Consider the following 72089-nt stretch of genomic DNA (forward strand, 5'->3'; position numbering starts at 1 on the left):
AAATGCTATATGTTAATACATAATGAGTTTATTATTTAAAATTTTTAATTAATAAATATTTTTAAAATTTCTCAGTTTTTCTAGTATGATAATTGTGGATACACATAGCCCATGTGTGTCAGTTATCAATTTACTGACTCTCAGTTCTAAATTCACCCTTCACTGCCTGCTCTGCAAAAATGGAACTGGGCCCTTTAAATATTTTTTTCTTTTCCAGCTTCCACAGTGTTCAGTTTTGTCAGTAGAGGGTGCTAGAGAGACCTTGCGGGAGGAAGGGGCTTCCTCTCTGGTTCAGTGTTCTCTTGGCAGCCTCCTGCGGTTCAGGCTTCTGTAATGCCCAGCTCTGTTACACTGTGACTGAACTTTCTCTTTGAGAAATTTTCTCTTTGATACTGAACTGTCTCCCATGTTCTAGAAGCATGGATGTTAAATAGCATAATACAATTCAAAAATAATGCCAAAATTTGAATGTATGTACTATAAGTGAAAGATGAGTGATTGCCATTCTATGATACAATAATTTAAAAGGATTAATGGTTTTACAAACCATCAATGCTTCAGGACTTTTGTCAGCTCACCCCACGGAAATGAGGACCCCCAGCCACCTCTCCTTCCCTGAAGAGACAGGGTGAGACCCAGATCTGTGAGAACCTGCAGGCAGCCAAAATGACTCCTAGTCCCCTCCCTGGGGGGACTCCATACCCTGTCGAGAGTGCTGGAAGCCCTAATGTGTCCAGAACCCTCTTCTTCTCTCCCACTGGGTCGAAGGGAGGTTGGGAGATGATAATAAAGCTGACTTTTTGTTGTAGTCATAAACTCGTGAGTTTCCTTTCTCTAGGTAAAGATCTATTCATTTAGAGAGAACTTGAAGACCAGGCTTTATTTGAAATAACAGACATCAGGAACAAAAGTGGGGCTAAATAAGCTGGAGCGATGTGGGCTCTGAGCATGCAGAGGGAAAGGGAGCGTGGTTCAGAAGTTACAGCAACCAGAGACTTTAGCAGTGGACGCCGGGCCACACCCAGGACCTCCTCACAGTCACCAGCCCCGGGAGTACTCAGGACCAGCCCCTCTGCTGCTGAGGTGGGCAATTCCAGAGGATGCTTCATGAATCCAAAGACCCATCTCTCCCCCACTGCCACATCCTGTATATTTTACCTGATGAAACCAAGCATTGCTTTAAAGACTAATCATAGTGTTTCTTGCCTCTGTTACCTAACAGATGGAGACTCAAAGCGGATCAGATCAATTATTGGAGAAGAAAAATAAACTTATACCTTTCTCTGAACATCTGCAGGCACCGTAAGAAAGTTTGAGGCCTTGCTACCTTGACATACTTGACTGCTCCCTTAAATGATAACCATTCTATCACCAAGACTCTCCCCTTCCCCACAGCAGAGATCTCATATTCAATACATACTTATTTAATTGAAGTTACTGAACTACAACCATGCGCCAGATAGCAGGAATTGGTAAACTTTTTCTCTCCAGGGCCAGATAGTAAATATTTTAGGCATGGCAGGTCACATGTGTATAGTTCCTACAGCAACTGCTCAACTCTGCTGTGTATAAAAGCAGCTATATGTAAATATGTAAACATGGCTGTGTTCCGATAAAACTTTATTTACAAAAACAAGTAGTGGGCCAGTTTGGCCCGTGTGCTATAGTTTGCTAACCTTGGCTCTAAGGCATCCCAGAGTCCACCCATGCTGGTGCTTATTACTGTCTCTGGAGACTAATGGTCTCTCCTCTTCCACGTTCCAAATCTCATGTCAGTGCCCCTCACAGGCAAATTCTCATCCAGAAACTACTAAATGGAATTCTGGGAAACATAATTCTTGGCTTCTCCTCTTCAAGAGGGTGGCAATGATGCTCAGTTGGCAACAGATAATCCAGCACACCAAGGTATCTGAATCATACTTATAGGCCATGATGCCAGAATAACAGAAACCAAGCCTTCAGAATCACGTATTGTTCTTTGGAATAAAACAATGGATTTGGCTTGCTTAAATGAGGCAGTTGAATTTTCTCTCATATCATGTAAAGTTAAGATGGCACTCCTAGTGTCTGGAGCTCAGACTCCTTCCATCTTGTTGCTCCATCATTCCTGGCTTTCCTGCCAAGGTCATTTTATGGTTCAAGGTGGCTACTGGAGCCCAGTCCGTATTCCAGCCACAGGAAGGAGGATGGGTGGATGAAAGGCATAGCCCCTCCATAAATGAACATTTCCTGAAAGTGTGTGTGCCACTTCTGCTTACATATCATTGGCCAGAGCTTAGTCACAATGACAAATCTAAATGCAAGAGAGGATGAGAAATTTAGTTTTTATTTCAGGTGGCCATGTGCCCAGCTAAAATTCAGGTGGTCTAAAACCAAGGAAGAATATTAAAAGACAGCCAGTGATCTTTAATATACCAAGGTTTCACAGTCACACCTCACACAAACTAAGGTTCTGACACCACATCATGTTATTACAGGAATAAAGAGTATCAAAAATAGTAAATACGTGAGTATTTTTTCTCATTTTGTAAGTTCTTTAGAAGATAATTGAATAAATGCATGACATAACAGTATGAAGGATAGGAGGAGGAAATAGAAGTATAGCGTTTGAGGGTCAAAGACTGTGCACGAAAGGATAGAATTTTATTCAAAGGTGGACTGTGATGAGCTAAAGATGCATATTGTAAGTAGTAGAACAATGACTAAAAAATAAAACAAACAGGTGTACCTAATTAGTCAATAGAGGAGACTGAATGGAATTAAAACAAAATTCAATTAATCCAAAAGAAGGCAGGAAAAAAAAGAAGCAAAGAGCCAAAGGAACAAATAGGAAACCAACAGGAAGATGGTAGATTCATACCAAAAATTACATTAACTGTAAATGGTCTACACACGCCAATTTAAAAATCAGACACTATCAGATAGAATAAAAAGGCAGATCCAACCATATGCTGTCTACCAGAAGCCCACTTTAAATATAAAGGCGGAGATAGTTTCCAAGTAAGAGGATAGAATCAGATACACCATGAAAACAGTAAGCATAAGAAAACTCGTGATGATATCAGTATCAGAAAAAGGAATATTACCAGAGATAAAAATGAATATTTAATTATAATAAAACACAATTCATCAGGAGGACGCAAAATCCTAAATATGTATACTTCTACTAGTACAGATTTAAGATGCATGAAGCAAAACTTCTAGAACTGCAAAGATAAATAGACAGATCCACATTATTGTTGGAGATTTCAATACTTTTCTCTCAATTATTGATGGAACAAGTAGTTAGAAAGTAGAACAAGTAGTAGATTTGAACAATACTTTCAGCCAATTTGACCTAATTGACATTTATTAATTAAAACTTAATTAAATTTTTTTCAAGTGCACATGGGACATGTATCAAGATAGACCATTTTCTGTGCCATAAAAAAAATCTCAATATATTTTGAAGGATTTAAAACAAAGTATGTTTGATTCCATCAAAATGGAGTTAAACCACAATTCAATAACAGAGACATATCTAAAACCCCAAAATATGTGGAAACTAAACAACATACTTCTAAATAACCCTTGGTTCCTTAGAGTCAATCACAAGGGATATTTTTAAAATATTTTAACTAAATGAAAACTCAACATAAAATTTGTGGGATACTGCTCAATGAAAAATTTCTGGCTTTAAATTCTTATTTTAGAAAGGTATTTATTGACATTCTAGCTTCATTCTTAAATAAATTAGAGAAAGAAGAGCAAATTACACCCAAAGACAGTGGGAAGAAATAATAAGGAACAGAAATAGAAAATGGACAAATAATTGAAGAGTCAACAAAACCAAAAGCTGACCTTTGAAAACATCAGTAAATTCAAAAACTTATGCCAAGATTCATCATGGGGGGGATACAAATTACTAACATAATGAATGAAAGAGAAGGTATAACTACAGATTCTAGAAACAACAACCACACAGTAAGGGAATTTAATGAATAACTTTATTCCAATATGATCAACAACTTGGATGAAATGGCCGATTGCTTAAAGATATAATTTACTTAAGAAGAAATTAAAAACCTAAATAGTCTTATATGTGTTATGAATATGTCTCTTGAACCTTGTGAATGATACCCCATCCTCTTATCAGAGTTGTTTGTATAACCTATTGTGATCTGCTTTGATTAATATGACTTGCATAACGTTAAAGAACATGAGCAAATAAAATGCTTTGGCTGGTTACTCGTAAATTGATAAAGACATATAGAGCAAAAAGCAGTAAATAGAGTTTTGCTTACCAAAACATTAAATATGGAAGCATACTGACGAAAAATATGGTATCTTCTGATCAGTCACAGTAAGGGCACACCCAGAGAGGGGCAGGGAGTAAAACCCCCGTCTGCCACACCATCATTAAGCTACTTCTCATTGAGCAACCCATGTGCTTGGCTCCTTGTGTCTCTCCAAGAAATATGGGAATGCCGGAGATCAGAGGACACCTGATAGCAGTGGAGGCAAAGAGAAAGTCTGACCAATTCAGGGATTCAGACTGTCTATCCCATAAGCACTTTTTAAGTTTGCTTTAGCCACTTAGCTTTTAAAGGAAATAATTGTTCAAATTTATTCAAGCTCAAGGTTTCTTAGTTCTTCTTCTGCATATAGTTTTTGCTAAAATCTGAGTAAAATTGAAACTGAAATTGGAAACTCAAACAAAACATATATTCATTAAAGAAATCAAATTAACAATTTAAAAGGTTCCTCCAGAAACAAAACACCCCAAATCCAGATAGCTTCACTAGTGAATTCCAACATTTAAGAAAGAGATAAACATTCAGAAAAAGGAGGAGAAAATATGTTCCAACTCTTTACAAGGCCATCATACCCCAATACTAAAATTATGTCAAGACATTATCAAAAAAGAAAGAAGGAAAACTACAGATCAATATTACACATGAATGCATTCTCAAAAATCCTTACAAAATATAAGCAAATAGAACTAGCAATGCTTTAAGGCATACTACACGATACAAAGGTAGGACTTATCCCAGGAACACAAGGCTGCTTTAATACTCAAAAATCACTCAATGTAAAGCACGACATGAATAAAATGAAGAATAAAAGGCATATAACCACCTCAATAGATGCAAAGAAAGTATTTGAGAAAATTCAACAGGAATTTGTGATAAAAATTCTCAATAAACCAGGATTACAAAGGACCTTCCTCAATCTGATAAAGAGGATCCATGAAAATCTACAACCTAATAAAGAGGATCAGCTAATGATGGAAGACTGTTTGTTTCCCTTCTAGGGTGAGAAACGAGAAAAGTGTCTGCTTTTACCACTTCTATGCAACATTGCTTGGAGATCCTACCCAGTGCAATAAGGCAAGAAAAATAAATAAAAGGCATCTGAATCGGAAAGGAAGAAGTAAAACTGACTTCATTCACAGACAGCGTGATTGTGCACATAGAAAATACTAAGAAATTTTTTTAAAAAATCTACTAGCATTAATAAGTGACTTTAACAAGGTGATAGGATGCAAGCCCAGTACACAAAAGTCAACTGTTTTTCTGTTAGCAACAACAACTATAAATCAAAATTTAATGAAATGCCCTTTACAGTAGTATCAAATAATAGGAAATACTTAGGGATACATTTGACAAAATATATGCAAGACGTGTACTTTAAAAACTACAAAACATTGCTGAGAAAAATTAAAGAAGACCTAAATGAATGAAGAGCTATACTATGTTCGTGGATTGGAATATCATTAAGATGTTAATCCACTCTGCAGTGACCAACAGATTCAAAGCACTCACAATGAAATTCCAAAAGGCATTTTTTTAAAAGAAGTTGACAATTGTGTTCTAAAATTTATATGCAAATGCAAAAGACTTAAAATAACCAGAAAAATCTTTAAAAAAATGTTGGAATACTTACATTACTTGAGTTCAACAATACTTACTATAAAGCACAGGACAGTGTGATACTGGCATCAAAGTAGTCATACAGATCAACGGAACAGAATAAAGAGTCCAAAATAACTCAGACATGGTCGACTGATGTTTGACATATTTCAGTAAAGGGAAGGACATTCTTTTAACACATGGTGCTAGAATAACTAGATGTCCACATGGGAAAAAAATGAACCTCCATCTCTACCAAACACCACACATAAAAATGAACTCAAAATAGCTAAGAGACCTAAAGGTAAAAGATAAAACTATAAAACCTATAGAAAACACATAGGAGAAAATCTTTGCAACTTTGAGGTGGGCAAGGATTTGTTAGCTAGGAAAGAAAAAGTAAGACCTCAGAAGAAAAATTGACAGCTTGTTCTCTGTATTAGTCCGCGAGGGCTCCCATGAAAGAATACTACAGACTGCGCGGCTCCAGCAACAGAAACTGATTTTCTACCAGTTCTGGAGACTATGAATCCATGACCAAGGTGCCAGCAGGCTGGTTTCTAGTGAGACCTCTCCTTGGCTTGCAGATGGCTGCCTTCTTACAGTGTCCTCACGCAGCCTTTTCTCTGCACACGCACATCTCCTCTTTTTATAAGGTACCATTTCTACTGGATTAGAGCCTCACCCTTATGACCTCATTTAAGCTTAATCACCTCCTTAAAGGCCCTGTCACTAAATACAGTCACATTGGGGACTAGGGCTTCAACCTATGAATTTTAGCAGGGACACACAGTCCGTAACAGTCTTCATCAAAACTAAAAACTTCTGCTCTTTGAGGCGCTGGCCCAGCAACATAGTGGTTAAGTTCAAGCTCTGTGCTTTGGTGGCCCAGAGTTCACAGGTTTGGATCCCAGGCACAGACTTACGTGCTGCTCATCAAGCCATGCTGTGGCAGTGTCCCACAAACAGAAAATAGAGGAAGATTGGCACAGATGTTAGCTCAGGGACAATCTTCCTCACCAAAAAAAAACCCATCTGCCCTTTGAAAAACATTTTAATAAATAAAAGGACAAGCCATAGACTGGGAGAAAATATTCACTTTACATATATCTGACAAAGGACTTATATCCTGAATATATGAAGAACTCTTAGAACTCAATAATAACAGAAAACCCAACTAAAATATGTTCAATAGATTCAAAGAGATACTTCACAAAAGAAGACATGTAAATGGATAATAAACACATGAAAAGATGCCCAACATCATTAGTCATCGGGGAAATAAAAATTAAAAACCGTAATGAAATATGACTACACACTTATTAGAATGGTTAATATTTAAAAACTGGCAATTCCAAGAATTGGGAGGATGTGGAACATTGTTGGGGATAGTGTAAAATGGTGTAACCCCTTCAGAAAATGTTGGCAGTTTTTATGACATTAAATAGACATTTATCATATGACCCAGCAATTCTATTCCTAGGCCAAGAGAAATGTGCCCAAGAGAGGTGAAAACATATGTCCACAAAAGACCCACACATAAATGTCTATTAGCAGCTTAATAAGAGCCAAAAGCTAAAAATAACCAAAATGTCCATAAACTAGTGAGTGGATAAATAAATTGTGGTACATGCATACAAGAGCATACTTCTCAACAATAAAAAGGAATGACTATTGATACGCGCAACCACATGGATGAACCTCAAAATAATTATGCTGCGTGAAAGAAGCCATACTTAGGATTCCGTTCATTTGAAACTCTGGAAACTCTAGAAACAGCAAATCTATGCTCCAGTGACAAAAAGCCGATCAGTTGGTTGCCTAGGGCTGCCTGTCAGAGTGATTGCCTGGGACCGGGCACCAGCGAGCTTTTAGGGGTGAAAGAAGTGTTCTATATCTTTATTTTGATGTTGTTTACACGAATGTATACACGCGTTAAAACTCTTTGCACTGTGCATTTTAAATGGGTGCGTTTTACTGTATATACAACGTAGACACCACATGTGTGTGTGCATATATAAACAGTACCTCAATAAAGTTGATTAAAAGAATTTCAAAAATCCAGCAAGCTAAATTTGACTCTCAGCCCAGCAACCCATTCTATAAACAGTGTTTACAATTTTGACCTTCTTCATGGATTGTGGTTTCTGTGCTTGGGACAGATGTGAATTAGGCTAAATTTGAGACAGGAGTTTGGAGATTTTCACTGAGTGAGTAACAGAAATTGCATTTCTACTTTTTAACGAATGAAAAGTATTTCCCCCAAACCCTGCAAAAGGCGTCTGTGGAGAGTCAAGTTCATTTCAGCTTGGTAACTCCTGAAGCCTTGCTGAATCCTCCCATGACCCAGAATTGGGGGAAGCTGTCCTTTTCGAAATTTTGACAAGCTCACCAGCAATTTGCTTCAGAACATCTGCAGTCCCTCCTGACTTTCTCAGCAATGTCTCACAAACAGCTCTTCTTTTCTTTTCAAAATGCTTCAGAATTTACTTTGAAAATAAAGGCTGTATTCCCTTCTCCCCCGGAATTTTGAATGACTTATTTCAGAAATGGCTTCAATTTACATGCTTGTCATTTTGGACCATAATAGGTCCCATTAACTGTTAAATGATGTCAGTTTGCTTTATTTTGGGGTTTTGGTGGGTTTTTTGTGGGTGAAGCTGCCTGTCTGAAAGGGGCAGATTTGTCTGATTTAGTTATACCCAGATGCGCCTAAATATAAGATAGAGGAGAATAAATACTGAGTAAGAGTTTTAGTGAATTTATGCTGTATTTCTCATAAATTCCTGTGGGTTTCTTTTGGCACCAGAATTTAATTTATTATTCTCAGAGCCTTTCCAAATAAAATCTGATGCAATAGTTAAAGGCCAATGTCAGGCGAGGAGCCTCCACCTCTGATTAGCTGCTGTGACACCATGTAAATCAACTCAGCAAGCATTTCTAGAGTGTCTGTTGTGTGCTCAGACCTTTGGTGAGCCTGATGGAATATTCAGAAGAAGGTTCTGGCTTCAGGAAGCCTACAACAAAAAGAAGCATGAATGGCAGCTAGACTTTGAACTAGAATAATTTTTTTTTTCTTTTGGTGAGGAAGATTGACCCTGAGCTAACATCTGTACCAATCTTCCTCTATTTCGTATGTTGGTTGCCACCACAGCACAGCTTGATGAGTCGTGTAACTCCCCCCCCAGGGATCTGAACCTATGAACTCCAGGCTGCCAAAGCAGAGTGTGTGAACTTAACCACTATGCCGCTGGGCTGGCCCCTAGGATAATTAGATTTTAGTGAGGATTCCTCCACTTAATTAGCATCATTCATTCAAGAATTCATTTAAACTTCTTTGTTAAATGAATTTTAGTGAGCTTTAGTGTCATTATTTTCAACTTAGGAAAAAGTATCCCTATTTACTCCACAAGATTGGGGTGAGGCTCAAAAAAGATAATGCTTAGAATGTCAGTTTATGAAATATAAATGCAATAAAACTGTAAAGTTCGTTTACGAGAACATGATTGGAGAGAGAAGCCTAGACAACTCAGCAAAAAAATTGCATAAAAATATTTATGATTTATTTGTTTATGTCCAAATAGATTAGCAAAAAGGGATTAGGGAAAATAATGGTTTCAATTAACCTGAAAATCATTGAAGCGATTTTAAAAGATGAAGAAGTATAGTTCTACTTCTGGCTATGATGGAGGAGCTTGTGTCAGATCAAAGTTGTCACTGAGATCAACTGAAAGGGCTGGATAAAATATTTTTTTAAATTTCTTTGAAGAGTTGTTGGACTCCCAAGGCGGCCACTATTCAAGGGACCAAGATTTCAGAGAAGAAGAGAAAGCTCTTGGAAAGATCCCAACATTTGGTCATCATTTTTTCCCTAGGGACATTTGGTGGAGGGTGAGAGGCAGAGGGCCTGACAGAAATTACCCAAAGAGGCAGAGAAGGCAGCAGAGCTTCAGGCTGTTTCACAGGGCAGAGAAACAAAAAGCACCGGTCTGGGCTTCCAAGACAGCCAGTACTTGAGGAGTCAAGATCCCAGAGACGATGGAAGCCCAGAGCAGTCAGCCTGGCAGGGGCCATTTTTCTCCTTGAGACATTTTTCGATTCTTAGCTACGCAGGGTAAGAAGCTAAGAAGCCAAGTAAAGGTGGCTGAAAAATTTCCACAGTCCTTGGGAGACAAGACTTTGAATTTAGGCTTTGCCAAGGATGAAGGATCCAAGAATTACCTCAGGTTCTCAGCTGGGACTGCTGGAGAGCTACAGTCTGAGAGGAAAGATCAACCAGAGGAAGGCCAAGTCTTCCAAAGACCGAAACTGGGCCTCCAGTCGGGTCAGCCCTTCACCGAAGGAGATGGACAGACAGCCCCGACTGCAGCTGCTCGCCGGAGGAGAGGGGGAGTCCTCTGTAGAAGAAGATGGCATCATGCAAAGTGTCCACACACTTTGGTATAAGCTCTCCAGTGTCCTATGAAAAATGCTGGGTGTGCCAAGTCACGAGACCAAGAGATAAAAGAGATGAAAACCAGACAGGAAAAACAAACCCACAGAGAACCTAGATACTAGGGTGATAGACACGAACTTTAAAAGAACTGTGACTAATGATCATAAAAAAAGATATAACAAGATGGAGAATTTTACTTGAGAATGCAATCTATAAAAAAGGAATCAAACAAATGCTAAAACTGAAAAATGTAATTCATGAAATTAAGAATTCAATAGATGGTCCAACAGCAGATTGGAGCAGCGGTGGAGGTTAGCTAAGCCATACGCAAGTCATCAGAAATAGCCAGTCAGAAGTCCAAGAGCAAAAAAATACTGCAAAGAGCATAAGACGCATATGAGACATGATGGAAAGTTGAAATATACATTCAAATACACATATGATTGAAGTCCCAAAAGTGGAAGAGAGAAGAGTGGTGTTTAAAGAAACAGTGACCAAGAATATTCCAAAATGACAAGCTATCAAGCTAGAGATTCAAGAAGCACCACAACATTCATGCAGGATAACTGAAGAGAAAATTGCACCCAGGAATATCATAATGGACCTCTGAACATCAAAGATGAAGAGAATAGTCTTAAAAGTGTTCAGGGTAAAAAGATGCATATTTTCAAAAGCACAATAATAAGATGAAAGGCAGGAGAACATGGAATGATATCTTCAAATTGCTAAAATAATAATAATAATAAGAGACAGATTAGAATTCTATACCCAGTGAAAAAATCTTCCAAAAATGCAGGCAAAATAAGGTTATTTCCAGACAGACAAGAAGCAGGGGAATCCAGCACCAGTAGACTTGCACTAAAATAAACACCGAAGCGAGTTCTTCAGGCAGAAGTAAAAAGATCCAAGATGGAAAAAAAGGACACGTAAGAAGGAATGAAGGACAAAAGAAAGGGCGAATGTGCGAGCAAGTCTAAATGAACATTGACTTTACGATGACATGTAACATGAAGTTTCAAATAGACAGAGAATTGACATGCAAATAGGAGGGCAGTAAACGGAGCTAAGTGTTCCCAGCTTCTAGCGTTAGCTAAAGACTTACAAAAGCACCACTTTACATTGGAATCCAAGAAGGTAAGTCATGGGGCAAGCTCTAAAATGACAGTAAAACAACGTAAAACTGACAAGCTAATGGGGTAGATGGAATAATGAGAAATATTTTATTAATATAAAAGAAGGCAAGAAAAGAAAAACAAGACATAAAACAGGTAGAAAGATAGAAAACAGATAGTAAAGACAGTAGATAGAAAACCAAATGTGTCAGCCAAAAAACTAAATACTCTGATTAAATGTAAAAAAGAAAAGTACTGAAAAGAGGTAAAAGACATATGGAGCATGGACTAAATACTCCATTTAAAAGGCAAAGATTTTCAGCGGCCAGCCTAGTGGTACAGCGGTTAAGTTCACACGTTCTGCTTCAGCAGCCCAGGGTTTGCTGGTTCAGATCCTGGGCGTGGACCTGCACACCACCTGTCAGGCCATGCTGTGGTAGGCATCCCACCTATGAAGTAGAGGAAGACGGGCATGGATGTTAGCTCAGGAGAGGAAGATGGGCATGGGTATTAGCTCAGGGCCAGTCTTCCTCAGCAAAAAGAGGAGGATTGGCAGCAGATGTTAGCTCAGGGCTAATCTTCCTCAAAAAAAAAAAAAAAAGACAAAGATTTTCAGACTAGATTTAAAAAATCTATATGCAGCTTACAAGAGACTCACCTCAAATATTAAGTTAAATCATATGAAAGTGCCAATATTCAGCCACTTTTGACTTATGAAAATGGCAGTTTCACGTTATTTAACCTAAAATGATGGCACAGTGAAGCTGAAAATAAAAAGAAAAAATATGCTGTATGAACAGTAACCAAGAGAAAGTAGAGTTTAAGCCAAGAAGCATTTCTAGAGTCAAAGAGAGACATTTCTTAATGATAAAAGCGCCAATGTATCAAAAGATACAACTCTCCTAAATTTTTATGCACCTAATGGCATAGCTTCAAAATATATAAAGCAAAAATCAACAAAACTGACAGAAGAAATAGGCAAAATCACAAAGACAAGGAGAGACTCTAATACATCTCTTTTAGTAACTGATGAAACAAGCAACAAAAAATCTATAAGGTTATAGATCTGAACAATGCAACTGACAAAATTCACCTAATCAGCATACGCAGAAACTGCACCTAACGTTAGTAGGAAGCACGCTCATATCAAGTGCACACGAAACATTGATGGATGTTGATCACGTGCTGGCCCATAAAGCAAGTCTCAACAAATTTCAAATGGCAGGAATGATTCAAAGTGTGTTCTTGGATCATAGTGGATTAAATCTAGAAATCAATAAGAAAAAAGATAAACAGAAAATTCCTAGATGTTTGAAAACTGAACACTATATTTCACGTAATACACAGATGAAAAAATCACAATAGAAATTAGAAAATAATTTCAACTGAATGATATGATAAATATGACATATCAAAGCTTATGAAGCTAAAGCTATGCTTAAAGGAAAATGTGTAACCTTAACTATGTCCATGTCAGAAAAGAAGGGCTGAAATCAATTTATCTAGTATTCATCTGAAGATACACCTAAAGATATACTTAGAGAGAAATGTATAGCCTTAAATTCATTTATTAGAAAAGGACAATGGCTGAAAATCGCTTATGTAAGCATCCATCTCAAGAAATCAGAAGAAGAATTATAAATTCTTCCAAAGAATTATATTCCAAAGAATATATTCCAAAAAAAAATAGTAGGAAGGAAATAATAGATATAAGAGCAAATATTAAAAATAGAATATAAACAATAAAGGAAAATCAATAAAGTCAAAACTTGGTTGTCTGAAAGACTAATGAAATTGATAAACCTCTAGAAAGACTAATCAAGGAACAAAGAGAGAGGGCACAAACTACCACTACCAGTAATGAAAAGAGAAATATTCATAATGGATTTATGCCGACCATATCACAGAGAGGTTAAGAGTGCAGCCTCTAAAACCAGACTGCCTTAGGTCTTTGGGGTTTAAAATAGAATTAATAAGGGGCCAGTCCAGTGGTGTAGTGGTTAAGTTCACGTGCTCTGCTTCAGCAGCCCAGGGTTCGCAGGTTCAGATCCTGGGCCCAGACCTAGCACTGCTCATCAAGCCATTCTGTGGTGGCCTCCCACATACAAAATAGAGGAAGACTGGCACAGTGTTAGCTCAGGGCCAATCTTCCTCATCAAATAATAATAATAAATAAAAATAAAATAGAATTAAAATTATTCACAATAGCCAAGATATGGAAACAACGTAAGTGTTCATCAACAGATGAATGGATAACAGAAGAAGGTGTATATGCTACAATGGAATATTTCAGCCATGAGAAGAAGGAGCATCCTGCCATTTGCAACAACATGGATGGACATTGAGGGCATTATGCTAAGTCAAACAGAGAAAGACAGAAACTGTATGATATCACTTATAAGTGGAATCTAAAAAAGCCAAACTCATAGAAGCAGACACTAGAATAGCGGTTGTCAAGGGCTAGAGGGTGGGGGAAGTGAGATGCTGGTCAAAGGGGACAAACTTCCATTATAGATGCATAAGTCCTGGGGATGTAATGTCCAGCATGGTGGCCATAGTTAACAATACCCTATTATACTTGAATGTTGCTGAGAGAGTAAATCTTAAATGTTCTCACCACAAAAAAGAAATGGGAATTATGGGATGTGATGCAGGTGTTAGCTAACGCTATGGTGGTAATCATTTTACGACACATAAATGTACCAAATCAACACATTATGCACCTTAAACTTCCACAATGTTGTATGTCAATTATATCTCAATAAGCCTGAGAAAAAAGAAAATGGAATAAATTAACAATGTAGAGTTAATAAGGTAGAATTAACCTGCCTGACAATTTTGGAAAATTCTTGGCCATTGTCTGTTCAAATATGGCTTTTGCCCCATTTCCTCATTTTTCTCTGAGACTCCAACCTCACACATTTATGAATGTGTGCTTTTGTGCATTTGCACACTTTCTAAAGAGTCAGATCTCCTTGGCCTTGTCTGCCCTGGCCACATTCTCTGCAGGCTTCTGGAATTGGGTTCTCTCGAGTTACCCTCTGCGGGACACATCCTCTGTCCTGGGGTGGGTGGGGTGGGGCACAGGCGCAGCTGAGGCTGTCTTGCAGCAGTGGCCTCTGTGCACACATGCACGATGCACAGCCCGGTTGGGGCCTCCCCAGGTGTGTTGAGCTCCTGGGGCCCTGTGTGCTCTGCTTTTCTTCCTGTACTGGCAGGCTTGCGCCCGGAGCTGGACAGCCGGGTCATGTTGTCTGAAATCAGCGACCTGAAATCAGCAGAAGCCCACCCAAGCTCCTCCTAAACTGGAGATCCTTCCGGGGCACTGAATCAAGGCTCTGGACCAGGCACATCTGCCTTGCTCTGTGTCTATAAGGCCGCTTGACCTTTCAGTGTTTACAGCTCCAGAGAGAAGATCTCTGTTTTCTTCAGCCAGCGCCCACCCCCGCTCCATCTGAAGGGAGCAAGAAAGACCATCACAGGGTCACCAGGGAACCCCCGGGAAGCCCTAGGGTGGAGAGCAGCCCGGAGTGTGTTTCTCCAGCTGCAGCTGAAGTACAGGCTCAGAGGGTCCCGATTCTAGCAGCACGACTGCAATGCTGCCGATTGGAGTCCTGTGGAAAGGGGACTGCAGGCCGCCTCCTGTGGAGGAGAGCCCCAAGGCAGGGGGAGAGAAGAGACAAGGAAATGGGGAGAGAGCGGAAAATGGGGGTGTGAGTGGGCAAGTCAGCAGGAGGGAATGAGGCCAGGGGGGGAAAGAAGCTGAGGGGAAGCAGGAGAGGGCAGAGAGGAGAGGAACCACGGAGGAGAGGGGCCTGTTCCTAGGTCGCTGCCACCCACACCTTTCAGGTGCCGGCTAAAAAGGCTTTGCATTTTGCTAGCGATGGTGCCTACCATCCCAAGCAGGCAGCGCTCACGGTGGGATTTCAGGGCTCTCAAACGCAGGAGACTCCCCACAGGCTCAGAGGCCCCTAATTCCCTGTCTAGGTTTAGGATTCATCCCAGGAAGCTGGAGCCTGACCCGGTGACCGAGAGCTGGAAATGGGATAAGCTTTTCTTGTGCGTTTTCAAAAAGTTTCTGCTCTTTCAAAACAACTTCTTTTCAGGGAGGAACTTGAAAACCAGAATCACTCCCAAAGAATAAAACGGCCTCCCCACCAAGCGGAGGACGTGTTCTAGATCACAGGAACTTCTCTCTCCCCCGGGAGCGTGTGCTCCGTCTCCCCGTGGCCGCCGGAGGACACAGGCAGCGTGAGGAATGTCATTTCAAAGCCGAGACAGCAAGATCCATAATAAATCACTGTCCAACATGTATGGTTTGGCTCGGTGGCCCTTCTGGGAATGGGGATTCAGGGCGAAGGAATCTGCCCTAATGGTTTTTCCAAAGGCCGGGTGCTGTGCTTTCGTGCTCTGGCCCTCAGAGGCCCCCTTTGCCCCTGCCCGGCCCTTAGCCAGGCCCGTCTCCTCCCCGGGCCCTCAGACTCTGGAACTGAAAGAGGCTTGTGGCCTGAGAGACGGGCCCTCAGCGGTGGGAGAGATCAATGGAGAAGGCAGTCCATCCATTCTGTGAGGAGGAGGAGCAGCGCTACCAGCTGCAAAACAGAACCGGCAGCCAGGCCACCGCTGGCAGGGGAGGCTGCTTTCCAAGTGGAAAGCGGTGAGAAATATGCTGAAATCCGCCTCCAGAGTCATGGAATTTTTTTAAATGTCCTTTTCAAACACGTACTTTGAAAAAATATTTAAAGGCAGGGGAAATTAATTAGGGCCCTTTGTGCCGGAATTGCCTTCTCAGAGCTCCTCTGGCTAGAGAAGTAAAAATAGAACCTGTGAGGGGCTGAAAATGCACTGCAAACAAAGATCATATTTAGGAGCCCAACTCGGCATGACAGTCCAAATAGGAAGAAGGAGCTCATTATTTCCATCGCTGCTGAGGGAGATGGTGGCGGTCTTCTTGGGGTCGTTGGAACAGCCTGAAAACTGGAAAACCCCCAGGAGGCTGGGAGGAGAGGCTTTTCCAAGGGACAGACCCTGATTATGCCCCCAGATAATCATCACTCTGTCCTGACTCTGCTACTGAAGAGTCACGAAGACATCGGAAAGGAGAAGTGGAGAAAAGCAAAGAGCATGGAGGGTATTAAAAAGCTCTTCCACTTATGCAACAATTTGACCTTTTTAATATATTCTTCCGTTCATTTGATCCTCAACTACTCCCCCAGAGGTGGGCCTAGTGGGAGTTTTTAATTTCAAAGTGAGACAAAGGTGTTGCTGGCAGGCCACGTAAGGTCCAGAAGGCAGATGTCTGATTCCTAGACCCGGCCAAGTTCAGCCACTTACTGGCGAGTCACTCCTGCTCTCTGAGCCTCAGTTTCTTCATCCATAACATTTTCTCCCGGGATCTTTAGGCCTAAATAGACCCCACTTTTAAAGATCGTCATGAGGACGAAAGGAAATGAGGTGTCTAAGAATTTAGCGCAGAGCCTGGTGAACAGCAAGCACTCGGTCAAGTGTTGCTCTCATTTATCGTTGTGTGGGACACAGACCACAGGGGAATGTTGCTGGAGAAGGACGAGGAGGCAGCCCTCAGGAACACGCCATGCTGAGGCAGCCCGTGTCATGGTGCAAGCGCCAAAACAGGAGTCAGAGATCCCCTGAGTCATTTGATCATGGGTAGATCATGTAATCTTCAGGGCTCAGAATCCTCAGCTGTAAAACGGGGATACAGTATCTTCCGTGGCTGAGACAACGCTCTGTGTTCACCATCCCATTTCCTTTGCCGGGTTCACAGTGGAAACACATGTCCCAGCTCTTCACAGGTCCATCGAGGGCCCGGTAACAGTTCTTCCCAGTGGAATGTAGGTGGAAGTCATGTAAGCTTTTCCAGCCCTGGGCCTTGAAAACATTCACGGGTTCTCACAGCCCTATTTTCTCCCTCTGAGGAGACAGAGTGGACGGGGCCTGGGTCCCTGAGGCATGACCCAGAGCAACACCACCCAACCTGCGTTGAACCGGACATGAGGGAGAAGAAAGCCTTTGCTGTGACAAATTGCCAAGGTGAGGGGGATGACTTGTGCTCTTGGCATTTCCAGCTTCTCCTGGCTCACATACCTCCCAGCAGGGAGGGGCGGTGAGGAGCAGATGCAATCTTGTGTGCAGCAGGGCTTTGTCAAATGTGGACAGCTGTTTCAGGACAGAGGGCTGGGGCACAGATTCAGTAGCCCGAACCCGTACATCCCACTGACATTTCTCCTGGGATCTTTAGGCTTAAATACTAGTAATGAAGAAAGCTGCCATTTAGTGAGCATGCACTCTGTGCCAGATACTGGGTGACGAGCTTTTTGTTTTTACATACCTGTCTTTAATTCGCTTTTATTTGTAATTTGATTTAAATAAATAGAAAGGTTCACAGAGGTTAATAAAAAGACAGGAGCGTTTGCTGCATGGCTGTGAAATAACCTGCTCTCCTGGTGCATACTGATGGCAGCATCGGATGACACCACGAGGGGCCTCCTCCTGCTGCTCTTTTCCTGGACCCATCCCTGTCAGCACTTCACCTGCCCAGCGCTCCTTTGGTATCCACTCTGGCGCTAATCCCCAGGATGACCCTGTGATGGAGGGTAGAGAGGGCAGCCTAGAGGTCAGTGGAGTATGGAGGCCAGGAGCCAGGACTCAGGGGCCATCTGACCAGGATGTGTCTCCTGACTGTGTGACTTTGGACGGTTTATTGACCTCTTTGGGCCTCAGTATCCTCACCTGTGCAATGTTGTGAGGATTGGAATGAGTGATTCCGTGCGTGGCACTTAACACGTAATAAATACTCCAAAAATGTTGGCCATTCTGAGTGTTTCCCTTTACAGACGATGAGGCTCAGAGAGGCAGCGGGCTTGGCCCGTGGACACAAGTCCAGTAAGAGGTCGAGCCTGGACTTGAAGATTGTGTGCCTCCAAAGCTGGTGCTTCTCTCTCTGTATCTGCAGGAGCAAACACTCTGTGTCCTGCCAGGAGACTCCAGGAGAATAAATAGTTCTCATGCTCTGTTGTCATTATCATCACCATCACCATCCCCTACTTTGCAATAGCACTTTACAGTTTGGACTACCAATTTCAACATTCTATCTCACCTCATCCTCACAGAAATTCCCATTCACATTTTACAAACAAGAAAACTGAAGTTGGGAGAGAGTGATGACTTACCCAAAATAGCTCACTCCATGGTGGGAGAAGCAGGACCCTTCCACCCACACAGCAGGGCCCCTGGGGAGCACGTTAGGGCACCTTCAGGCTTGCCTTCAGCAGATGCATTTTCCTCCAAGGCCTGTTCCTGCCTTTCTAGGTTAGCCTACAGCCTCTCTCGGGGAGGGTGGGCTGGAGGCCTGGCTCGGGGAGCAGGGCAGGCCCATCTCACAGCAGTGTTACCTGGATGTGTTGGAAGCAGAGTGAAAGGCCACCCCAGGGCTGAGTGGAGCTCCTGTGAGGGGAAGGGGACAAGATTGGCCCTGGTCCAGGAGGCTAAGGAGGATCTGGCCAGAGCACACACTGTACAGCCCAGAGCAGAGGCCGTTTGGTCAAAGGGGTAAGGCCCGGGCTTCTGCAGTGCATAGGGTAATGAGAGCTGCTCACGGGCCAAAGTCAGCCCAGGCCCCATGGGGGCTGCTCTCTGGTCCATGGCTCCAGTCACATACTGACTCCTAACCCTAGCCAGGACTGATCTCAACCCTGGCCACACACAGACCCCTAAAGCCAGGCACAAACTGGCTCCAAACCTCAGTCACAGGCTGACTGTGATCCCAGCCACAGAGTTACCCCACCTAGAAACTGACTCTGAGCATTAATCATACTTAAATATTGACCCCAACCCTCAAGGGCTGCTCCTAACTTCCATGAACTAACCACTTACTGACCACTGACTGACCTCTAACCCCAGCTCCAGACTGGCCTATTGCGCCCTGGCCAGCCTGACCCTGGAACAACCAGATCTGGAGCCCATGTCATTGCTCATGCAAGTAAGAGGGGCAGGTGGGGCCACCCAGCACGTCTTCACTGGAGAATACTTCGACTCCCGGAGGGCTGGGAGGGGGGACAGGGTCATCTCTATAAACACATATGTAACCAGTATTCTTGGAGGAAAAACCTTGATTTGAGGAAAACACAAGGGGAGCTTGTCTCAGCCACCAGCTCTAGGCCTGGGCAGCACTACAGTCCACCCCAACAGAAAGAGAGAAACCTGCCTAACTCTTTTTATGAGGCCACTATAATATTGCTTTCAAAACGTTAGAAGGACAGCACAAGAAAAAGAAATTACAGACCATTCACTTATTGCCATAGTTGTAATTCCTCATAAAACATCATCAAATTGTTTTAAAAATAGCACACCGTGACTAAGAGGGGTTCATCCCAGGAGTGGAAGGATGGTCCAATATCAGGAAATCTATCCATGTATTCTACCACATTAATAAACTAAGGGAGAAAAATCACATGATGTCTCAACAGATGCATAAAAAGTATTTGGAAATTTCATCATGATAAAAATTCTTAGAGACTAAAATTAGAAGGTAACTTCTTTAACTTTAGAAAGATTCTCTGCTAAAATCCTACAGCAAATATACTTACAAGAAATTTTTTTAAAATTTAGATACGTTCTTCTTATGTTAAGGCACAAGACAGGGATTCCCACATTGACAGCTATTATTCAGTATAGTACTGGCAGGCCTGGCCAATGCAATAAAATAAGAAAAAGGAATGAGGATAATAATACAACTACTGTAATGGAAAAGAGGAAACTATCAGTTATAGACAACATGATTATCTTCAAATAAAAAGTAACATCCAGCAGGCAAACTAATAGGACAAAAATAAATAGTTCTTCAAGATGGCTGGATATAAGATCAATCTACAAAATTCACGAACATTCCTCTAAAATACCAATAATCCCATTAGAAAATGTAGTAGAAAATAAACCTCTATTCATGATAGCAACAAATTTACAAGTCATCTAGGGATTAACCAAGCGAAAAATTAGTAAGACATTTGTGGATCAAATTGTAAAACTTTTTAAGAAAGGTAAGCACCAGCTGGATGTAAAGGTAAATCTAAAAACTTACAGAAGACATGTAAGAACAGTATCTTTCATCTGGGGAGAGAATGATTTCTTATGCAAGGCCCCAAATGTACAAACCTTAAAAGGGAAAAGTGATGATTTGTCTACATCAAAATTAACAATTTTCGTTCAATAAAGAATACAATGCACAAAGTTAAACAAATGATAACCTGGGAGGAAATATTTTCAATGACTAAAATAGAGGATGGATACAGAAAGATACTTAAGGAGCTCTTGCAAATCAACAAGTTAAGATATACAAGCCAATGCCAATTGATAAATTGGCGTAGGAGGTAAATAAGCAATTCACAGAAGAAAAATGCCAAATGACTGAGAAGCATATGAAGGGAGACACAAGCTCATGACCCTCAGAGAAATGCAAATTCAGACCACCATGACATGCCTCCTTACACTCATAATCCTGGCAAAAATTAGACAGTTGAATAACACCAAATTGTGTTGGCGAGATGGGGGAGCAGGGGCCACTTACACAGGTGGGAGCATCTATTCTGAAGAGCAACCTGGCTGTACCTAGTGAATGGACTTTGTGTGCTGCTCATGGACCAACAATCCCACTACTGAGTAGACAAACCAGAGAAACTCTCTCACAGATCCCTGAAGAAGATGTGAGGATGTTCACCCCAGAAATGCTGGTAGCAGCAGAGCCTTGGCAGAAATCTTAGTGTTCCAAGTCAATTGTTGTCCATGTGTACTGTGGAACCTGTGTAATAGGCAGACGCAATGCATTGCACGTACACTTAGCAATAGGGATAGGTTTTTAAAAGTTTAGCATTGACAGGGGCCAGCACTGTGGCACAGTGGTCAAGTCTGTGTGCTCTGCTTTGGCAGCCGAGGTTCGCAGGTTCAGATCCTGGGTGGGGACCTACACCACTCGTCAAGCCATGCTGTGGCAGCATTCCACATACAAAATAGAGGAAGACTGCACAGATGTTAGCTCAGGGCGAGTCTTTCTCATACACACAGAAAACCAGCATTGACATAAAAAATGTAAGGAAGTGTGAGAGCTAAAGCACAATAATATTTATGTAAATTCAAAACATGTACACATAAAAGAGCCCTGTATGTTTCCCCAAGATACGCACATATCTAAAGACATAGAGGACATACATTGGAGCGGGGGCCAACGTGAGGGAGGGGAACTAGACTAGTTTGGGGGATGAAAGCAAAAAGTAAAACAAAACAGGGTTGTATTCATTTCCTACTGCTGGTAACACATTTCTGCAAACGTAGTGGCTTACAACAACGCAAGTTTCTTATCTTACAGTGCTGAAGGTCCGGAGTCCAAAATCAGTCTCACAGCGAAAGTCAGGGTGCCCGCAGGGCATGTTCCTTCTGGAGGCTCCTGGGCAGAGCCTGTTTTCTTTCCGGCTGCCTACCTTCCTTGACTCATGGCCCCTTCCTCCATCCATAGAGCAGCAGCGAGCATCTTTAAATCTCCTTCACCGACTGCTGCCATCATCACATCGCTTTCACTGACTCTGCCCTTGACAGGTAGAAATGTCTCCCACTTATGTGGCCCCTTGTGATTACACTGGGCCCTCCCAGATAATCCAGGACTGTCTCCTGATCTCAAAATCCTTTTCTTAATCACATCTGCAAAGTCTGTTTCACCATGTGAGGTGACATACTCACAGGTGCCTGGGACCAGGGCATGGACGTCTTCGGGGGGCCATTATTCTGCCTACCACAGGGACCTGGCATGGAATGATGATGTCAGAATCCCATGAATCCAAGAGAATAATTTTCTCAACTCTCTGTAATTAAGTTTTTATGGGAAAGTGCTTGGAAGGAGAAGTGTGGATTGCTAGGAGAGTGTATGTCGCCAGTACTGTGTCCCTCTCGGAAGGCTTGGATGGCTTTCCTGAAGATGTGACATTTGGGCAGATCTCTGAAGGATGAGGTGACATTCTGCAGGGCTAAAAGGTGAGAAAGAGGAAGAAGAAATCTGGGGGATGCTGGTATTGAGCATCTTTTAAGACCTCAGTGCTCCCGCAGCCCTGCGCTCAGTTCCGCCATGGGGCTGTCCCTTGACCAGCAGAACCGCCTTGCCCCCCTCTCTTCCTCCCCTTCTTCCTCCGTGGGCTCCTCCTCTGTGGGCTCTGGGTCCCGGCCCCTCTTACCTTAGTGAGGACTGGCAACTTCACGTATCCTGCCCTCCTTTCTCCACCTCTCCTCTTTGTTCTGTTGGGGATGCAACATGTTGATGTCATTCCCATCTCAGAGATGAGAAAGGAGCGACTAGACATCCCCCCATTCCCCATTCTCCCCATCTAGGAACTCCCTCTCTCCCAGTTCCCTCTCTAGCCCAATTTCTGGCGAGAGTCCCCTCATGCACAGTGCTCACCCCCCAGCCCCCACCACAACCTGGTGTTTGCCCCCACCTCTGGCGATGAAACGGCTTCTGCCAAGATTGCCAATGACTTCCTTGTCAATAAATTGGGGGCATATATTTGTTTCCTCATCTTTCTTGACTTCTAGACAGCATTTGACACTGCTGGCCATTTCCACCTTGTCGAATGTTCTGCGTGGCTTCCATGACGTCTCTCCCTCGGCTTCCCCCCTCCTTCTCCAGCCACTGCTTCCCAGTCCCCTCCACAGATTTCTCTCCTCTCATCAGGCCTCCCAGCGCGATGCTCCTCAGGGTCTGTCCGAGGCCATTTTCTCATTTCCCTCTAAGCATATGCTCCCCGAGCATCACGCCCATGGCTTCCCTTACTCTTTCTAGGTGAAAGACTTCCAAACTAGTGTCTCCAGAGAGGTGATGTGCCTCTGTTCATTTCCTAGAGCTGCTGTAACAAAGGACCATAAACCAGGTGGCTTTAAGGAACAGCAATTTTCTCTCTCACAGTTCTGGAGGCTTGACGTCCGAAATCAAGGCGTCAGCAGGGCCACGCTCTCTTTGAAGGCTCCGGGAAGAAGCTATCTCATGCCTTTTATTTAGCCTCTGGTGTTGCCTGCAGTTCTTGGTGTAGAAGCGTCAATCCAGTCTTTGCCTCCCTGGTCACATGGCGTCCTCCCTAAGCGTCTCTGTGTCTGTGGCTCTTCTTTTCTTCTAAGGACACCAGTCATAACAGACTAGGGCCTCTCTAATGACCTCATCTTGGTTGCATTTGCAAAGACCCTCTTCCCAAGTAAGTGCACATTCACAGGTACCAGGAGTTAGGACTTTAACATACCTTTTTGGGGGGCACAATTCAGTCCATAGCAGTGCCTTCTCATTGGCTCCCACAGCACAGCAGCACTCGTCCACTGTGTTGCCAGTGCTGGTCCACCTGCCTACTCCCCCACCAGAATGTGAGCTCCACGGGAGCAGGACCATAACAGCAGACTCACCATTCCATCCCAGGGTGGCACACAGTGCATAAAATAGTGTTTGAACGAATGAAGGCTGATGTCATGAGTTGATGGATCCTGCGCCATCTGTACCTGCTTGCTCCTTCTTGCCTTGGTGACCTGCCTGGATCTGAAAGTGTCTGCCAGATCACAGCCATTTAGCACCATGGAGGAGTCTTAGTTTGAAAGGAGGAGACAGTAGTGGTCACAGAGCCTCTCCTGTGACTTCAAACCAGTCCTTCCCAGCAGCAACCCAGGAGCAGAGGATGCCAAGGCGAAGGCTGCATGCTCGCCCCCACATCGGCCTCCTGCAAATCCACCGGAGGCTGCAGCCAGTGCTGCAGACCCAGCTCCAACGATCCCGTCTGCACAGGTCCTACGTTCAGAGGAGAGGGGAAGAGCTGCACCCCAGCACCCCGCGACAGTCACCTGACTCCTTGTCCGAGAGCTTCCTCAGCAGTGTCAAAGGTGAGGTGGGTGGGAGGAGGTGGGAGGGAAAAGGGGGGAAAAGCAAATCCCTTTGACATGGTTCTCATTTAGAAACCATGAGTTAGTCCCATTGCCATCACCTGTGGGAGTGAGGGGGTATTGGGAACACGGGAGAAGCCGGCCTGCCCCCTCATCAACTTCCCACGTGGGTTTGCCTGAGGACGTTGGCACTCCTCCATGGCACTGCAAATGTCAGTGCAGATAACCATAGGGAGAACTGATTATTCCTCCGGATCTAGAAGCATCATTCCCTTTAAATTACTTGGTGGGAGGTACTGAGGGGGTGGCCTGAACCAAATTCTGTACAAAGGAAAAAACGAGATCATGGGGAACCTTGAACCAAAGAAGCACAGACTCCTGCAAATAGTGGGGACAGCAGCGTGTGACTCTGACAATTACATAATCTCATCAGTTCATTTTCTCAGCAGCCTTGTGGGGTGGGAAGGCAGGAATGGTACCCCAGGAGCCCCAAGGGCAGAAAGTGAAGTAGGGTGCTGGCCATGCCAGAGATCAAGCCCAGGGCTGGGCTGCACTTGCCGGGGCTGGAGCCTGGGGTCCCTGCTACCTCCTGTCTTTGCCTAGTGTATAATAATTGGATTTGCCCCATCCAGTGAGACCCCAGGCCCTAGAGGTTTCTAGGAGGGTGAAGAAGCCTTCAGAAAGACTGGCTCGGGGATTCTGGGACCCCAAAGTGATGGCTGTCAGGAGGCAGAGCTGCCGTGCACAGGAGCTGAAAGACAGGCCTCGGGGCCTGCAAATGTCATTACCCTGAAGAGACGTGTCTGGCTGTCCAGAACTTTTGAGTCTTTTGATGAAAACTAACCTGTTAACGCTTCAGGAATTTGCTGGCTGGCTCTCGAGCAGCCCACTCCCCCTGCTTCCTTGTGGATGGAATTTCCAGCAGAAGCAGGCCAGCTGTGGGGCAGCTGAGGATGAAGAAGAAGGGCTGGTGAGAGGCTGCTTCAGGGAGAGTGAGCTGGGGTGGTGGGGGGGGAGGGGGGTGAGACCTCTGAGGTCTGGACCGGCTCCAGAGGCTCAGAGCAGACATTAGCATCTACCTGGAAAAGAGAAATGAAAACTCCTCGCTGCCCTGTCTGACAGAACCCTTCCCCTCCTTCAAGGCACTGCTCAACATCTTCCCTTTGGTGGCGAGACCTGTCTTTCCTCAGACCCTCCTCAGCGGCCCCTCTGACCGGTCACCACACGCAGCCCACAGGTCCGCGCTCAGCCCAGCGAGCACTTACCCAGCCCAGAGGCGTCTCAGGGGCAAACCCACTTTATTCTCAAATCTGTGGATTCTGTTTATTCGAATCCTCAAACAGCCCCCGCCTCCCTCTGCAGAATCGCTCTCTTCATCCTGTTCCTGCCGAAATGTTAGCCCAGTTCAGGGGTGCTGTGATCCAGTGAGGTTCCTAGGGTCTCAGTCTCTTGGGTGAGTACCCAGCCAAACTGAAGTACTGCTGTCACTGTCCTCAGTTCCAACTTCTCTTTAACTCTGAATGGCACTCTTCCCCTGCCCCCCTTTTTGACTCCAAATCCACCTGGGGGGCTACAGTAGCCATCCCCCAAGATGGCCTCCTAGTGTTCACCTCCAAGATGGCCTCCTAGTGTTCACATCTGTGTAGCCTCCTCCCACTTGGTGCCAGGGATGGTCAGTGTGGACAATAGAATATGGCAGAAGCGAGGGCAAGCCACTTTCGGGATTCAGTCTCAAAAGACTAAGAGACACTACAGCTTCTGCCTTGGGGGCTCCTCTCTCTCTCTTTCTCTTTCTCCTTCTCTCTGCTAGCTCTTTCTCTCTCTCATCACTCACTCTGGGGGAAGCCAGCTGCCATGTCATGAGCAGCTCTGAGGAACTGAGGCCTCCAGCAGCCATAAGAGTGAACCCGGAAGTGGGTCCTCCAGCCACAGTGAAGCCTCGGATGGCTCCAGCCCCGGCCGACAGCTTGACGGCAGCCTCATGAGACCCTGAACCAGAACCACCACTAAGCTGCTCCCAGATTCCTGCCCCTCAGAAACTGTGTGAGGCAACAGATGTTGGTTGTTTTAAGCTGCTAAGCTTTGGGGTGATTTGTCATGCAGCAATAGGTAGCTAATACAGGGGCTCCTGGGCCAATGGGGAGCTCTGGGACAGCACTGCCAGCTGCCAGCCAGGGTGGCAGGGATGGGGGAGACTTTACTCACAGGCCTGTAGGCACGACTGGCAGGAGGGAGACCCTTGCTTCTGGGTAAGGGCAGCAGCCTCTGCAGAGGGAGGGCCCTGGCTGAGCTGGTGGGGCGTGTCCCTGGCCAGGGCCCAGCTTTGTGTCACCCCTGTGTGGTCAAGGAACCCTTGTCCCATGCTCAATGAGTAGTGGCTGTTGCTATAGCTGACTGTGCTATTTTCTTGGTTTTGGCCCCGCTGGGGATTTTCTTTGGTGAGAAGGTGTCAGGTTTCTGCAAGTTCCGGAAGGTTCAGCTGTTTGGAGCAAGCCTAGTATGTGTGGACAGAGTCCATCACTAAGTCTGAGGCTGCCACAGGCTGAGAGGGCAGGTGTTGCTAGCACAGGGCACTGCAGGGCCAGCCAGAACAGTGAGTCAGTGGCCCCTGTTCCAAGCGAGACCAATGGGTCGGGAAAGAAAGAAGCTGAGGCCCGGTCAATGGACATATCTGCATCCAGGCTCGCCAGGCCCCTGGGACGCCCAGGTTGCCTAGTTTCAGTTCTTGCCCGGTGAGTGAGGGTCCTGGAGGATACACTGTTCGTCAGAACTGGCTCACGTTATGCGTGGGGGTGCCTGAGGGGCTATGCTCGAGCAGAGAAGAGACCGAGAGCCATAGTGTCCGGCCCTGTGGACAGTTCCATCACGGCGGGGCCAGTTGTCTGGCTTTCTCCCATGCCAGCCTTAGGAAACACTCCCCACCATGGCACCACGAAGCAGTGAGGACTCTCAGCTGCAGGTGACAGAAACCCAGCGCAATGTGGATAATAACCAAAGCTTCTCTAGAGTGTGCGCTTGCTTCAGGTAGATTAACTCACGTAATCCTCACAGTGACCTGGAGGTAGGTATTTCATCCCCATAACAGATGAGGACTGCCAGGCGGAGCAGACTCACCCCAGGCCCCACTGCTGGCGAGCGGTAGAGCCAAGGTCTGGCCTGGGCAGGCTGCCTCCACAGCCCACGTCCTTAACCCCCACCCTGCCTCCACCCCAGAAAATCCCAGAAGAACTCCCTTCCCTTCAGGTACGCCTGCATCCAGAGGCTCCGGCGCCTTCACCAGCACCCCGCTCTCCTCGCTGGCTCTCAGCGGGCTCCTGGTGCTGGCTCAGCCTCAGGTGTCTCCATGTGGCCGCCAGCAGCTCGAGGCTTACCCAGCCCCACAGTTCAAACAAAAGCCCGGGAAATGAGTCTCACTGGGCTACCTGGGGTCATATGCTCACCTCCGAGCCGCCCGCTGTGGCTGAGAGTGTCTGATGCTCTAAAGGGCCAGTGTTGGCTCCCAGCCTGGAATCAGAACCCCAGAACTCCATGGCCTGGGAGTGCGGAGAGGGATATTATTTGCCCGGAAGACAGTGGAAAAGGTGCTACCCAGGCAAACACAGCAAATGTGTCTGCAACAACATTATTTACTTCCAGTGTTTTTTAATGGGGGGTGTGGGGACATAACAATGCCATTGGAGAATGATCTGGAAATACAGACATATCCCTCTATGCCACACCTAACAAAACAACTCTTTTTACTCTTGCTTGTTCCCTCCAGGCCTTGTCCTCACCCATGTGTCTTAGGAGGCAGTTACAGCCAATAGCACACTTTTCTTGTCTGCAGGGACGACCCTGAAAGACGGCGGTTAACCTGGGGATGCTGTGGCTGACTCCTTCCATAAGCCGTATAAAGGAATCTCGTCACTCTGGGCCTCTGACGGTAAGCCTACTGTTTCCAGGGTGTCTTTTGGGTTCATTTGTTTTCTGATGTTGGGATTTTGCTGTGTGTCTCCATGAGGATGAGAGTTTCTGGGGTGCTGAGACGGGTGTGACTGGGAGGTGCCAGGTGGCAGCTCTGGCCCTGACCTTCCCCAGGCCCGTGCCACACAGAAAGGCCTTTCCAGGGTCCTGGACACTGGTGGCCCTTACGCATGGTCCTTCCCCAGGCACTTCCCTGGGCCAGGCTCTCAGTGCCTGGGCCTGCGAGCTGCTGGCCGGGATCTTTCTTTAAGCCACGTGGTCACAGTAGGAGTAGTTAACACAGTGAGCGTTTCTGAGCACAGTCTTTATATGTCAAGTACCGTGCAGACCCTTTTTGCACACGTTTTTTCACTGACCTCTCATAACGACACTGCGATATGGGTACTGTTGTGGCTCCTATTGCACACATGAGGAGACGAAAGTGACCTCATCCAAGTCACACAGTTAGGCAAGGCCGAGCCCTGCTTCAAACCCACCAGTCAGACCCCATGTTCACAACCACTTTGAGAAGGGGAGCGGGAGGGTGAAGGGCACAGACTCTGCACCCAAACTGTCCAGAGTTAAATCCGGGGTTTGCCACTTACTGGCTGTGTGGCTCTGAGCAGGTTAATTAACATCTCTGTGCCTTAGCTTGCTCATCTGTAAAATGGGGTAATCTTAGTACCTACTTCATAGGGCTGTTATAAGGGTACGTGAGTTAGTGCTCATAAAATACTTAGACTTTGGCCAGGCACACAGTAAGCACTCAGTAAATGCTAGCTCTTAGTATTACACTGATGCAAAGTCTTGAAAGAGAGTCAATCTTCAACAAGGACACTGAGAACCCACTTCAAACGAGACGCTGTGCTTGGCACTGGGTGGGGGTGCAGGAAGGGCGTTAGACCCCGAGAGATGTGGGTGGGATAACAGATATGTACGATCAATGCTGAAGCAAGGCAGACTGATTCTGGCTAACGGACCTCACACATATGTGGCCAGAGACAGAGAGGAAATTGTTCAATTCTGGCAGAAATCTGGAAGAGCGTCAAGGAAGAGGCAGCTTTTGACCTGGACCTTGATAGAAGCCCAGGACTGTGTAGCCGGATGAGAAGGAGGCATTCTAAGTAGAAACAAGGAGGTAAGGAGGGGTGGGAAATGGGCATGTGATCAGAGGGTCAGTGCTGGGACGGAGGGAGAGAGGCCCTGGGGGGAGGGGGAAGAGGAAGGGAATGAGGGGGGAGCCCAGAGCGCCCGGCAGGAGCCCCCAGAAATGGGGAACTGTTTGCTCCGGGAGGTGGGCTGCCTGGTAGCTGAACGGGCAGTGTTTACAATAAAGCCCTGCCGCCTCGGCCATGGTCCCCGCCACCCCGTCTCTGTGTGTTCAGGGCCCATGGGAGTCACAGCCCTGTCTACCACCACCTGGGTGGGCTGCGCTGCTTGGCACAGGATCGCTGGCGTCCCCGCCCACAGAGACCCCAGGAGGGAAAGCAATCACTCCGCTCAGACTCATACCTCCCCCAGGCCCCTTCGTGCACAAAGCCAGCATTGACAGCCGGGGCTCTGGGGTAGGGTTACCAGGCTGTTTACAGCTTGGGATAGAGGATTTTCCTGGAGAGCAGAAGCCCCTTTCTGTCCCATTTGAAAGCTATTTGAGCTTTTGGAAAGGGTCTGGGTGATGGCATTTTGCCCTCTAAAATACAGGGAAGACCAGAACCTGGAAAGAACTCTGATGAAGTCACTCCTCCTTGCGGAGAGCTGCCTGGGCCTTGACGGGACTCCCAGGTTCTGAAACTCAGGAAGTCCCCAGAGGGGGCAATTCCAGTGAGCAGCAGCCGCCCTCCAGGCCAGGGGGCCCCTGGCGCCCTGGCTCCAGGCCCGCCTGTTGGAAGCGGGGAGAAGACCTCCAGGCTCTTGCCCACGCGTGCCGGGCCCATCTCTCTCCTGTCTGGCCAGGAGCTCCAGCTGCAGAGGGGACATGCCGGTGAGCCAGGCGTGCTCTAAGGCCTTGTGTTGACGCTGGGCCCTCTGCTGAAACCCCTTCAGGCCAGCGAGGGGTGGGACATGCAGAAGTGTCAAGCAGCCTCTACTCTCCTTACTGAGAACCATGGGTTGCCACCCAGGCCCGGATTTAAGGCCCCAGCTGATCTCGTGTGCCCACAGGCTGCCCGAGAATCCAGGCAATGCAGAGAGATGGGAGATCTCCAGCATGCTGTCCTCACCAGGGCGTGCCCCCAGCTGTCCACCTCCTACTGCTCAGAGCGGTTTGAGGGGCTCCAGGAGAAGGAGACCTCTTTCCTTTCCCAAACGGTTACCCCACCCCCTGCCATGGGCCTGCTGTGGGGCCAGGTGTTTCCACAGTCAGATTCACAACTTGTGGTTCAGGGACTGTCTCCAGAAGGCTCACCTTCCAAGGAGGCACGACATGTCAGGAAAGGGAGGGGAGAGGCAGGGGCAGGGACCCCGGCAATGGAGACAGGGCCTGGGAGGATGAGGCACACTCAGGAAAGAGAAAGGGTTTGGAGAAAGTTTCTGACCAGACTTTAAAGCCTAGCAGGATGATGAGAAGTCAAGAAGAGGGGAGTGGAAGTAAGAAAGGGAGCAGGAAGGAAGGGATGAGAAGTGAGGGGAAAGAAGAAGGCAGAGAGGCTGAGAACAAGGAGATGGGCTAAGAAGGGAAGAGAAAGGAGAAGGAGAGGACGGAGAGAGGGGTGGTAGTAATAGAAGGGAGAATGGGGGCGGAGGGGGAGCAGCCCGAAAGAACACTGGGAGGGCGGGTCTTCTGGGTCTGGGCCTGTCGTCTGTCCTGGGGTCCTGGTGGCGGGCCCCAGGGGGCATCCACGGCCTCTGGGTGGGGGCTTCTCCTCCAAAGTTATGGGCCAGAGGCGCTCCTCATCTGCTATTTGACCTGGGGCTGCTGGGGGCTTTTTATCTCCCACCTCTACCCACCAGTATATGGCCTGTAATAAGCCTCTCTTTCCATTCTGGGGGAAAGAGAATAGAAGTGTTCCCACGAAAGCAGAGCTCTGTGGCAGCCCCTTGGTTACCTAGCCAATGGACAGACACACACACGCCCACGCATGCACACCCGCACACTCACGTACCCTCTCTGGAGCAGCCAAGCCCAATACTGCAGGCATACTCTTTCAAATCATGGAGCACAGACAGAGAACATTTCCATTATTGCAGAATGTTCTACTGGATAGCACCGCTCTAGGTTCTTGCCAGAGCCCAGATTTTGCTTAGGTGCTCACCTTCCCACGTATTCTGGAAGGTGACACCCAGGCCCAGGCCCACCCAGGGGTGGGTGTGGATGAGCCTAAGCCACTCAGTAATTCCCTATTCCTTGCCAGTGATGCATTTAGTCTGGGCCTGTGATGCAGCCCTGACCAATGAGAAATAAGGGGAATTCTGCTCCGGGAGAAGGGGAAGCTTCTGGAAAATCTTCCTTACTGATAAGCAGAGACCCTGGGCAGGAAACACCCCTCTCCTTCCCTGAGCTCCATCCTGCCTGTGTGCAGCCCCTGGAACTGCTGCATCCGCCCTGCCACTCGCTGGTGGTGGCATCGAGCCCCGAATTCACCAGCTCTGGGGCCGCTGGGCTGCTGGTTGTGTGATGTCATATATTTTCCTTGTATTTTATTTATGAATTATTACTTGCTGCCAAAAGTATCCTAATACACAAGACAGTTTTTAATGAAAGAAATTTTTAGCAACCCTCTGAAAACAGAGACATGTGGACTGACCCAGACACAAGATGGGTGTTTACGTGGGGAGGCAGATGTTTGACTTCTGGCGAGTGGAAGAACACGGAACTGGGAATGAGCAGAGCTAAGATCTAGACCTGACACTCCTGCTAACTCCCTGTGTGACCCTGGGGACGAGTCCAGTCCTGTCTCTGGGTGCTAGTATTCCCATCTGTGCAGTGCGGAGAATGACACACCATTCCTAGAAAACGTGTTGGGTCTAAGACAGTTATAATCATTGCTGATATTAATGATGCCTTTCTTTTGTGCTGTCGATAAATGGTTTCGGTTGTCTGACCTATAACACCCTACAGGGGTAGGATTTACGGCCTCCATTTCAGAGAAGAGGACCCCGAGGCCCAGAGTGCTTTAAGGTTGCTCAAGGCCACAGCAGTCGAGTGGCAGAGCTGGGATTTGTACTTAACGTCAAATCCTGGGCTCTGTCTGCTCTGATTTGGGAGGGACTGAGTGGCATCCATTCACCCTTTAGAGTGAGTTAGCTTCACACTGTCCAACTGCTGGTCATAGCTGAAACCTCGGCTCCAGGAAAGAGGTTAAGGCTGGGGAGGAGACAGGAGCTCAAGAGGCCTGGGGCCTTGGATCTACCTGAGGAAGGCAGGCAGGCGAGCTAGCCCAGGTGCTCTGCCATGGTGACGATGCATCAGGGCTGGGAGCTGGCACCTTCAGAGGCGCCTGGTGTTGGGCAGAGTTCTGGCTGAGGCCTCAGGAGACCTGGGTTCAATTCCCAACTCTGCCCTTTCTAGCTGTGTGATCACAGACAAGTCCCTTAACTTGGCCCTCTGTTTCCGTAACTGTAAAATGGAAACAGTCCTCGCCCATCCCATGTTGATATTACACAGATCAGCTGAGGTGCCTTATACACTATAAAGCATTAGAGAAATCTAAGCAGTTGCTTTAAGGGCAAAAAGAACATTGAGAAAGAAGACCTATATATTGACAGACAAAGCACAAGATCCCTTGTATGGTGGGGTCTGGGTCCTGCTTCAGGATCACTGGAGACTTCTCCTAGCACCAGGAGAAACACCAGTTTGCCTGGAAAATGTTGACAAAACGCCAGAGCACGCTGAAGGGCAGCTTGTTAAAAACCAACCCGGTGAGGCGGCGGGGTGGGGGGACATTGATGAGGTGTGATCCTGAAAGTGCGAGACCTGGGTGGATTCTGCAGAAAGCCTGCTGGCTTTGATCCCCCTTCTCCCATAAAATGTTATTTCTGCTTTTGGCTCCTCAAATTCCTAGACGGACGAATCAGTCTGGGTTGCCCATGGAATTTGAAAAGAATAAGTTTTCAAAAAACCACACTTGGGAACAATGGTTACCAGAAGTGTCTGGGTCTCAAAGGGAAAACAAACACCCTAACCCTGGCTTGCAAGTGTTTCCTGAACATCCTTGCCCCTAATGCTGCCCACCATGCCCCACCTAACAGGAGGCGCGCCGTTGAATGAGGGTCTGGTTTACCCTGTGCTTCTGAGGCGTGAACATAACGCTCGACCAGACTCAGCAGCTGTGTCCTGGCAGATTCCCCTGACACCCTTCCCGAGGGATGGACGGCCCCAGGGGGCGGAGGGCAGGCGGCTCCCTCCAGCCCCGCTCCTCCGCTGCTCCCAGGACTAGGGGGTGTGGAGGTCAGTGTCTGCTCTGCGGGAGTAACAGCAGTCGACTTGTCTTCTACCTACCTTCAAATGTTTTTAATTGAGATTGTAATTCTAGTTGAAGCAATATATGTGCTTAGCTTTAAAAAGTCAATAAGTACCATAAATTTATAACAAAAACACAGTATCCTGATTTTGAATATGAGGGGACTGTTTCCAACACTTTCTGGAGTGCATTTACTTGTGTGTTTCTGTAGAACAAGCTTATAATTCTGATTCCTGATTTTTCAATTTTAGACATTAGCCATTAACCGTCAAAGATGGCAGCTGAGCTGTCTTATACTTCTCTCCCAGCTCTAACACACACACACGTGCACACACACTTCCCAAACTCCCATCCTTTCAATACTGTGGTATCACAATTTTTACTCAAATCTCTATTCAATGTTGACACGATTATAATTATGTGACTAATACACACAGCACATATAGTGTACTATGATTACATTTTCTTTTGAGTAGCTTTTGTTCTCTTCCTGGAGTTGACAATTGCTTTTCCCCTCTCGTCTGTTTATTTTCCATGAACCTATGATTAATTCAGCCCTTAACTTTTGGTTGAAACTATTTCTCCAGTGAGTTCAATCCCCTTTGTGAGCCTAGGCTCTTCCTTTCTGAGCCATCCCTTTTGGAACCCCTGTCCTCCTGCTCCAGTCCTAGCTGGTTACTCCCTGAGCCTGGGTAGATCTGTCATCCTGGGAAATGAGAAGAATAAGTGAGGTGAACAGGTTGGAGAACAACTCACTTGGTGAGTGGAGTCCACACTGCTGGGAGCCCAGTGCGAGAACCAACTAGAGAGCAGCCTACTGTGGCACGCTCTGCAGGAGAATGGAAGGTGTTGGCTGGAAAGTGAGGCGGGCGTAATGAGGTGTGTGACTCAGGCTGCCCAGGAACAGAGAGCAGTCAGCATTCATTCTGACCATTCTCATCAAAGAAAGCTTCCCAGTGGAGGTGGCATGTGAGCTGGGCCTTGGGAAATGGATAAAATTTCAATACACTGAGGAATGGAAAATCCCCAAATCATTTGGGGCAGAGGAAACAGTATAAGGAAGGGAGCAGAGACCTGAAAGTGAATTGTAAGGAGTGGTTGTGTGTTGCCAGAGCATGAACCATATGGAAAGCATGTGCTGGGAATGAGGCTGGGAGGGAAGGAGCCTAGCCCGGATACAGAGGGTGAGGGAAATGTGCACGTGTGGGTGCCAAGGAGTGTGTGGGACCGGTGGTCCCAAGGAGACCTCATTTATCCCACTGTAATGGCACGCTCTGCCAGCGAGTATGTACTTTAGCTTTTGCTGAAATGAAGCCACCGGATATCAAGGTTTTGAGCAAGAGAGCATCGCTCTGCTGTTGGACAGGATGAGCAAGCAGAGGCAGGAGCAGGGAACTCAGGGAGGGGGAAGAATCAGGGCCAGGAGCTGGAGGAGAGACTCTCACTCTACAAAATGGAGTGTGTCGTTATTTTCTTAAAGTCTGTCTTATTTACCACAGTGTCCCTGGAACCTAGATGGGCGTGGACATGGTGGGTTTCGGGGAATATCTCATGAGTGAATGAATTAATCTCCCTAGGCCTGTAGTCCAGCCGTTGCCCCGGGGAATGGACCTCGGGTCCCCCTGCCGGCAAACCCACCGACTTCCAGCCCTTCCCAGAGAGATGGGAGTCTCCACCATCTGCTGCCGCCTCGCTGCCCCATCGTCGCTGCCTGTCCTCTTTTCTGGCACCATCTCCTCGGTAAGCTTGGGCTTTCTCAGAAGCCTGCAAAGAACACTATTTCAGATTCACTTCTCTTTCTCCCTGCAGACATCTCTGGGGAGGGGGGCCCAAAGCCCAGCTCCAGCCTCCGAGTGGGAAAGATCTAAAATCCCAAGGAGATCTCATTCTCCCGATTCTTCCACAGAGCAAAAGTAACATCTCTGCACTCAGCCCTGTGCGGGGCACGCAACGGGTGCTCCAACCTTCCTGTTGGTATTAGTAGCCGCTGCCCAGTGCCACCTGGGGTCACTAAACAGGCCGTCCTTGGGTGGGACGAGGTAGGACTTTCCCTCCTTTCCAGCCAGCTGGCAGCAGAGCCCTGAGAATGATGCCCGTGTCAGGGTCGGTGCACCCGGCCACGAAAGCGAGTTCTGCACTGGCTCTGAGCTCTCTGCAGGCTCCGGCTGCTGGGCCCTGGGGAGCTGTCTGTGAGGTCACCTCCGGCAAAGGCACTCCCGTCCACATCCTCCTTTCCTCGAGTCAAAGCAACCAGTGATCTGGCCTCCAGGGAAGAGGAGTGGAGAAGAGCATTGAAAACAGCCTGAAGGGCACAAGGAAAAGACGCAGGGCAACAAGGCTGCCGGAGTAACTGATGAGGTCATATGACACGAGCGAGATGGGACATTGCTTTTAGAGACAGAGTGAACCTCTGCTGTCTGCAACCTGCTAGTTTGGTGTGGGCCCGGGTAGGTTATAAACCTCTTTGAGTCTCAGTTTTCTCATCTGTAAATGGAGAATCAAAGTGCCCAACGGTTGGGTTGTTGTGAGGTTTTAAGTGGACAGCACCCATTCATAAACTACGTTTTTACTAGTCTGCAGCAAGATAAAAATAGAAACAGAGGGCAAGTGTTCAGAAACATTTATAGCACTTTGAAATTTCCTGACATCCAAGCATGTAAGCAGAGTGTAGACCAAAATATTGATCTTAGTTGAACTGGAAATACGTTTAAAAAACAAAAACCAAACGCCAAAAACCTGGCTTCAAACTGATGGTCCTTCACCACCAGTAGTTTGGGGAGCACTGTTGTAAAGAATTTAGCTACCCAGAACCCAACATCATGATCAGAACACGGAGATGTTCAGAGTGGCATTGGGGTCAGTGTACCTCCCCTGTCCTCAGACGCCCAGGTCGGCCTATTGCAACCTCACCCTGCCTTTCCTGAGGTCTCCTCCATGCCTGGCACTGGGCTCAGGACTGGGTCGTCACCTCTGACTCTGCCTCCAGCTCAGCCCTCACGTCCAACCAGTTGTCAAGCCCTGTCTCAGCTACCACCTGTGTGTCCCTTGTTCCTGCCCCCTTCCCTCAGGCCCCTCTGCCACCAGCAAAGTACAGATCTCACCACCACAAGGATGCCTTGGCCCTCCCCACTCAACTCCATCCTCCACGCTGCCTGCAGGGGAGTTGTTTTTAATTTATTTAAATAAACTTTTTTTTTTAGAGATTTTATTTTTTTCTTTTTTCTCCCCAAAGCCCCCCAGTACATAGTTGTATATTCTTCATTGTGGGTCCTTCTAGTTGTGGCATGTGGGACGCCGCCTCAGCGTGGCTTGATGAGCAGTGCCATATCTGCACCCAGGATTCGAACCAATGAAACACTGGGCCGCCTGCAGCAGAGCGCGCGAACCCAACCACTCGGCCATGGGGCCGGCCCCTTTAAATAAACTTTTTGAGAATAGTTTTAGATTTACAGAAAAGTTGCAAAGGTAGTATAAAGAGTTCCCTTATACCTCTCACCCAGTTTCCCCTATGTTAACATCCTATGATACACTTCTCACAACTAATGAACCAACGCTGGTACGTTGCTCTTCACTAAACTCCACACACATTTGGATGTCGTTAGTTTGTCCCTAATGTTCTTCTTCTGTTCCAGGTGCCCATCCAGGATGCCTCATTGCATTTAGGTATCAGGCCTCCTTAGCACCCTCTGGTCTGTGATAGTTTCTCAGGAAAGAGAGTATTTTAAAGCAGACCTCATGCAATCTCGCTCTGCAAAAACCTTCAATGGCTCCCCATTGCCAAATTCCACGGCCTTCCATGACCTGGCCCACACTACTCACCCTCCTATTCCATCCATTGTATTCTCCAACCATCCCACTGCCAACCAACAGACAGCCCTGGGTGTGGCTCAGCTGTCCAAATCTGAAAGCCTGAGGACCAGGACAACCAGCGCTGTGAGGTCAGTCGGACGGCAGGAGACCGACGCCCCCTTCAGTGGGTGGGCAGAGGGCCTTGCAACTCTCCAAGGCTTCATTGCCCTCTTTTCCTTCTCAGCCTTTGAAAACCCTTCTTATCCTTCAAGAACCATGTGGAACAAAACCTCCTCAGCCTTTTTCATCACCCTTGCATGGCTCCTTCCGTGGCACACTATCTGTCCCTCTACTTAACATTGATTCTGCCCAACTTCCACATCTTTCTCCCCACTGCATATGACCCCCACAAGCCAGGCGGTTTGTAGTGTAGCAGTTAAACAGGCAGGACCAACCCAGTTATGTTACGTTAGACAATGTCTTAGCCTCTCGGTGACTAAATTCCCTTATCTTATATCCCTTATTAAAATGAGGCCAAAAATTCATGTTCACAGGATTGGAGTAAGGGCTTAAGTAAGGAATACACGCAGAGCGTGTCAGATAGTAAATGCTCAATAAACAGTAGTCACATTAATGTCACGATTATTACCTGTGTATCCACCCCAATCCCACCCCCCTAGAGGCTAGCACATAAAAGGCAATCAGAATTAAATTTTTTTAAAAGCTCCCTCATGCTGCCAAGGTTTTTAGCGTTTATAAAGAGGACCCCCCCCCCCCACACACACACAGAACAATCCTGAATCCAGTGAAATAAATCACAAATGGTAGCATTTCAGGCACCAGCAGAAGAGGTATTTGGGAAAGACAATTTCTGTCTGTGCTCTGGAGTCACACCCATCTGGCTGTGAACCCTGGCCACAGGGTCCTTGAGTCCACCTCCCCTGGCCCTGGGGAATCCTCACTGACTGCACAACAGCGCCGCTGGACCTTAGCCCCATATTAACAGCGTGAGCAGCTGTCTCTGGGGCAAAATCACCCAGCCATAGCTTTGGGGACTGCCACACAGGCCCCATTTGGGCAGATACGGCAAAACAGTCTTCCAACCACACAGGCATGCTGCTGTCACATTAGTCATCAGATGCTGGCAGTGAAGGGGCCCTTAGACAACATCTTGGTGGACAGATGGGGAAACTGAAGCTCAGAGAATAGAAGGTGCTTGCCTACTGTAAGTCATCATTCATTCATTCACTTGTCATTCATTCATTCAATAAACATTTGGGGAACATCTTCTCTAAACCAGATCCCTTGCTGTTGGAGACAAAATGATGAATGTGATTTCACAATTAAAAGAAAGAAGTGCAGTGGTGCAGGGATGTCCCTAGAATTCCTTCCAGACAGCTGCACCCCTGTGCTGGAGGCAGGGTGATGGTTTACTGTGGAAGGCTCGTGAATGCTCTGGCCAATATGTACAGAGCCTGAATCCCCCACTGGGCACCATCCCTTCCAGTCTTTGTCTCCAAATCAGTCACTGGTTGTTTCTCTCTCCCTACCAGTCCCAATCCATTCTCTCCCCTTGCCTGTGCCCTGTGTCAAAGTTATTCACCCCCAGAACCCTAGCACCTAGAACAGTGCCCAGCTCATGGAGGTACTCAGTAGATATTCTCCAAACGAAGGGAGATGCAACATAAACTTGAGAGCACAATACAGATGCCAAGACTCGTAGCATTGTGATTGGGAGGGCTACACGTGGTTGGATTCAGTTGCTGTAGCTACTAGGGTGGGCTTGGGTTCAAATCTCAGTCCAGCTTTGGGCTAGACAACTAGCTGGTGACCTAGGACAAGTCACTTCCCCTCTGTGAGCCTGTTTCCTCCTTTGCCTTCTAAGATCAAATGAGGTAGCACTCCATAAAACACTGGTCCCTTGTATGCCTCCCACACGAAGGATAATCTAGCAAAACAATTTGGTTACGGTTTGTCTTTTGTTGTTTCATTTGTTCTCACACAGGTGGGCAGCTGGATGTTAGGGAAGGAGATTAGGGACAGGAAATAGCCTCCACTCAGAGCTCTCTGAAAATTTGCTGTGGGCGTCAGCCACTGAGATTTGGGGATTATTTGTTACCATGGCGTTACCTAGTCTATCCTGACTAATACGGGGCCCCTTTGGGGATCTGATGAAAGCTTGGACCACAAGAAAACTGCACATACACGCAAAATTAAGAACCTTCCAACCTTAATGCCTTGAGATTTCATCTTCTAAGACCCTTGATGACGCATGGCCTCCTCTTCTCAGCCTTGGAGTCTGGATGTGAATGATGCTGGCTCAGGGGTCGTGAAGGTTCACAGCGCTGAAATGCAGAAGAGGAAGACCAACCCTGTCACCATGGAGCAAGGCGCAGGGCGGTGCAAATGAGTCAGGAGCTGGGGAGAGAGCTCAAGCCCAAGTTGGGTTTTCTTGGATGCTCTCTTGAGTGCGAGCTTGTTTTCCAGATGCTTTCATGAGCCTAGGCTTGTTTTTTGGATGCTATCTGCTGCCAGCTACTTTCTAGCCCCTCCTAGTGTGACGGCATTTTGCTATCAAAGGGATGCAGAAGAAGGGGTGCTTGTTGCTATTGTGAGCAAACACTGCATAAACAATCAGCTCACATCGTCCCAGAGCATGTGACCCATGGCCTGGATGGAGGCGGTGGAAGGAGGGGCATTTTGGGGTCAACAGGAGCCTCACTTGGGGGGCACCTCTATAGGTGAGAACAGGGAGAGAGTCTTTGCCAAGGCCACATGCCCAGGATAGAGGTCACAACTGCCAGATAGAGCTGAGAACAGGGGGCCTTCAGCACCCCGAAGAGTCTACACTCTCAGCTTGAGTCACACTTGAAGTATCTCTGGGTCACACATTCCCCTCTGGCTGAAAGTCTGAGCTGTTCAAGGGCCAACTGGTGAGTTCAGACGGCGCCTAGGGATGTCTCCAGCCACTCCAGGGCGTGGACTTGAAAGCCCACAGTGGGTGTGAAGGAAGGACCTAAGCCTGGGGGTCAGGACTCGTGGTTCAAATCCTGCCTCACCATCAGCCTCCAGGGCGATGGGGGTAGGTCACCCCTTTCTGGGCACTGGAGGTGCTCTCCCAGCTTTGAAGGGCCTCACTCAGAGGACTCTGCCGGCTCAGGGTCAGGGCTGACTTCTCGGGTGTTGGCAAGTGGCCAACAGGTGGAGCTCAACCACCTCCGCCTGTCAGATTCTCAGAGCTCAGTCCCCAGGGAAGGGGCCACAAGAAGCCTCCATCCTCCCCAGCGTCTCCCGCTGGTTACTGCGGTTTAGCGTAGGAAGAGGAGACCACTCACCTGCAATTGCAGCAGCAGCAGAAGACCTAAGGCCCCACTATCGTAGCTTCACACTCAGGCAGGTGCAATGGTTCCTAGTAACATGCAGTGCCCCCAGGCACAGGTGACTCCTGGAGCTGTGAGCAGCTGTGTACACCTTAGTAGGAACCATTCATAGGCCCTCTCCAGAGCCAGCTGGCAGGGAACAGATTTGGTAAAAGGGAGGACGGAAACTTGGGTGCCTAGAGGATGGGAGCATGTTTGGGGGGGGGGCCTGGTAACAATATGGGAATAGTAAACACACAGCATGTATTATGTGCCAGGCACTGTTCTAAGCACTAGATATAGACGTAGAGATTTATTCCTTTAGTTCTGACAACAGCCCTATGACACAGATGTCATTATCATCACCGTTTTACAAATGACGGTGGTCCTGGGTGCTGGCCTTTGCTCCTCCAGATCCACCCTCCAGCTTTTGCCCCGCTGCTCTGTGCCCTGAGAGGCTGATTCACAGTCAGCTTCTCTCGCTCCCTTGTCCTCTGGCTTCTAGTTGCGTTCAGCCAGTGGGGGCCCTGGCAGGAGGACAGGGGGGTCGACGTGCTTGCCCAGCTCCTTCTCTGCAGGGCATGGTTTCCTCTTCTGGCCGCGTCTCCAGACCTCAGCGCCTATCCCAGGGCCACAGCTCTCACCACTTCCCGTCACACACTCCCTCTTCTTACCCCAGGGGTGAGGCCCAGGAGCAGGGCGACCTCCTGTGTAGGAGTCCCCGGGGCTGCCCCAGCCTTTGAGGGACCCCTCACCCCTGTGTGCACCTCTGTGAATAACTCCTTCTGCAAATTCTGCTCAGTTGAACCCTGTGAGGAGCTGTTTCCTGCGAGGCCCTGCTCAGGGTCACTCATCTAGCAAGAAGCAGAGCCAGGACTCAAAGCCTGCACCACTTGAACTCTCTCCCACCCCCAGTCTTGGGAGTGTGGGTGCCTTTAATCCCCGGAAAAGTTATGAAGACCGAGCTTTATAGGGAGAGGGTGTGTGTTGACGTAGCAAGATGGCGCAGACCTCGGGGCAAGGGAAGATTACGCCATACCAGGCTCGCCTTGAAGTCATGGGTGGGGCAGGGAGTTCTGTAGAGGTCGTCTGGTCCGTCCCCCTGCATCTGGGTTCCCTTCCTGAACCAGCCCAAGCAAGTGGTCATCCATCTGATTCTCCAAGCTTGAAACCGCCTCAAGAAGGCTCCCTGGCCAGCCCACCTGAGCCCACTGACTGTTTTCTCTCCCTGCTCCAAACTCAGAGGAAGGATGGGTTTTTCCCCAAAGTTCCATGCAGTGTTTTGAATAGGAGCCCCTGCCAGGGATCAGCCTTGTCTCTGTGGTCTGTTGACAAAGAATACACCCCTAGAATGTAGCAGAATGGTCTGAGGGCCGGGGGCATGGTCACCACAACCCCTGCTGCTTGTGCCACACGGAAGCGCAGCAGAGCATATCCAGCCGGACAGGGCCTTGAGACCACTCAGTCCCGCCTCCTCACTTGCAGAGGGGGAAACTGAGGCCCCAAGAGGGGTGTGACTTGCACCAGTTCTCCTGGCAGCCTGTCTACTGGTCTTTCTCGGGCACCCAGCTGCCAGAGGAGGCGTTCGGCTCTGGGCAGGCAGGCTGACGATTTCACTGCAAAGAGCCGAACATAGAGTCGGCAGGCGGGATCGGAGCTCACGTCCTTGCCACCACCGACATTCCAAGGCTCCTCCGTTGGAAGCTTTCTTTGGAGCCTAAAAGCTGGTAATTGGAAGAAGCTGGGGTGACTCATGTACCAAACGCTGTTTTTGTTTTTTCTCTTTCTTAAAAATCTCAACTACTGGCTATTTTTATTTCAGAGCCAGATTCGATTTCATCATTTTCCTTCTCCCTTCTTGGGATTCTTTGGCCCGTTGCCGTGGGAACCCTAAGCCCCCTCCCAGCTGTTATGAAAGTGCCTGCATGACAGTCAGGGAGGTGACGGAGGGGCTCAAAGGCCCCCGCCGCAGCCGCAGCCAGCGCAGGACTGAGATTCCACACTCCACGCCTCACTCCGAGGCCAGCCCAGGACGCCTGCCTCGCCGGCCCTGTGGTATTCCTGTCCTCAGCTGACCCTGGGTCCCCCAACGCTGGAGCCTTCTGGGGCCCCACACCTGCAGCTGCTCACTCGGGCCCCGCCCTGGCACCCCTCCCCTGGAAAGCTGCCTCCCCAGGCCCTGTCCTGTGCCCCTCCCACCCGGCCTCCAGGCCTCCTTGCCTCTAGTCTCATTGCCTGCATCCATACTCAACAGGGCCACCAAAGCCATCTTTTATTTTTCAATTTGTATTTAATCAAAGTACCACATACACATTACTTTTAAAAATAGTGCTAAAAACTGATGAGAAACTGTAGTCCTCTGCCCCTTACCCTTGAGTCCTCTCCCTAGTGCCACCAACTTTCAATTCTTTTAGCTCTTCCTTCTGGTTTTGACTTTCAGATTTTTAAAAAGAAATATATATGTGTTTATACTGCTGTTTCTTGGCCTGTGGGCTTTTGGCAGAATCTCTTGGCTTCCTGTCATGAGAGTTTGAGATCTAACACGTTTACCGACGAACCTCCCGCTTCCTTACTCCCCTGTTTCCCAAAGCACGACTTTCAGTTAATCAGTCAGCAGGGTTCATGTTATTATACCTATGGAGAAATTGTTCCTGGAGCTGGCCTGGTGGTGCAGTGGTTAAGTGCACACGTTCTGCTTCGGTGGCCCGGGGTTCGCCAGTTCGGATCTCAGGTGCGGACATGACACCGCTTGACAAGCCATGCTGTGGTAGGTGTCCCACATATAAAGTAGAGGAAGATGGGCATGGATGTGAGCTCAGGGCCACTCTTCCTCAGCAAAAAGAGGAGGATTGGCAGTAGTTAGCTCAGGGCTAATCTTCCTCAAAAAAACAAAAGAAAGAAAGAAATTGTTCCTGATGGGTCATGTGGGGACTGTGTTTGCTCCCTTTGGCACCTAACTCTGTTTTCCTCCTGAAGTTCACCCCCATTAGACCTGAGGTTCCTGCCGTGGGCCCCACACTGGCCCTCTGCTGACTGCATCTCTCTGGAAGGACTGAGGACTTCGCAAGGCCAAAGGGATGTCCCTTTCTGGGCCTACACCCTTCCCTTCTTGACCATGCTGTGCGATCCTGGCACCCCAGAATTCCCTGGTCAAATGGCCCCAAAACCATGTCCAGGGAGTCCTCTCTAGAACCATCTCTCCCAAGGAGCGTCCACACTGCCAAGTGCACACCCCTAGGCCCTAGGGGTGGCCAAGAGGTGGATGGTCTCTGAAGGAGTGTGGCTGGAACTTGGACATGAAGGCTGGCGTGGCCACGCACATGTGCACAAGGCCCCCCTTGTGGCAGGATGCAGGGCAGGCCTCAGCCAGGGAGCTGGACTTGTCCTCTTGCCAGGAGCAGGATTAGACTTAATAACGGCTTTCTTCCTGTCCCCCCAAATACCTCCATTTACTTGCTTTTCTATATTCCCATAGTCATTTCCCCACAGTGTTCCAAGATACCTGTCAAATGTTCATCAATAATTTTACCAAATGCTCCAATTCCTCAAACTCTCTAATCCATCCATTCTACTTTTCCCCATCTTGTGTGAAAAAACTAAAGAAGAAATACTCAACCCCTACTGGGAGCAGGCAGTGGGCTAGATGCTGGGGGACATGCAGTGAGCAAGGACAGTCCCTGTCCTCAGAGCTTGCAGTCTGGTGAGAAGCAAGTGCGCGCTTTGAGGCAGCTTTCTGAGCACTGTGCAGGTCCGGCACCCATGGCGGCTGGGGAACCCACACACACAGAGAAAGACAGGCGGATGAGACACAGGGTGTGATAGTTCCATCTTATGGATCTGTAGACTTCTTAATGTGAAATTCATTCAAACAACTGGAATGGGAGAAACATAAAACCAATGAGAGAGATAAGAACCAATAAGAAGCAAGCTGTTTATGGAGTCCCAGGGGTGGCTCAGAGCACAGTTTGAGAACCACTTCTCCAGGATATTATACCAAGGATGTTTACAACCATGTTGCCTTTTTTGCAACTCTAAGCATCCAGTAGGGTCGTCACTTGTTGCTACTTGCTCCATACGTGAGTTGAAATGAAGCCAAGGGCTTCATTTAGCCAGGGGAGAGGGGCTTCCTACCTCTATCCTAACTCAAAGCCGGAAATGGCTAATGGTGGATGTGAAGGGCAGCCTCAGGCTGGCAGGGGCAGGGGGTGGGTTTGATCCAGGGGAGCCGGATCCTTCACTCCTCGAATCATACCATGGAGACAACTGTCTTCTCCAAAACGCATCAGGCCCCCTGTCTGCCCGGTACCCATCTCTCCATCCTTTCCTCTGTTTGCTTACTCATCATACACCTGGGGAGCACCAGTGTGTGCAGGCTCTTTGTTAGGTGTTTGAGGCTATGGTAGAGAACCTGACACCCGTCTTGTGGGTCAGTAGAGGAGATAAGGCATGTGCCACAAGGGAGGAACTGGCCAAGTGTCATGGGAACTCAGAGATGGGAGAAATCCTCTCTGACTGGAAATATCAGGAAAGGCCCCCTGTGGGAGATGACCAAGCTTTGAAGGCTGGTGGGACCTGGACATGGGGAATCAAGGGGTCCTATTTCAGGCCAAGGCCCTGGTTGGGAAGGCATGAGGAATAGCTCCTTTTGGCCAGAGCATAGGTGGAGTGGAGGACGGTAGAGCAGTGGTGAAATACACCTCGCCCCCCTACAAGCTGCCATGAACTCAGATCCATCTGAACAACATCACCTCCTATGTGCGTCTGTGTCTAGCATTTTCCATGTGGACATCTTGTCCTATCAACTGTAGCATGAGTACCCCAAGGGCCAGCGCTATTTCTTCTCTCACGGGACAGGTAGCTGCATGAAGGGGGTGTGCAAGAAATGCTTGTTCGCTTCGTTGGCTCGTTTAATGGATGTTTCCTGAGCACCTACAGGCCCCGTTCTAGGCACTGGGATGTAGAAGTAAACAGAAGAGATGGCGGCCCTGCGTTGTGGTACTGACAGCTGAGTGAGAAGCTGCAGGCACAGGCTCTTTCACGGCTGGCTAGGAAGTCGGTCCCCAACTGCCCCTGAAGATTGAGAAAAACAAACAAGGGCCCTGTCTGGGCACCAGGCGGGCCTGGGTTCTAAGCTCACCTCCCCGCTTAGCTGTGAGACTTAGGGAAGTCTATGCTGTTGCTCTGAGTTTGTATGCTGCTTATTAAACTGATGTTCATAGTCCTACCCTACAGTGCCTTTCCCAGGCTAAGACAGAACAATCCAGAAAAGTGTCCAACACAGTGCCTGGGCTCCATGGTGACTCTATGTCACAAGTATTCGTCCCCTTCCCTTCCCACTCTGAGGCCGCAGTTTTCTTGTCTTTAGAATGACCAGTTCTGGCCACATCACGTGCTTGCACAGCTATAACATTTTCTGATCCCCAAAATTCAAACAGGCAGGGGCAGTGGGAGGGCTTGTGTGTCAATCGTTGCGGTAAATCAGTTCCTGTATGAAGTCACCTCACCCCCCTGGCATTTGTCAGGTTTTCTCTTTATGTACTGAGAGGTTTGAGACCTGCCAACCCCTCAAAGCCACACTGGCTGCTTCTCCACGTGTAAATGGCTTTACCATCCATGAGCAGCTTAACCATCCCCTTGCAAGCCCGCCGGGAGGAAAACAGCCCCTTCTTATGTAACCCTGTCTGGAGAGACAGACAGCAAATGAGCACGGCTAAAAATATTTCATTTTCATGTGTGTGGTGGGGGGCAAAGGGGTGGGGAGCTGTGGGAAGCTGAGACACATTCCCAAAGGCTCTGGATTTTTATCTGTGTTTTGCTGGGAATACCAGACTTAAAAACAGAAGAGTGGCAGCCTGGCCACATTGAATCCACCCAACAGTGCCATCAGTCCTGGATGCTGAAATGTCCTCCTCTTTCCTAGCTCGTGCATCCAGCCTCAAGGTGCTATCCCAGGCTTCAGTAACAGACACATCCATACTCCGCCCAGATTCTCTCAGCTCCGGTCCTCCAGCTTCTAGGGCCTCTGTTGCTAATGGCTGGTACCCGTGACTCTCAGTGCATTGCTCTTGGACACTAGAACAGCCTCTCTGCAGGGAAAGCTGGACATGGCAGGAATTGCTCCCCACCCATCCACCCTACAGCTGATGACTGGCCACGTGGAAGGATGGGGTTGTCATTCACACTTCAGAGCTCCCCTGGGATCAGGCTGAGTGGGGCACTTCACCTGCAGGTGCACCGGCTTGGCTTCTTCCCCTGGCGTGTCCTGCTTCACCCACTCCTTTCCAGTTTTCTGTCAGAGCACGCCCTTAACCAATCCACTGCACTTGACTCCTTGGCTCCGGGTCTGCTTCTGGGAGAATCCTACCTATGCAGCCCTCCAGGAGCCCATCCTAACTCCAGACCAGCTGCCTTTTCTGCACTTTCCTGATGAACCTTGCTCTGATTGTCTGCAGCAAGCATTTAATGCTCCCTTTCCACATGTTCTTGTCCTATTTTCTAGTCACTAGGGCAAGATTCTCAGAGTGTGACACCAGAATGACCTGGGTGTTTGTAAGAAGGAAGAGATGTGCATCTCGAAAGCCTGCCGTACTCCTCAAGTTATTCATATGCACACTGTATTTTAAGAACCTCTGCCTGCAGGGTTCTTGGAGTATTACTTATCTCTGTTGCCAGACTGCAAGCTCCTCGTAAGATGATAACTATTTTCTTACATTTTATGCAAAATGCTTTGATACGCATCAAGCCGTTTGATCCTCCAAACCACACCATGTGCTATAAAAAAGTGGTTATTATCCTCATTATAAAAAAATAAGACTCAAGAAAGCTGAATGGGAGAGTAGGAAAGAGTCAAGTATTGGATGCGTGCTCTAGATGATCTTTAAGCCCCTCCAACCTGTTAGTCTTTTGTGCCGTCATCTTCCCTGCACCTGGGCCCAAGTTAATCAACTGTTGGGGGGAGGAGGAAGGAACAAAGATTTATATGTGTGATCTATTTGAGTACAATAATCCAATGAGATTATTATTATTATATCTATTTTAGAGATAATAAAACAGGCTCAAAGTAGTTAAAGGAAATAATAATCATAGTACCAAGTGCCAGTGACAGAAGCCTTGATCAAACTAGCATCAGTAAAAACAGATATTTATTGCCTGGCTAGGTCTGGGAACTCTGATAATATCAACTTTTTGCTTCTTCCATGTGGCTGGGAAGAAGATCTCAAGTAGTTCTCATGTCATTCTTACACTCATGGTCCCAGAGGAGAAAGAGAATGACCTTTCTGATAGCTCTTGGGGAAGGAGAAGGGGAAGGAAGAAGAAGAAAAGGGGAGGAGGAGGAGGAAGAAGAAAAACAAGGCTTGAGAAAGACTCTAATTTGTCCTGCCTTGATCGCAGTCTAATCCCAGAACCAACCATTTTGGCTAGGTTGATGAATCTTTGAATGGCCAGACCTCAGCTCTGTGCCTACGCCTGGCCAGAAGGACACTTCAGCCCCATCTGAACCAAAGGGAATGTAGAAGAGGATGACGGTAGACCAAGAAACTGAGCCATGAGCGACTTGCCAGAGGTCAAGGGCTTAGTAAGAGTAAGGTTGGGATTTGAACCCAATCTCCCATCTTGACGCTGAGGGTTGCTTACTTTAAAGCAGAGCTGTGATCCACAGTCTTTAGTCACACTAGAGGTACCAGCACGGTCAACATCAGCAGCCATAGCAGCTGTTATATCTGTAGAACACCATTGACTTTTCAAATTACTTCGACTAATGCTCTCTTTTCCCTTATCCCCAGAAAAGTGAGAGACATGTAGTTTAGTTGTAGATTCACAAGCGCTTGTGAGAAACAACATAGAGATCCCACCTGTCTTTCACCTAGTTTCCGCCAGTGGTAACATCTTGTAAAACTCTAGTACAGTATCACAACCAGGATACTGACATTGATACAGCCAGGAAGACACAACGTTTCCAACCACCAGGATCTCCCACAACGCCCTTTTATAGCCACATCTACTTCTTTCCTGTCCCCATCTCCTCCTTAACCCCTGACAACCGCAGGGGAGACACATGTTCTCTATTTCTGTAACTTTGTCATTTAAAGAATGTTAGATAAATGGAATCATACGACGTGTAACCTTTTGGAATTGGCATTTTTCACTCAGCCTAGTTCTCTGGAAATTCAGCGCAGTTGTTGCATGTGTCAATAGTTTATTCCTTTTTATTGCTGAATAGCATTCCATGGTGTGGAGGTACCGCAGTTTGTTTAACCATTTACCTGTTAAAGGACATCTGAATTGTTTCCAGTTTTTGGCTATCACAAATAAAATTGTTGTAAGCATTCATGTACAGATTTCCGTGTGAGCGTAAGTCTTCCTTTCTCTGGAATCAGTGCCCAGGAGTGCAATTGCTGGGTCATATGGTAGTTGCATGTTTAGTTTTAAAAGAAATGGCCAAACTGTTTTCCAGAGAAGCTGTACCATTTGACGTTCTCACTGGCAATACATGAGTGATCCGGTCTCTCCACACTGTCGCTGTTTTTTATTTCAGCCACCCCAAGAGCAGTGATATCTCATTGTAGTTTGAATTCGTGCTACCTCAATGGCTGAGGATGATGGACATCTCTTTGTGTCCTTATTTGCCCTCTGCATATCTTCTCTGGTGAAATGTCTGTGCACATCCTTTGTCTTTTTCCTAACTGGATTGTTTGGATTTTTTACTGTTGAGTTTTGAGAACTCTTTAGATATTCTAAATACTAGTCCTTTATCAGTCATGCGGCTTGCAAATATTTTCCCTCAGTCTGTAGCTTGTTTTTCACCATATGGTGAAGCAAGGTATTTTTCAGAATAAAGTTTTAATTTTGATGAGGTCCAACTTACACGTTTCCTTTTATGACTCATGCTTTTGGAGTCGAGTCTCAGAACTGCTGGCCCAGCCCTAGATCACAAAGATTTTCCCATATGTTTTTTTCCAAAAGTTTTATAGTTTTGTGCTTTACATTTAAGTCTGTAATTTCATTTTGAATTAATTTTTCTCTAAGGTGAGAGATTTGGATGGAGGTTCATTTTCCTGCCTGTGGTTGTTCCGTTACTCCAGCACCATTTGTTGAAAACACTATCCTTTCTCTCTTGAATTGCTTTTTCGCCTTTGTCAAAAATGTTTGGCATATTTGTGTGGGTCTGTTTCTGAGTTCTCTATTCTGTGCTATTGTTCTGCGCGTCTATCCTGTCACCAACACGTACCATAATCTTGATTGCTGTAGCTATTTAGTAAGTCTTGAAATTGGTGGATTGATTGCCCCCAATTTATTGTTCTTTGTCAAGATGATTTTAGTATTCTAGTTCTTTTGTCTGTCCACATAAAGTTTAGAATGATCTTGCCTATATCTGCAAAGTATCTTACTGGGATTTTGATAGGAATTGCGTTAAACATATATGTCGATCTTGGGAGAATTAACATCTTTACCGTGTTGAGTCTTCAATCCACAAACACAAACACAGATACACAAATGGCACAATGCCACTTTTATAAAGATTAAAAACAAAAACACGCTGAAACTAAATGCGCGTATTTGGCAAGCATGTTTTTAAAGTAGCGGAATGATGAACAGAAGATTCAGGACAGTGGTTATCTCAGCAGAAGGAGGCAGGAAGATGGGATGGGAGAAATAATTTCCCAGCGTTCTGTTTCTTGGTATTGAGTGGTGGGTTCAAGGGTGTTTATTAAATACCTACACTAAAAAATAGGCAGTGACCACAGCAATGATGAATGTCTGTCATGAACCATACAGACATATCCATGCTGTGCAGGTCCCATGTTGTACAATTTTGGGGAGGGGAAACCCTCCAAGAAAAAAATATATAAAATATAAATATAAAATCAGGTGTAAAAGTGAATATTTATTTAGAATTAGAAATTCTAATTTGCAAAATTTAAATTCAAATTGCAAAATTAAAAAAATACGACAAATAACACAAACATCACAAAATCCAGATTACCAAAATATTTTTATTATTAATAATTGACAACCTAACAGACCACAATCATACTGATACTTTTTTCTCCCTATATTTTAACATTTCTAACTGCATCTTTTTTGATCACCCCTTTACATAAGAAGGACTTTTATAAAATCCTCAAGAAAGAGGGAGTTAGAGAGATAACAAAGAAAGAGAGAATTCAGTCTTCCCTTGGGCATGGGTGATCAAAATGTGTTCTGTGTAGTTGATAGTTGGAAAAAGTCGGCTCCGCGGCTTGTTTCCGGTAATATCACACACGTAACTTCCCCTGCAGTTTCTTGCTCAGCGAGTGCTTTGTGCCCAGGGGTCATACCTGGGCACCTGGCCCAGCTCAGCTGCACCTGCCAGACAGGTCCCGAGGAGCAGCATGACGGTACAGCCTGGATCTTAGTGGTGTCGCCTTCAGATTCTTCTCCGTGGGCTTTAAAGGCAGGCCTGCACGCTCAGTGACATCCCCCAGGGGTTGGGGAGCTCTGCGGTTGTGGGGTGGTGCTGACACCACTGGGGCATAGGTTAATACAGAGGCCCTGCACCCCCACAGGGAATGCCCAGCCTTGGAAGGGCCAGTACAAGAGAAAGGCCCTGAAGCTTCAGCCTCACCAGCTCCATCTCTGGAACCCAGGCTCGTGAGTAATCCCTTCTGCTCCTCTGAGGTCACTGACAATGAGATCCTTCACACAGAGCCAGAGGCAGTTGCTGCACCTCTCGGGAGCTCCCTCTGGAGGGGAAACTACAGCTTGATCATATAACCCGGGCACGAGAGAGCGGCAAGACCAATGGTCTCACTCACATTTACTGCCTGGCTGTATTTAATCATTTACTCAATAAATAGTTATCAAGCATCTTCTATGTGCCAGGCTCTGTGCTAGGCAATGGGGTACATAATGGACCTGCCCTGGGGGAGCTTCCTCAGAGGGAAGATGGCATCAGTGTAAGTCTGGGCACATCTCCTCTCAGAGTTCAGTGTCCCTGACCTTGGCCTCCTCGGGCCCCTGCTCTTACTCCATCAAACCATCAAGTGTCTGTTCTATGCACACTGGGCATGTTGGTACATCTGTTTCTGTGTCCCCAGTGCCCATCACACTGCTCAGCACACAGCTGGAGTCAGCGTTGAGCGGAGCTGGGTGAGCAGAAGAACCCAGGGCAGGCAGACTGAGAGGCTGTGTTCTGAAGGAGCCTGTGAAGGAGGTAGAATGGAGACTGCAGCATTCACCTTAGAGACACACCCAGACTCCTGTGACTGTGGTTTCTGAGGCTCCACAGGAAGCTGGCCACAGCCAAAGTGGATCTCTCTCCACTCTGCCCCCAGGACTATTGGGAATCAGAGTGGAGGAAGCAGAGAGAACTCTCCCAAGGAGAGAGAGTGGGTGAGGGAAGCAGCATTGTCTGGTCTTTAGGAGCAGACGGCGTTGGACTCCAAGCTCTGTCACACAGCTCACCTCTCAGCAGCCCTGGGGCCTCCCTGACCCAGCATTGTCAGGACCTCATTCTCTGCGAGTGATGATGGCACCGGCCCAGCAGCATCTCCTGGGAGGGCAGAGGGAAGGCTGCACATTCAGAAAGTCCACAGAGGGCTCAGCACAGGCTTCTAGCCCTTCTGGACACCTCAAAGCCTCTGTGCTCCCCAGGTCTGATCTTAGATCAGGGGATGAACTCCAGGAGGGTCGGGGCTGGTCCTCATTCCCATTGAGCGTTTAGGACCATGCCTGGGACATCATAGTACAAGATCAATATTTATTGAAGGGTGGAGGGAAAGAAGATACTGTGTAAATATAATTAACATAAAATTGTATTGTGAAAATGACACATCACTAAGCTAGTTGCTTTGGTTAAAACAACTTCCCAACTATAAAAAATCTGACCTCAAAAATGTGTTTTCCACTCTTCAGGAGGACAAACGCCAGTTTGGTGCTACTTGAAGAGCTCTCTCCTTTGTTGATGCTGTCATTACTGACTCACTGTGAAAAGTTCGATTGCAGACTAGGAGGAGTGGAGAGCTGGACTGGAATGAGATCGTCAAAGATCTTCTGCTCAGAGGTCAGAAAACAGCCCATACTCTTCCCTCCTTTAACCTCTGCACTTCAGCTGTCCCAACCAACCCCACCAGCCGCCTTTCTAGCCCGGATCTAATCCCCACCCCGTACTTAACAATCTCAGTGTGACAAAGGAAGGAGGGTGACTGTGTACACATGTTGTGCATGAGTGTGTGTGCACACACCTGTGAGTCTGTGCGACGTCCCTTTCCCCTGACAGGTGTTCAGAATGCACATTTCACTTGTGCCTTTGGTGAGCCCTGGAGCCAGGCCCTCCCCTCTGTCCTGTCCCATATGTCAGGAAAGGGGCCAGTGCACCATGTTCAGTAGATACAGAACTACATAAGGATGAGCCAAACCTACAAACTATCTGCTTGGAGGATCCCCAGCCCTGTCCAGGTTGCCTGCACCCATACTGAAACCTTGTCTCCCCTGTATACCCAGCTTTATGGCTCACTTTCCTGAACATCAGGCTCACACCTCTTCACTCTGACAGTCCCTTCCCTCTCTGCCTTACCAGCTCCCCAGCTATGGCTACTACCTGTCTATAGGTTGTCAGTCTACTGCATAGGCCCTGGCCCCTTCTAGCTGGCATAAGATCCAGTATCATCTTGGAACAGTTTCTGATCACCTTCAGAGTGCCTCACTTCCCCCATCCCTCCTCTACTGCTGGGTATCTCCTTTATGTCCTCCTCACGGGTCACCTCTATCAGGTATGTCTCAACCCCACAGCTCATTGCATTTTCTTCCCCCAAAGGAGAGCTAACATCACTCACCTGCTGCTGTTGTCTCCTTTCTTCTTCTTTGTCCCCGTGGGTTTTTTCCTTCTCCACTAGAAAGTAAGCTCTATGAGGCTAGGATATTTGTCTATTTTGTTCACCAAAGTATCCCCAGTGCCAGGCACGAGGTAGACACTCAACAAATATTACTGAACACAAATAACTGCAAAATATGGTTGAGCAACTAGCCAATGGATTTGGAACCAGCTCAATTCATCAGCTTCTAGAGCATTTTTGGAAACCCTAGTAGTTCCAGAAATGATCTTATTAAAGCCCCAGGAAGGGAACATTCTATTACATGGTAAACAACCTCCCCTCATTAAAGAAGAAAAACCCACTTCTCTCCTCCTCACCACCAGCTCCATCAAGAATTCCATCCTTTTTTAGACAAACCTACTTGGGGAGTAACAGCAATAGAATGTGCAAGGGTCCCAATTTTGCTAGGTGCATCTCTGGTTTCTTTAGAGTTGTGGTTTGCAATTTTGACTGTGCATCATAACTCCTGGGGAGTTTGTTTAAAACGCTATTCCTGGACCCTATCCCCAGAGGCTTGGTTTTAGTAGGTCTGGGATGAAGCCCAGAATCTGCATTTTTAATAATCTCCGCAGACAGCCCGGAGGCAAGTGGCTCTCACATCTCATTTTGAGAGAATGTATCTTAGAGTTTATTACAGGAAATAAAAAATTCAGCTGAATGTGGTCAGATAGGACCTGATGCAAAGGAGGTTAAAGGGAGTTGGTCAACAAACCCAATATGGCGGCATCAGACCCTCCATGAGCCACAGCTGGAAAAGGGCATAGATGAAAGCTGAGAGGACAGACAGACATACAGGCAAGAACAAATGCAAAGGCGCCATGTGGAATTCTTGACAGAGCTGAAGACCAGAATAAACTGAGGGACGTTTCTTAGAGGAAATTGTGTGAGGATTTGAGGACTTGCCCTCTGAAGGAGAGTGTGGACTTCAGAGGAGCTGTTCCTGGGTGTAGAAGGTACAGGGAGATGGACCCCAGCTCAGCATAAGAAAGAACTTTATCACAGACTCACCCTGCAGTGGACTGGGCTCGTGATTTGCTTAAAAATTAGAGAATATTATATTTACGATAATTCCCTCTTAGAGAAAGCGCACTGTGAGGCTAGAAAGAGGAATAGTGAACAGCAGCTGGGCTTAAGAGAGGAATGAACCCCCAAAGGGAAAGCTTCCATCCCAGTATGGGATCCCACTGTTAAATCACTGCTGGTGGGGGCAGGTCTGTGAAACCATGAGCTTTCATCTTCCTGCGTGGCGAAGGCGAGTTTGGGCCGGAGCTGAACTGCTGGACAGCGTAGCTGAGTGCGTAAGGAGAAGGTGGAGGAAGGGCAGCCCTGCAGAATGGGGGATGGCAGCCTTGAGGAGAGCGAACCTGACGGGAAGATGTCTGGGGGCTTTCACTGTTGCGTGCCGGAGTATAACACACAACCCACTTTCGTCCCTCCTCAAACTCTCCATTAAGCTTTGTGGTTTTCACCAATGCTCTGGGCAGTGAACTCACGTTTGAGAGACATGATAAAGTCTTGATTCCTGATCAAGACTGACCGGATATAAAACCAAGGATTGTTCACAGGAGAAGAGCCAAATGCAGGTTTAGCGATACCAATAGCTACACGCGAGGAAGCTCCTACTGTGTGGCAAGCACTGTGGTAAGTACAGTAAATGCAGTATTACGTTTAATTTTCACCGCACTCCTATAAGGTGGAAGTCATCATCTGTTTTTCAAGGAAGGAAACCAAGGCTCCCAATTGTTAAATGGCTTTTTCAGTGAGGAAGCTGAGATTCCAACCCAGGCCTGTCTGACCTCAGGGTCTATGTTTTTAAATATGACTTGCGCCTGTCACAGGAACGTCCAGTCTGAGGCTGGTGACCCTCTGTCAGCCATGTGGTAGAGGGACTTCTGCCCTGATAGGAGTTTGGGCCACAGGGTTATGCCTACACACAACTACACTGGATGTGAACGCACACACACACTTTCTAAGGATGCACACACATCTTTCCACACTTACAAAGGGGCTAAACCATCCATAGCCCTCAACTCTGCTGTGTCTTTTTCCCCGAGCCCTGTGTGACCTCCGTCAAGAGCTCCCGGGCCACAGGAGTTTGGCACCAGAAAGACTGAGCACTTGCTTCCCCAACTCTGCAAATATTGATGGGCACTTGCCCTGTGCCAATCAGGGTGCTAGGCACTGGGGATGCAGGAGTGAGCAAAAGTAGGTGAGTTCCCTGCTCTCATGGAAGAAACAGACACAGACCAAATCACCTCAAAGACAAACGTGCAATTGTACCATGACTCTGCTGTGCTGAGGAGACCCATGGTATGGTGAGGGGGGACCCTGAAGGACTGCGATTGAGCTGGCCTTGGGGACACATGGACTGAAGTCTGAGGATAAGCAGGTGTTGTCAGGTGACGGAGCACTCAGGCAGAAGGAACAGCATGTACGAGGGTCCTGTGGTGAGAGAGAGCGTGGCCTGGGTAGTGATGGAGGCAAAATGAGGCCTGAGAGAAACTGGAGGATAAGCAGGCTGACCAGGCAGGGATTCAGAGGTGTGACAGTGACAATTCTCCAAAAGCAGTACGGAGCATCGATAGACACAGAGAAGTCATAGCACTTTACATTTCAGAGAAGGGAGTCTGGCTGCCTTGTGGGAAAGAGATGAAGGCTGACCAGCCCCACCCAGATTCTCTTGGCTCCCCTCCTCCAGACCCCGGAGCTTAGCAGCTAATGGCTAGCAGTTCTCAATCTACTTGACTCTGTTTCAAACCTGCTTGTTTCTTGTTCATATTTATAAGATACTTTCTATTTCTTTAAACGTATTAAACCTAGTTTTTCTGTCTACTAATGCCAGCACGTGGAGTCTTTGAGGATCTGTTTCCACAGTTTGTTGTTTCCGCTGACCCTACCTTTTTGCAGCGAGCCCTGCTGAGAGGTGAGGGCACGGTCCAGAGCCATCACCATCAGAGGTGATGGTGACAGACGCCAAGGTCTTTTAGGAACAAATACCAGGCCTGTACCAGCCCGAGTCCTCAGCTTCCTCTGCAGGGCATTGGGGTCCAGAGAACAAAACAGGCACCTGGAGGTAGCAAGAAGTCCCTGCTTTGTCCTCCGAAGAACCGTCTCCTCTTCAGCTTAACTCAGGCATTTTGCAAAATGGTGGAGGCATGGGGGAGGGTGAAGAAAGGAGGCAAGTTCTCTAATTTCTGGGCCATTTTCCCATTTTTTGTGGGAAAGTGCCCTGCAGTTATCTGCACAGATTGTCAGATTGTCTGGAAGAAATCCCAGCTGGGGCCCTTTGGGGAGAAGAAATGCATGATTCAGCCAGTAGGATGGAGCCAGAAAGGTTTGCGATGGATGAGGGAGGCCAGAGGCAGACTGGGGGGTGAGGGGTGAGGAGTGGGGAGCATGGATTCCTCCAGGCTAGAGAGCTCTTAGGAGCAGGACAGAGATGGCGAGGAGGCCAGAATGAAGCGGGCCAGAGCCCCAGGCAAGCCAAGCAGAAGGCAGGCTCCTGGGTGCCACTCCCTGGAGGCAAAGCTGCTCCACCAGAGAGCCAAGAAATAATAAGATAGGATGATCGAGTGACTGATTCAGCAGTGGGGTTGCTCTTGGTCCAGGCCCAGCCTGGAAATTATAGGCATGGGTTGCAGCTTCCGGGACAGCTACTGGAATCAGGGCCCTGCTGGTGATTGTGGTTGACAGCCACATGGTCCTGCCTCTCCTCCCTGGGTCATGGTCATCTCTGATTTGGGGAGGGCTCTTGCCCCTGCCCAGGCTGGAGAGATGCTCTCAGGAAGGCCCTGCCAGGGTTGCCCCAGCCGCGCAGATGTCAGAGAACATTTCTTCTGCGACCCACTGCCAAGATTAGCCTGGCCTCCCCTGGGTCGACAAGACAAGGATTTTCACGACCACTGTGAATGGAGACTTACAATTCATTCAAAGGGGCCGTGAAATTGTGGGTGCTGCCACAGTACAAAGGAAACAAGAAGTGGCTTTCTAACTCTAGCTCTGCCATTGCTGTGTGGCTTTGGAAAATCCACTTCCCTTTTCTGAGCCTCAGTTTCCCAACCTGGAAATGGAGACAATAGTATCTGCTCTGCCTCGCAAGACTATTGTGGTGGCCAAAGTTCCACATTTTGAAGAAAAACAAGACAAGGATACAATGCGGATGAGGACATCCCATGGGCCTTCACCTTGTGAGAAAGGGACCCGCAACCCTATTTGAGACACAAGAAGGCAGAGGCCCAGGGAGGTTAAGATTCTGACTAAGACCAAGTAGATGGTGAGCGGCTGAGCCAGCGCCCCAGCCACATCCGCAACCCCAGGACGGAGGTTTCTTCCACCACCCCACTGCCGGCTGGCCGTGTGGGTTCGGCAGGAGCCAATTTGCATTTAAAGAGGTTTTTAAAATAACATTAGTCCTGAAATTCAGAACCAGAGACAACAGTTGCTTGCTGATTTCCAGACTTACGAGTAAGCGAGACTGTAAGTGTCAGCTCACAGCAGCCTCTCCACGAACTCCAACCAAATAAAATATCTGGAGGTTTGTCCCCCAAATCTTTGAAACAGCAATACAAGCTTAGAGTTGGGTGGGTTTTTTGCAGAGATCACAAAGAAGCAGGAACTTCAGAGATCAGGTATTTCCCCCATCACCATCTTGCAAATAAGGAAACTGAGGACGCAGGGAGGGGGTGACCAGCACGGTATCGTCTCTTCTTTCTCCTCCGGTTAGAGACAGAGGTAGGACCTGAACTTGAGTCTCCTTGTTCTCCACATGAACCAGGTCTTTCCAAAATATTTCCAAAATATTTTGGTCTTTCCAAAATAGCAGCTGCCTCCTGAATTCATCGCAGGTGACTAGGTGACCTCAGGAAGCGAGGGGTGCCGCTTCCAGGGAGCCCTTCAGCAGGTCACAGGGTCCTTGCCTCTCTTAAGGTGCTAAGAGCTCCGTCGACGGAGGTTCAAGGCCCACGCTCACCCCCAACAGGTCCCACCCACTCTCCTTCCTTACCCCTCGAGACTCCCCAGCTCCATCTCTGTGCTCCAGCCCAGAGGGCTCCTCACCACCAGCTCCACCCACTCCTCTATTGCCTGCCTCAGTTTTCCCCACTGCCACCATCCTTTCCATGTACCCAATTTTTACTCTTCTTTTGAGGGAGTAATCCTGCCTGCTCCATGAAGCTTATCTAGGCTTTTCCAGCCCTCTCTCCCTTCTCTGAAGAAGGATGCTAATAATGTTTATTATTATAGTAACTAACATTTATCGAGGTTTAGTACAAGCCAAGTGCTATGGGAAGAGATCACCTCGTGTAAATCCTAGGTGCAGTATCGCTCCCCAGCGGGTACTATCTTTTGCCTATTTTGAAGGGAAGGAGGATACAAGGGTGTGGAGTTTAAGCAACTTGCTCAAGGTTACATGGCTTGTCAGTGGTAGAGCTGACTGTGTGAGCCTGGAGCCTTGCTCTAACCATTGGCATACCCTGCAGCTCATTCGGTCTCTAACACCCATCCTGGCAGCTCCTTACACCCTGTCTCACTGGTAACCACTTCCCATGGTCAGTCCCGTCTGACCAGCGAGACTGTGACCTCTCAAGGGAAAAACAGGTAAATGCCAGCTCATCTCACTCTCCTTGGCTCCTGGAGAAATAGGCAGAGTTGGCTCCCAGAAAAGACCATCCTCACCTCACTTGCCAGAGAAGGACTCCATGCTGCTGAGAAACGGGCAGACTTAAGTCAGCCTGGCCCCTCCACTAGATGGTTTTCCACATCCCAGAACACAAGAGTCTCTTTACACAGTAGCAGAGCAGGTGGGCTCCTTCCATCCAGTGCTCTAAAATTTCCTTGGTTGACTGGCTGTAGAATTCCTTCCTTTTCTTTCCTCCCTCCTTGCCTCCCCACTCTCTGATCCCTCTGAGTATTTGCAAGGACCTTGCCCCGGCTGCCTCCTCTGCAGATTGACAGCTCCTCACTGCCCGTGGCCCAGAATCCCCACTTCTGCCTGGTAAGGCCGGGCAGCACGTGGAATAGGCTCACTCCTGCTGTGTAGAGGAGGTGGCATCTCCTGGCTCCCTGAGCATTTCCCATGGGTGAGATGTGATCAGCATCTCACCATCACATTACTCTAATAACACCTGGGCTACTCTGTGACAACCACGTAAGTGTTGTGGGTGTTGGTGGCCTCCGGGACATGCTCCCCCTAGAACTTAGGTCAGGGCAGTCATAAGCAAAGTTACCTTCAGGGTCACACTGGCTCCTGTGTCAGCAAGACTGAGCCACATCCTGATGGAAAGGTCTAAAGAAAGAATGCGTAGGTCCAATGGGGAGGGACTGACCAGTCACAGAAAAGTGGAGAAAGATGCTGTGCTCGGACCAACACTGGTATTGCCTGGAAACACAGGGAGAGGTGGCCCTGGCCTCTGGACTGGCAGTCTTTTCATTCATAGAGCAAATTTATCTCATTCAATCTCTAGTCATTCATTTATTCATCAGACGCACCTGTGCCAGACACTCCTCCTGGTGTGGGATTCGTCGGTGAACGGAACAGATGAGTTTCCGTTGCATTTATCACAATCCGTAACTTTATTTTTAGCTATGTGGTTATCCTGCCTCCACTGTTGGATTGCTCTGTTCTGTTCAACGCTGTATCCCCCATGCTCACCATGGGACCTGGTTCACAGCAGCACTTATAAATATGTCCTGGCTGAGTGCAGGACATGTCATCCCTGTCGAGACGAGAGATGCAGGAAATGCATCAATACACCCTGAGGATTCCAGCCTCACTGGTAAGGGCTTCCAGGTGTGAGAAGTGTGGTTCTCCTGTCCTCACTGTCAGTACGCTGAGCCACTTCCTACTGGGGATAAGGGTCGCCATTTAGTCCCCCTTCAGAAAGAGAATGTGGGCACATCAACATGGGTACTGAGTTCCATTTGTAAATTAACAATGTAGCAGTTCGGTTAACCCATGAGATTCAGATGCTTTATTCATGAGAACCTGCCCCTCCCTGCTGAGGCGGAGTCTCTGGGTGGGAGCCTGATGGAGCTGACAGCTGTAGGCATCCGATGTGCCTGGCTGGGAGTCAATGTGATGATCGCCCCCTTGAAACTCTCCAGGAGGTGGCCGGCCCATCAATCCCCAGAGGCCACCCTCAGGTTCAGCCTGGGAGACTGCCTTTCCACTTGAATGTCCACACCAAGGACAGGTGCAGGATCGCTCCCCAGTTCTGGAGCACCAGCACATCTATGCTCAAGAACTGTGTCTACTCCCCCCTCACTTCCACAGAGCTGGAAGCCATCTGGGCAAAGAGGACTCTCGGAGATCGTCTAATCCAACTCCCTCACTTGATTATTTTGTTTATTGTAACATGGATCGTACATACAGGAGTGCGCAAGAGACAGGTGTTTAGTTTATAGAACCATAAAAACGAACACCTTGTACACGTCATCCAAATGAAGGAAAAAAACATTATCAACGCGTTAGAACTGCCCACCCCATTCCCTGTGATGACCTCCTCAACGCACACACCGGAGGGAATCATCTTGACTTTGGGTGAACCAGTCTTTACTTTTGAAAATAGTTTTACCACCGAACAATGACATGGTTTTTCGTATGTTTACATGGTTGTGTAACCATCGCCATTATCTAACTACAGAACATTTTTATCACCCCCAAAAGAAACCCTATACCCATTAGCAGTCCCTCCCCGTAACCTCTAGAAACCATTGATCTACTTTCTGTCTCTATAGATTTGCCTGTTCTCGATGTTTCATGTAAATGGAATCACACGATAAGTGACGATTTATGACTGGCTTCTTTCACTAAGTAGAATGTTTTCAAGGACGATCCGTGTTGTTGCAGGGATCAATTCTTCATTCCTTTTCATGGCTGAATAATATTCCATTGTGTGGATATGCCCCATTTTGTTTATCTGTCCGTCAGGTGGTGATGGATATTTGGTTGTTTCTGCTTTATGGCTATTATGAATAACACTGCTATGAGCATTTGTGTACAAGTTTTTGTGTGAACATGTGTTTTCAGTTCTCTTTGATATATACCTAGGAGTGGAATTTCTAGGTCCTATGGTAACTCTGTTTAATCCTTTGAGGAACTGCCAAATTGTCTTTCAAAGTGTCTGCACCATTTTACCACCAACAATGTGTGTGGTCCAACTTCTCTACATCCTCTCCAGCACTTGTTATTGTCTGTCTTTTTTATTATAACCATACTAGTGCGTGTGAAGTGGTGTCTCATTGCAGTTTTGATTTGCATTTCCCTAATGACTAATGACATTGAGCATCTTTTCATGTGCTTATTGGCCATTTATGTTTCTTCTTTGGAGAAATGTCTATTCAAACGCTGTGCTCATTTTTTAATTGGGCAATGCGTATTTTTAAAAAAGGAATTTCCACAGGCAAAAGTGTGAAGTTGGACTCCTGCCTCACATCGTATGCGAAAATTAACTCAAAATGGATCAAAGACCTAAATGTAAGAGCTACAACTGTAAAACTCTTAGAAGAAAACATGTGTGTAGATCTTCGTGAGCTTGGCTTAGAAAATGACTTCTTAGATGTGACACCAAAAGTACAAGTGACAAAAAAATAAACTGAACATAATCAAAATTGAAACTTTTTGTGCCTCATAGGACATCATCAAGAAAGTAAAAAGATGACATACACATGGGAGAAAATTTTTGCAAATTAAGTACTTGACAAAGAATTTGTATTTAGAATACATAAAGAACCATCACAATTCAATAACAAAAAGACAACCTATTTTTGCCAATAACAAAAAGGCAACCTAATTAAAAATAGGCAAAGGATCTGAATTTTCTCTGGATAGACATTTGAGTTGTCTCCAGTTTGGGGCTATTACAAAGACTTCTATTATGAACATTCTTGAAAGTGTTCCCTGGTGCACGTGTGCAAAAATGTCTTTATCTGAGTGGAATTTGAGTTATAGAGTTTGTACACGTTCAGCTCTACCAGGTAATGCTAAACTGCTTTCCTAATAGTTTCCTCAATTTATATTCCCACCAGCAGTGGAAGAGAGTTTCATGGCTCTGCATCTTTACCAACAGTTAACATTGTCAGACTTTTTACTTTTTTTTCTATCTCATGAATGTGTAATTGTTTCTTGTTTTAACTTGCATTTGCCTGATTGCTAATGAAGTTGAGCATCTCTTCCTACACTTACAAGCCGTTTATGTTTCTTTGTCTATGATATCCCTGTTTACATTTATTGCCTATTTTTCAATTGTTTGTCATTCTCTTGTTGATTCATATTTATGTATTCTGGATGTTATTTAATATTTTGTTAATTTTATGTGTTGCAATTATCTTCTGCCCATTTGTGGTTTGTCTTCTTACTCCATAACATTATGGTGTCTTTTTTTTTTTTTTTTTTCCGAGGAAGATTTGCCCTGAGCTAATATTCATGCCAATCCTTTACTTTGTATGTGGGTCACCACCACAGCATGGCTGACAGTGGGGTAGGTCCACACCTGGGATCCAAACCTGCAAACCTGGGCCACTGAAGCAGAGTATGCCTAGCTTAACCACTACATCATGGGGCTGGCTGTAGGGTGTCTTTTGATAAGCAAAAATTCTTAATTTTAGTGTAGTCTAATTTATCAATCTTTGTCTTTATAGTTTGTACTTCTTGTGTCTTATTTAAGAAATCTTTTCCTACCCTGAGGTCACAAAAATATTCTCCTATATTATCTTCCAATAGTTTTATAGTTTTTCCTATTATATTTAAGCCTTTATCCCATCTGGAATTGATTTTGTGTATTGTGTAAGGTAGGAATCTAATTTCATTTTTTTCCATATGGATAACCAGCCGTCCTAGCACTACAGATCTGCAACATCTGGTCTGTCACAAATCGAGTTTCTACGTATGTGAGGGTTTCTTTCTGGGCTCTCTATTCTGTTTCATGCTATGCTAATATCACACTGTCTTAATTATCATATCATTATGATAAATCCTGATGTCTGGCATGGTGAGTCCACCACCTGGCTTGTTGGAGTTTTTTAAATCAGAACATCTTGGCTATTCTTGACTTTTTTGCTCTTCCATATAAATTTGAGAATCAGCTTGTTAAATTCTAAAAAAAAAATACTGTTGGGATTTCAATCGGAATTATATTAAATTTACATGCCAACCTAGGGAGAATTGACGTCATGATTATATTGGTTTTTCTATCCAAGAACATGGTCTATCTTTCCACTTATTTATATCTCCTTTAATGTCTTTCAATAAAGTTTTATAATCTACCCATAAAAGGCTAGCCTATCTCTGTTAAATTCATTCCTAAGTTCTTTATAATTTTTGCTGTTTTTGTATTTAGTATTTAACGAAATTTTTTATTGATGTATAATACACATTAGAAAAGTATATATTTCATAAGTTAATAGCCCACTAAATTGTCACAAACAGAACACACGCATTTAAACAGAACTCAGATTAAGAAATAGAGCAATAATAACATCCTCAAAAGTCCCTCGTGCCCCCTGCCAGTCACCGTCCTGCAAAGAGAAGCACTGACCTAACTTCTAACCCCACTAAGCACTGCTTTATTTCACCTGTTTTCAAACTTCATTTAAATGAAGTCGTATAGTAGATACTCTTTGAGGTCTGGCTTCCTCTCTCAGCATTATATTGATGAGAATTATTCATATCGTTACGTGTAATTGTAAATCATTCATTCTCATTGCAGCATAGTATTGAATTGCGTGAAAACATCACAACTCGTTTATCCACTCCCCTCTTCATGAACATTCTGTAGTTTCTTGTTTGGGGCTATTATGAATGATGTGGTTGAAAACATTCTAGTGCACGTCTTTTGGGAATATATTCTGGAGTGGAACTGCCAAATCATAGAGTACCTGTAAGTTCACCTTTAGGAGATATTGCCCAACAATTTTCCAAAGTGATTGTACCAATTTACATTCCCACCAGCGATGTAAGAAGTTCTGAGTGTTCCCCCTTCGTCACCGCTAAATCATATTTTGTCTTTTTCATTTTAACATTCTGGTGGGAGTTAAGTTGTATTTTATTGTGTGTTTGTTTTAACGACTTTATTGAGATATAATTTACATACAATAAAGTTCATCCATTTAAAGTGTACAATTCAATGTGTTTTGTATATTTCTGGAGTTTTGCAACCATCATCATAATCTAATTTTAGGACATTTTCATCATTCCACAAAGAAATTTTGTACTCTTTAGCAATCACTCCGCAATCTCCCTCATTTCCTCCCCTTCTCACCTCATCCCTAGACACTATAATCTATTTTTTTCTATAAATCTGCTTATTCTGGACATTCTATACAAGAGGAATCATAAAATATGTAGTCATTTTTGACTAGCTTCTTTCACTTAGCATAGTATCTCAAGATTCATCCATGTTGTAGTATGTGCCAGTACTTCATCCTTTTTCTTGCCAAATAATATTCCATTGTATGGATATACTACGTTTAATTTATCCATTCATCAGTTGATGAACGTGTGTGTTTTTTCACTTTTTGGCTATTATGATTAACGCTGCTATGAACATCCATGTATAAGTTTTGTGTGGACATATGTTTTCATTTCTCTTGAATAGATATCTAGTAGAGTTGCTGAATAATATGTAACTCCATGGGGAACTGCCAAACTATTTTGCATGGTGGCAGCTGCATTTTCATTTTACATTCTCACCAGCGATGTATGAGAGTCCCAAATTCTCCACATTTTTATCAATACTTGTTATTGCCTATTATTATTATTATTATGGTGGATGTGAAGTGGTGTCTCATTGTGATTTTGTGCATTTCTCTAATGACTGACAGTGTTGAACATCTTTTCCTGTGCTTATTGGCCATTTAGATGTCTTTTTCAGAGAAATGTCTATTCACATCTTTTGCTCATATTTAATTGGGCTGTTTCTCTTTATTATTAATAATGAGTTGCAATAGTTCTTTATACATTCTGGCTACAAGTTCCTTTTGAGATTTATGATTTGCAAAGTTTTTTTCTGAAAATTTCTTTGAATTGTCTTTTACTTTCTTGATGGCGTCTTTTGAAGCACAAAGTTTTTGATCTTGATAAAGTACAGCTTCTCAATCTTCTCTTTTATCACTTCTAAGAAATCATTTCTTGACTCAAGGTCATGAAGATTTACACTCATATGTTCTTCTAAGAGTTTTATAGTTTTAACTTAGATTTAGGTCTTTGACCCATTTTGAGTTAGTTTTTGTGTATGTATGAAGTAAGGATCCAAATTCATTCACGTTGTGGCTTTAATTTGCATTTCTCTGATGACTAATGAACTTGAGCACCTTTTCATATATTTATTGGCAATTTGGATGTCCTCTTTATGAAATGTCTGATCGTCAAGTATTTTGCTCATTTAGTAATTGAAATGTTTGTCTTTTTCTTAGTGATTTGTACGAGTTCTTTATATATTCTGGATATGAGTACTTTGTTGGATGACTCACTTTGTGGATTTCATTTCACTCTCCTAATGATGTCTTTTGATGAACAGAAGTTCTAATGTTAATGTGGTTTGATTTATCATCTTTTCTTTATGGTTAGTGCTGTTTGTGACCTATTTAAGAAATCATTGCCTACTCCATCATGGAAATTTTCTCTAATATTTTATTCTACATTTTTTTATTGTTTTGCTTTTCACTTTTAGATCTGCAATCCCTCTGGATTTGATTTTTGTGTGTGAGCTAGCGAACCAAGTACATTATTTTAATATGTAGATAATCAACAATCCATTGTCATACTACATTATTGTGTCACCTTTATCGTAAATCAGGTGACTGAATACGTGTGGATCAGTTAATAGACTCCCTAATCTGTGCCATTAGTCTGCTTGCATATCTGCCGCACAGTTTCAACCACTATAGCTTCATGGCTGTTCTTGTTATCTGGTAGTGAAAGTCCTCCAGCTTAGTTTTTCTTGAAGATTGTTTTAAATATTTTAGATCCTTTGCATTTTCATATGTTCACCAAATATACATGCACACACAGATTTCCTTTAGTGAAGATTTTTGGTGATAAACTTGGTTTTATTTGTTAGGAGATGTCTTTATCTTACCCTAATTCTTGAAGGATAGTTTCACTAGGTATAGAATTATACATCAGTAGCTATTTTCTCTCAACCTGTTTTTTTTTTTTTCCTATTAAGACATCAGCTGCCAATCTAACTGTCTTTTCTCTCTGGCTTCTTTTACAACATTAAGTATCTGTCTAGGAGTGTGTGTGTTTGTGTGTGTGTGTATGTGCATGTGCACGTATGTATTTATTCTTTTGGAGTTCATTAGGCTTTCTAGATGTAAAGATTAGAAGCTTTCAACAATTCTGGAAAGTTATTAGTATTTATCTCTTCAAACATTGTCTCTTTCCCATTTTCTCCATTACCTCTTTCTGTAAATCAGTTCAAAACATATTGAAACTTCTTGCTCTATCTTCCATGTCTCTTAACACCTCCCTCTCTTTCATATTTTCCAGCTCTTTGTGTCACTAACCTATATCTGGCTAGTTCTTTGAAACTATTTTCCAGTTTACAGATTCTCTCTTCAGTGTCTAATCTGCTCATTAACCAATTCATTTGGGTTTTTAGTTTCAGTTCTTATATTTTTAATTCTCAATCTACTTGACCCTGTTTCAGATCTGCTTGTTTCTTGCTTATATTTATAAGATATTTTTTATTTCTTTAAATGTATTAAACCTAGTTTTCCTGTCTGCTAAGTCAATAGGAAGTCTTGGTGGATCTGTTTCTGCTGACCCTACCTTTTGGTACCTTAGTTCCTTGTGTGTTTTGTTTCATTTTGTTTTTACTGTGAGCTGTTCATTTTCCTTGGAAGTTTATTTGTGGGAATTCTTAGAAAGCTAGGTTTAAGCTTAGTTCCTCCAGAGATTATTTATATTTACTTCTTTGGACATAGGACCACTTAAAATTAAATTCTCCGTTTGAAATTTTTGGGCCACACCTGTAATATGAATTTGGACTGCAAGCTCACATAAAGATCAGCTTATAGTTTTGAATTTTCAGAGGTTTTCCCTCTCCAACCACATCAAAAAGAATTTTTTAAAGCTAGTTTTTATGCTTTATCCTCCTTGCACAGTCCATTTCTTATTCACTTACACTGAAAATAAAGCTTTTTATGGATGTCCTAAATTTATGCAAGGATCTCCTATTTGATTTTCCACCTTGGGTGGCCCCTAGGCTTCCTATTCTGTTCCCTGCTTCTGTAAAACCATGAAACAGAAGCTCAAGATCTTCAAATTTTGACAGAAATCCACAATTCAAAAGAGAGCTTTGGCATCAATTTATACCCAAGAATTTCTGGTTTCACCTCATTTGTGATTCCTTACCTTTATAGAAGTTCAGCAATGCAATTAAAAGTATTTTTTTTATTCTTTATTCGTGATTGTCTATTTCTTTTGGTAGAGTCATTCGTGGTACCTAGTCTGCCATTCATACAGGAAAATAGAAGTCTCCATCACTTTGCAAAAGAGGAGACTAAGGGCTAAAGAGAAGAAGCCAGCTCACAGCCACACAGATGCTGACACTGTCAGAGCAGTCCAACGAGTCCACTGAGAGCACCACTCAAAGAAGGATCCCTGGGGCCAGGGCTGACCTGGCTCATTGTTCACCATGGCCACTGTGGGCAGCATGGCCAGAAGTCTCTGATTTATGGTCAAGGAGGGTCAAGTGTCCCCCAGCACCCTTCCATCCTTCCATGCCTCCTCTTCCCCTACCATACTTACATCCCACTGTGCATGCCATCACCTTCCACTTCACAAGAGGATGACATGGAGCACAGCAGGATGACAAGGCCGTCCAGTTGGAGGTGGAATCATGAGCTCCTTCCTAATTATGGTCCACATCGGAAAATGCTCTTTGCCCCTTCTCCTAGCATCCACTGGCACTTGCTGGGTTTCAGCTGGCCTCTATTGGCTCACATTCAGCAGCAGCCACTTGATGTCTGGCTTCTGGACTTCTGGTGACCAGTCAGATATTGACCTGGGTGCCTGGGTAGGGAATACTGGCCTTGGGGAGTGCAGAGCCACCTTTGGCTCCTGAATACTTCACTGCCCTTGTTTTCCAGTCTCTGCCCCCAGGAGAAGCAAGTAGAAAAAGTTGGGCAGAGTCTTATTACCTTCATTACGCAGATTCACTATCTTCACGTCTCAAGAGTTCATTACTTATTTACTGAGTGCTTCCTTTACATTAGGCCCTGTGCTACACTCTTAACACGTAGCAATTCATTTAATTCTCAAGCCAACCCTAGAGTTAAGAGGGTTTAACTTCCTTACCCAAGGTCCCCCATTGGTAAGTGGTGCTGGGATTCAAACTGGGTCTTTCTGATTCCTGAGTCCATGATCCTAACCCCCTCATAGTGCTTTATAAGCTGAAGTGATCTTTGGAAAATCTAATACAATCCTTTCCTTTTGCAAAGGAGGAAACTGAGACTCAGAGAGGTAAAGCACTTGGCCCAAGGTGACACAGCTTGCCAGTGGGAGTGCCACAGTGGTGTGATTTTCCTCGTGATGCCCCGGGTTTAAAAGCAGAATTTGGCTACTTTCACTGATGAAAAGAACCTGTTTTTCGTCCAGGGAGAAGGGAGAACACAGTCCATGGGAGAGTCCCACAACATTATCCCTGCAAAGCCCTGACCTCAGCCAGATTCCAGACACACAGGATCCAGAGAGCCCAGCTCCAGGCCCTCTCCTGTCTCCCACACACCCAGCTGGAGGAGGTGGCATACGCCCCACCTCCTTCTCTGGCCCCTCCCTTCACTGCCAGCCCAGCTGCCTGCCTGCCGCCTATCCACAGGGCTGTGGTCAGGCTGGCAGGGGAAGTATCAGATGCTGCTGGATTTCCATCTTCCCATCCAGCCTTGGAAGGCCCCCTCTCAGATCTTTGGGCAACAAGCGATTTGTAGAAAACTGCAAAGTTGGCTCTCCTATCTGAAATCCTGCGAAGCACCAGGCAGGGAACAAAAAATAGAGGCACCACAACATGGCACAGTCTAATTTAAAGATGAGAGCCCCATGTGGGGACAAGTCAGGCTGCCCAAACGAATGAAGTGTGCCAACCTCCAAAGACACAAAGGCGCAAGCTATGGCCTTTTCTTTCTACTAGATTTTATTGTTTGTGTTGCTGTTGTTTCACATGACTTTCCTCCTGGAAACAATTATCTGAAGAAGCTGGTCCCTTCCCAGAGGAGTGTGCAGTGTAGACCAGAAGGATGCGTGTAGCGTTTATATGGGGAGGTGGCAAGTTGGGGCCAGTTCGGGGAACAGTGGTGGTTCTATGGAATAGGGGTCTCATGAGACAGTGTTTAAAAGTGTTCCCTCAGGTGGGGCTCGAGGGACCTCCCAGACCACCCAGCCCTAGGCTCTCGTTCTGCAACTGAAGAAACTGAGGCCCAGAGAGGGGAGGGACCTGCCTGAGATCACGTCGCCAGTGAGCAGCAGCTATAGCTCAGGAGCCAGAGAGTCTCCTCCCGCTCAGAGCAAATCTTGCCTTGTTCACAGTCTGTCAGTTGTCAGCCAGAAGCCACAGGGGGAAATCCTCTCCAGTGTGGACACAGAGATCGTCAGCCCCAACTCTTGGGGGAGGGAACAGGAGACATTCCCCTGGGCTGCTTTGGGGCATCTCCCCAAGGTCTTTATGGCCCACACCTCACCTCTAGGGGCTCTTCTCTTGATTTGTCCATGGCACTGACCTCTTGTGGTCCAGCACCCACCACATTGTACTGCACCCATGTCGTGTCTATCTCCTCCATCAGACTGAGCCTCTGAAGGCCATCTTCATAGTGCCAGCACCATGCACATAGTAGGCAGTCACTATATGTTTGTTGAGTGAATGAACAAATAAGTGTATGGATGAATGGATAGACAATACAGTACTTTCCCAATGAACATGATCTCCGTTCAATGCATCTGGAAAAAAAGGTGAATGTTTCAATCTGGACTCACTGCTCACCAGCCATATGACCTTACACAAGTCACCAGCCAGTGCCTGGCACTTGGCAGCAGTTCCATCTGCCATGTGCCAGGCCCTGTATTAAATGTTTAGCCCATGTTGTCTCATTCTAAACTCACAAATATCCAGTGAATGAAGCACTGTTGTTCCTATTTTACAGATGAAGAAACAAAGGTGCAACAAGGTTAAGAAACAGCAACACAAGGCCTGAAATTCAGGCTCAGTATTACGTACCGCCTTGATATCTGGTGAAATTAAGGGCCCCAAATGTCCACACAGAGAGTTCCCCTCTCCACTCTGCTCTCAGGAATAAGGTTCTCTGGCCAAACACCTCTTCCTCTCCGAGGGGCCAGATGCAATTCCAGTTTACCCCTAAATAATGGGCTTCTGTTCCCTGCCAGCCTGTGGAATGATTCAGACCAGCCAATCACATCCTCCTGTGGGCACAGAAGAAACCACACCCTCTTGACACTACAACGCCTGCCTCCCACAGCCCCCAGGGTTCACCCGCATGTGGCCCTGTGAGGTGTGTGGTGTCCTCCTCCCCAGGCAGTGAGTACAGGTGACTAGTAAACAACTGTTGAGCTCAGCTGTCTAGCGCAGGGGTTGTGTCCAACTATCCCCGTAAGCCTAGGATAGTAATCTTCCCTTCACTGATGGGGTGAAGAGGAGGCCACCAAAACGGAGACTGGCCCAAGGTCTCACAGCTTGTGAGCCATAAAGTTGGGACTTGAACCCTAGAATGTGACGCCAGATCGCTCTGCAAGCACTCAGTAGTTACTATGCACTAGTCTGTAAGCGTTAGAAGATCAAGGGCAGTGTCTTGTTCAGAACTGCACCCCTAGAGACCAGCATAGCACCAGGAGTATTAAAGGACTCAGTAAAGGTTTGTTAAGTGAATAAGTGGGTGAATGAACCTCACATTTCTGAACCTCAGTTTCCTCATCTGAAAAATCAGAACAATCATCTCCATCTACCTTGCCAGAGACAGTTGATCAAAGAAGTTAAAACCCTAGCTTTGCAACCAGATGACCTGGGTTTAAACTCAGGTTCCACCAAACATATAACCTTGGACAAGGTCCTCAACACTGTGACTCAGTTTTGCCACTGTAAAATGAGGATACTAATAAGACCAGCTCGTCAGGCTGTCATAAGGTCTAAACGAGTTCATGTATGTGAACACGTGATAATGTTAGTCATGACTGCCGGTTTATGGGGTTATTATGAAGTAGGTGTCAGAATGTGTTTGTAAAACACTCTGGGGAATTGTGAAATGGGTGGTTTGTCTTTGGTGACGCCCCCCTCTACTGCCAACCCCCTGTGATGGACACTGCTGACTGTCTGCCCAACGGCCACTCTGCTCCTTCCTTCTTCCTTCCTGATAGAACCCCCATTTCATTGAGGAGTTGGACTCTCCCAC

The 72089-nt window shown here is 46.4% G+C and overlaps 2 long non-coding RNA genes across 3 annotated transcripts; one reads left to right on the forward strand and one right to left on the reverse strand.

The window, feature by feature from the left end:
- Window positions 1–20473: 20473 nt before the first annotated feature.
- Window positions 20474–39835, reverse strand: LOC139083793 (uncharacterized). Of its 2 annotated transcripts, XR_011540724.1 has the most exons (4): window positions 39713–39835; window positions 25198–25300; window positions 22673–22733; window positions 20474–22468 (listed from the first exon to the last, which is right to left on the reverse strand). It is a non-coding gene; the product is annotated as an uncharacterized lncRNA (long non-coding RNA). The 2 variants fall into 2 exon arrangements; XR_011540723.1 differs by lacking the exon at window positions 39713–39835 and having other exon boundaries at window positions 22330–22468; window positions 25198–25312.
- Window positions 24185–38779, forward strand: LOC139083792 (uncharacterized). Its single transcript, XR_011540722.1, has 5 exons — window positions 24185–24353; window positions 28180–28275; window positions 29326–29433; window positions 35272–35434; window positions 35853–38779. It is a non-coding gene; the product is annotated as an uncharacterized lncRNA (long non-coding RNA).
- Window positions 39836–72089: the final 32254 nt, after the last annotated feature.

The sequence above is a fragment of the Equus przewalskii genome, chromosome 1 (assembly GCF_037783145.1).
Source record: "Equus przewalskii isolate Varuska chromosome 1, EquPr2, whole genome shotgun sequence".
In the NCBI taxonomy this organism is placed as follows: Eukaryota; Metazoa; Chordata; class Mammalia; order Perissodactyla; family Equidae; genus Equus; species Equus przewalskii.